This window comes from Kogia breviceps, chromosome 20 (assembly GCF_026419965.1).
Source record: "Kogia breviceps isolate mKogBre1 chromosome 20, mKogBre1 haplotype 1, whole genome shotgun sequence".
In the NCBI taxonomy this organism is placed as follows: domain Eukaryota; kingdom Metazoa; phylum Chordata; class Mammalia; order Artiodactyla; family Physeteridae; genus Kogia; species Kogia breviceps.
The window spans coordinates 29,382,242-29,446,702 of NC_081329.1; the positions used below are offsets into that span (position 1 = coordinate 29,382,242).

Genomic DNA, 64,461 nt, shown 5'->3' on the forward strand with positions numbered 1-64,461 from the left:
AGAGCCCACCTCTCCCATTTAACTCCTTCCTATTCATATGGACGATCAGATTTCACATCTTTGGGGGTGACATTCCAGGTGCTGGCTGCAAGAGGTGAAATTTAGAGGCTGTGATAGTTGGGCTAAAGAAATATAACTTTATTTTCTCTTTATTGCTACTTTGTAGCAGGGGAGGGGGACACTTAAAGTTGTCTATTCAAAAAAACTTCCCTTCCGAGTATTTTTTTTTTAACCTGGGTTAGGTTTCAAGTGCAGTCAACTCTGAGTCCCTCCTTCTCCTGGAGGAAATCCAAGTTGTAGAGGAGTTTGCATGGTATTCTGATGTGTGGGAAGGAGAGCTGGGTTCTTGTTCTGGCATCCTCCCGGGTCTAGCTTGCCCTGCTTAGCCTCTGGGCATCTTGCGCTGTTCTTCACTGAGATGTTTGAGCATCACGCTGGCAGCAACGTAGAAGACTGCACGCCCAGCCGAAGGCCCTTGCATTTTGCAGCCTCCTCATCTCCACCCCAGGCTTCTTCTGTGTCCCCGGATCTCTGGGCATTTCCACAGAGGGTTTTCTGGTTCCCCCAGTCACAGGCACAGACCCAAAACAGGAGATCTGGAGCACCAACTCTGGCCCACTGGTCTTGTCTGTCTCTCATCCGCCACCTGTGTGGCACCTGGGCTCCTCTGGTTGCCGGTTCGATGCTGGAAGAGGGTCTCTCTGTTCTAAACCTTGAGAAGCAGTGAGCAAGATGTCCTGGCATCTTGGACTTCTCCCTTAGTCCTCCTTCTCTCCCCCAGCAGTTTCCTACCGAAAGAATACAGGCATATGATTGTGTGAAGAGGGATAGGCAAGGACATTTACTACGACTTATTGTCCCTTAATCCCTCTTTCAACCAGGTTGCTCTTCCCAAGCATCAAGGGCTGGGTTGTATTTTCCCTAGGGTAAGTACATTGAGAAATATTTCCCAAAATATTACCCTTGTACACATTGTATGAAAACTGTTTTCTTTGCTTACTCCACTAAACTGACAGTTTGAGGGTGGAAACTGTTTTACCTGTTTCAGGGTGTTTCCAACTGCAAATATTTAGTGTGTAGGAAAACAACTCCCAAGAGATCTTACTGAGGCAGTAAGGAAGCATCAATTTCATAGACTAACACTAGTAGACATTTAATGAAAAACACGATCAGATGATGGAACAGAACAGAAAATCCAGGAACACACACACACACACACACACACACAAACTGCTTTTCAACACAGGTACAAAGGCAATGCAGTGGAGAAAGGAGAGTCTTTCCAACAAATGGTGCTAGAACAATTGGATAATTGTATGGAGGGGAAAAATGAACTTCATACCTGTGGTAGGCAGAAAAATGCCTTCCTCAAGATGTCCACACCCTAATCCCCCCAAACCCAGGAATGTGTTAAAAGACTAAAAAGACAAGCCACAGAATAGGGAAAAATGATTGCAAACCATATGTCTGATATAGGACTTTGCTCTAGAATATCCAAATAACTCTCAAAACTCAAAATAGGAAAATAACCACGAATAAAAAATGGCAAAAGATTTGAACAGATACTTCATCAAAGAAGATATATGGGTGGCAAATAAATACATGAAAAGATGTTCAGAATCATTAGGCATAGAAAAACTAAAGTTATAACCACAAGGGGTTACCGCAATACAAGTATTATCAAAGATGTGGAGCAACTGGAACTCTCATTTGCTGCTGGCGGGAACGTAAAATGGTACAACCACTTTGGAAAACAGTTTGGCAGCTTCCTAAGAAGTTAAACATATCCTTATCCTATGATACAGACATTCTACTCCTAGGTATTTACCCAAGAGAAAGGGAAAACGTATATCTATACAAAGACTTGCAGATGAAAGTGCAATAGCAGCTTTACTTGTAATAGCCAAAAACTGGAAGCAACTCCAATGTCTATCAACAGATGAATGAATAAAGAAACTGTGGGGTGTCCCTACAATGGAATACTACCATCCAGCAACAAAAAGGAATGAATTCTTGACGGCACAACAGATGAATCTCAAAACTATTAGTCTATGTGAAAGAAGCCAGACAAGAAGAATACATACTGTATGATTCATTTCATATAAAATTCAGGGAAATGCAAACTAATGTATAGGGACAGAAAGCAGATCAGTGCCTGGGGAAAGGCACTGAAGAAACGAAGGAGGGATTACAAAGGAACATAAGGAACATTTTGAAAGTGATGAATGTTCACCATCTTGATTGAGGTGATGGTTTCATGGTTGTATACATGTTAGAACTTATCAATTTGTCTGCTTTAAATACATTCAGTTTATTGTATGTTATTTATACTCCCATAAAGCTGTTTTTAAAATACAACAAGAGAAAAAATTTTAAATATATAGTAGGCAGTGTCAGAGAGTGGTGCTAACAGGTTATACATTGGGCCCCCTTACCCAAGGGGGGGGTACATTCCAAGACCCCCAGTGGATGCCTGAAACTAGTACCAAAGTACTAGTTTGATGCCCGAAGATAGTACCAAACCCTATATATACTGTTTTTTCTTACATATACATACCTATGATAAATTTTAGTTTATAAATGAGGCTTAGTAAGAGACTAACAACAATAACTAATAACAAAATAGAACAATTATAACAATATATTGTAATGAAAGTTATGTGAATGTGGTCTCTCTCAGAATCTTATTGTACTGTACTCACCCTTCGTCTTGTGATAATGTGAGGTGATAAAACGCCTAAGCGATGAGATGATGTGAGGTGAATGACAGCGTTAGGCTGCTATTCACCTGCTAATAGGTCAGAGAGGAGCATCTGCTTTGGGAGATCGTGGATCATGACGATGTCAATGATGGGACGTCAGGGGTAGACATGGATGATTGAGGATACCAAAGGGATGGAGCCAAAAGCAAGACATTCCATCACGCTACTCAGAATAGGCACACAACTTAAAAGATGAATTGTTTATTTCTGGAATTTTCCATTTAATATTTTCAGACTGAGGTTGACTGGGGGTGGGGGCGGAGGTAACTGAAACCTGGGAAAGCAAAACAAAGGTGGAATACTGTATCAGCCAGGCACACCAGATAAAGGGCTTCCGTGGCTGCCTTGCAAAGGTACGCCGAGCTGGGGGTCGGGAGCGGGGGTAAGGGCCCTTGGCAAGCCTCTCAGGAGGGGTGGAGGCTGACTGCTGGATGAAAATCTTTGGGGTAGAAGGAAAGACAACACCTCCAGGAAAGTTGAGGGAGGGATGCTTGACAATGAAGCCCATGCAGCTTCTCCCTCCTCCCTTCCTCCCCCCGCCCCTCGCCAAACCGATCGTCCCCCGCCAAGCCTGCTTTCCATTTGTAAATCTGTGTGAGCAGTTGTTTTGTAGAGTTGGGTGGTGTCCCACGTGTAAACTGAGACTTCCAATCAAGAGTGAAAATAAACCCTTACAATCGGTGATCAGAAACTATGTCGCCATGATGAACGAGGAAATCACATACCAGGGAAATGACACACCGGGGAAATCCCTAGTCTCGAACCCTTTGCACCCTCAGATGAACTCGGTCTCCACTGCTCTCCCCGTCGCCCCGCCCCGCAACCCCGCCCCCACGGGTCCTGCAGCCCCGCCCTCCGGCCCCGCCCGGCCTTTTCCTTCCGGATGGACTCCTCCGGGCTAGGTGGGGGACGGAGTCGGCCCTGGCCCCGCCCACGGTGCCCGCCCCCGCACCGCAGCGCGCAGCCTCGGCAGGATCGCTTTACGGCCGGAGGGGTGGGTGGGTCCTAGACTCGAGGTAGGAGACCGAGTTGAGGGGCGAGGAAAGAGGCCTTTTGCGGCAGGACGTAAGTGACGGCGTAGGCGGTGCGACAGCAGCTGGAGGGCAGCGGAGGCGGGTTCGTGTTTCCCGGGCCGAACCGGGCTCTGGGGGGCGCGGGGCCTGGCCCGGGAGGTAGCTGAAGGCCCGCGGTGAAAGCATGGGTGAAGGGGAGTGGGGCGGGGAGGCCTTGGGCTGCTTTGGGCGGTGGGTGGGTCGGCGGGGCTGGCGGGCTGGAGTCCTGGGTCCAGGCCGGAGATCTGACCGTGGTTGGTATCCCCCGAACCCGCAGCGCGGCCCGTCCTGTCCTCGCCATGAGGCCGCAGCAGGCGCCAGTGTCCGGGAAGGTTTTCATTCAGCGAGACTACAGCAGTGGCACCCGCTGCCAGTTCCAGACCAAGTTCCCCGCGGAGCTGGAGAACCGGGTATGCAGCCGGGCTCCCCGCACCTGCTCTGGGGCGAGGCCGGGAGCCTCCCCCGGGGTGGCAGGGAGTGCGGGTCTGGGAGGAACAGGCACAGAAGGGGCCTGGGCCGGGGATGTACGAAGAGGGCCGCTAAACAAGACCTGGTGTTCGGAGGACAAGGAATAAGGCCAAGCCCCCGGGTCTGACGACCTGGTGGAGCTCCGTGGTGCCCAGGGCCCTGATGTGTGCGCCGCCCTCTTTCCCTGCCGTCCCCACCCCACCACGGGTCATTGACCACAGTGATGAGGAACTAATTCCTGGCGCTCCAAGCCACCTACCTTAGCGTGTTGTAAGCTGCACCCTCTAACCTCACCACGCAAGGGAACTAAATACCATTTTCGTGACTGGCGTCTGTGGCCACAGTGCTGGCCGCACTGGTCGGCAGGAAAGGTTTATTATTAAGGGCTGTGCTAGGCAGTGCAGACAGGCCTTGAACCTGGAAAACGCAGAGCACTGGATGGGCCTGGGCAGGGAAATATCTCAGAACGAGGCCCTCAACTTGTCCCTCGCAGTTCTGATAGCTGGGAGCCACCTGTACTGTATTGGCTTACAGGTCAGAGTTGTCATCAGGATGTGGGTCTTTGGGGCAGCCTTGCATGCAAAAAGGGATGTGCTTTCCCTTTCTTCAGACTTAGGAAAAGTGATGGTAATGATCATTGTATCTTACTTTAAAGGTACAGCGACATGAACATATGTGAGTATGTGTGTTTTCTTGTGCCCACATGTGTTCACACACCCAAAGACAGACTGTTTGGTCTTGAGCTTTGTAAGATAAACCTGACTGTGTTTCCTGTTCAGAGGTCAGAGGGCAATTTCTGGTTAGATGGGAGCAGGTTTTGTGGCTCTCTCCTCTTTGACAAGGGGTGGGGGCGGGACTGAGAGGTCATTGGGCATGGGTGTGGAGCTAAGCAGTGCTGGCTGTGGAGTAAGTAGGTGCTGATGAGTCTTCTGGAGCTCTGTGTAGCAGTCATTTAAAATTGGCTTGTGGGGCTTCCCTGGTGGCACAGTGGTTAAGAATCTGCCTGCTAATGCAGGAGACACGGGTTCAATCCCTGGTCCGGGAAGATCCCACATGCCACAGAGCAACTAAGCCTGTGTGCGACAACTACTGATCCTGTGCTCTAGAGCCTGCGAGCCACAACTACTGAAGCCTGCACACCTAGAGCCGGTGCTCCGCCACAAGAGAAGCCACCACAGTGAGAAGCCCGCGCACAGCAACGAAGACAAATGCAGCCAAAAATAAATAAATAAATAATTTAAATAAAAAAAAAAAAAAAAAAAAAAAATTGGCTTGTGAGGAGGTGGGTTGTCCTACCTGATTGCCATAGATAGTGTTGCCTCTTGGTTAGAGCTCCTGAATGTCGTCTTTTAAAAATAATTTAACATCACAGTTAACATGGTTTACATTTTAGGACTTACATGAAATGGATCAAATGTTTTACTTTTAAGTCTCTTACACAGAAACTCTGACTTAATACTATTTATGTACTTTCAAATCAGAGTGTAAATAACTCTTTTGCACCACCACACTTATTTGGATGTCACATGATGCCTTTGTTTAAAAGTTTTAAAAGTCAAATTTCCAACTCATAATTGAGCCAAATATACGTATGTAGAATCAGACATGAGCCTGCCACTCTGTGTGTGGTGGAGCCTTTATTTTATAGTCTGAATACAGAAACAGTATAGTCACAGAACTTCACCGACTGTTACAGGAAATTGCTGTCTCTAAATTCTGGAGTCCTTTTACTTCTTTGACTTCGTGTAGCCCAGAACCGCTTGTGATTCTGAGTACTATATGGAATGTTATTTGGTGCTGTTCAGTTGTGCCCTTGAGTTTTCTTTTTTTTTTTTAATGTTTGGGTTAAAACACTAGCTTATACTTTAAACTACTTGGGAAGGCTTTGATTTTTTTTTTTTAATGTGTCGAGATTAAGTTTAAATTACAGGTTTAAATTTTCCTTGCTTTGTTTGATGGAAAATGGAAAGTTTCTTTCTTTGTTTTTTTACTACTTAACCCTAGAAATTGTATTGATTGCTCTGCCTCTGGGGCTGGTTTTCCCTTTGTGAGAACATTGCACTTGGCAACTTAATAGAGGAAGAAATAAACATGCAAATGTTTTGTGTGACTTTAAAGCATTAAGCACACACGTTTGTACCCTTTAACTTGTGACTGAGGACAAGTTCTGTCTGTTAACAAGTTTAGTTGCTCACTGCCTGTGAGAACGTAATACTTTGATGTGTAAGTGCTTTGTTGCCAGGATAGTTCTTTGAAGAAAGCTCGATTCTCACTTGAGCGAAAATACAGACATCTTAGGCACCCTTGGCCTGGGCAGCAGAGAAGTGAGTGAACTACAATTGAGGCATTTGTTCCTCTGCATCCCTTTAACAATGTCTCTACATCCGGTCAGTAGAAATGACCTTTGACTTGGAATCTCTTTAAGCTTCAGCCCCATTCTTTGACAGGTAGTTCAACAAGAAACAGAAATTCCGGGAAGACGAGCCTGATTCCTCTTTCTCTTCTGGCTTCCGGTGTTTGTTGGTCCAAATTTGGATTTAGCTCCAGCTTCACATATCTCCACATGCTGATGTAGCTGCTGTATTAGTGTGCAGGTACCGAGGGGTGAACGTGGACAGCCATGCTTCCTGGTGCCTGAGGGGCACGAGAGCAAGGCCCACATCTGTCCTAGTAAGTGTATCCTTGCCCGTACTGCTGCCTGTCATGCTTTTTCCCTTTTTATTCTTTTTTTGGCCAAGGTGCGAGGCTTGCGGGATCTTCAGGGACTGAACCTGTGCCCTCGGCAGTGAAAGCGTGGAGTCCTAACCGCTGGACCACCAGGGAATTCCCCCCCCCCTTTTTTTTTTTAGTTAAACTTTAAAAAAAAAATATTCTTCACCTTGGATTTTTTTTTTTTAATATGATCTATGATTTGCCTCCAACCTATTAAGCATTGCAGTCTTGGAATAACTTTTAAGAATTAGTGTTTCTGGTAGGATCAGTAATTCTGATCTGAAAGAAATAAAATGTTTCTGGGTTGATTCCCTAGTTTTGAATCATTCTGTCCAAAGAAATGTAAATAATTCAAACAACTTTCTTTCTCAGATCATAACATCGTAGTAAATCAAATGCGAGTGTTTGAAATTATTTGGACCTTTGTGCTTTCACTGATGGCCAAACTGAAGGCATTAACTTAGGCAGCACCAGGTGGAGATAACAGTTTACCATTGATAACTTGTTCACTGAGTTGTTCTCCTAAGTCTGTTTTCTGGGAACGGTGACGGGTTGCCTGGGTGACCGTTGGTAACACAGCACATCTTCAAGTTGGAGGCTCAGTGAAGGGACGCTGCCCTGGCTCTCAGCACCATCTCCACCCACCCAGCCCTGGTCAGAAACACTCATGTTCTGGAAAGTTAAATGTAGCTCCTTTTAAAAAACAGGTCGAGCCACCACCACTTTAAAGTTTTCATGCCTTTGGCTCATTGAGTCCTCACAGTTTTCCACGCGAAGGACAAAACAACCGCCTCTCACCTAAAGGGTTTCAATAGCTTAAGGGTGATGGTCATAAGTCATCAGATGTATTCTGTACGTTAACAGAGAATTATGTTCTTGGGAACATTTTGTCTCACACTGTATACTGAGGTTCTTTGAGTTTCTTTCTGAGTCTATTTCTATGTAAAGTCTTCATGAAAGAGAGAATTCATATGTAAGTAGTTATTGGTTTTAGGAATAAGGGAGATATTGTGTGAGAGAAAGCGGAGAACAAGGACAGCTAAATTGTGCTTTGTTACCTACCAAGAATGCTACAATTGGGTGAAATACTCAACTAATGGGACTTGAAATTCCTAGGGTGAAGTATTGAGATTTGAAATCGACGAACTGTTCAAAGAAGAAAGTACTGTGCTCTTGGAAGAAGAAAGTGAAAGCAGATGATGAGAGTGAGAAGAGGATACAGTAGTAGTATTAGTGTACATGGTGTCACTGGCTAGAAGAGGGTAATAGGAACCCGTGGTGTGAAGAGTTGTGTAGTAGTTTGAGATTTTGCCTGGTTCGGTGTCAGCTTTTAGTAACCAAATAGTTACTTTAAAAGAGATGGGCAGTGAGGAAATAATACAGTTTGCACCTTTTGCTCTACTAAAAATGTCCCTACTTCCCTTTTTTGCCTAAGTAGAGTCCAGCATTTAGGGACTTGATTTAAGATTACCTGCTCTTTCCAGATAAAGAGAATGCACCCGTCCGTTTGTTCCCCCACCATACTTTATACATGCCTCAATTACAGTGTTCTGTTGACTTCTTGTGTTTTGATTGTTACATATCTGTTATGCTCATGACTGTAAATGCCTTGAGGACTAGAAAGCGTCTTAGTCTTCTTTCTCTAAGGCCTGTCATGATACCTGATGGTAGGTGCTCCATAAATGTGAATATGAGAGAATAGAAAGATGGAAATATTGTATAATTTAATTAAGCTACCTGTGATTCAGTATAGAGGATAGAGACACCATTTTGAACCTTAATGATATCCAGTGTCCATAAGAAGGATAAAATTAGACAAACACTAACCGGTTTCAGTAACTTACGTCCAGATGTAATCACCTAAAAATTTCTTTGCGGACAGTTAGATAAGAATGTTGACGAAACGGCAACCTAAATTAGTGATAGCCAGCAGAAGTGAGGTGCTCGTCTTTTTTTCCAAAACGTATTTTTAAATTCTTTTTTCCATACAGATTGATAGGCAACAATTTGAAGAAACAGTTCGAACTCTAAATAATCTTTATGCTGAAGCAGAGAAGCTCGGGGGCCAGTCCTATCTTGAAGGCTGCCTGGCTTGTCTAACAGCGTACACCATCTTCTTGTGCATGGAAACTCACTACGAGAAGGTAAGCCTACCTCTGTTTTCACACAGTCTCTTAAAATCATAAAGAAGCTGGGTTTATTACAGGTTTATGTTTACAGGGTGACAATTGCAGTAAAACTTAAAGGGACATTCATAATAATAATTGTTCACATTTTATAGTGTTGCTTCTATGACCAGACACATAGAAAAGAATCCTGAGTCTTTGAGAAACAGGTTGCCCTGTTAATATTGAAATCTGCTTACACTTAAGGAGAATGTGGAAAACCCACGTTCTCATTCTGCCTAGCCTTCTGAGAAGCCTTTTCTTTATTTCCCCAAATTTCTGTCCTCCATCTTATCCTCCCCACTGAGTTCTTGTCTTCTCTTTCAACTGTCTGCTGGGCCCAGAGTTGCTGGCTTCTCAACCTAGATGTCCAGAAGTCAAGCCTCACACCTCCCCATTTCGTTCAGTAGCATGCTGTCTTTTTCAGGACCATCTTTAGGTGGAGGGCTAGAGGGGGAGAATTTATCAGTTGTCAGACTGAAATAGCTTCCATTTTCCCATTCATTAACTTTATGACTTCTGCCACCACCCTGGTTTATGCCCTTATGACCTTTCTCCTAGACTAGTGCCACAGTCTCCGGAGCCTCCCTCCTTTCCTTCTTTTCCATTTCCAAACATTGGCTGTGCCGTAAAACACAGCCGTGCCTCCCCCGCCACTCCTGCAAAGTGAGAGGCCTTCCCGGGTTCCATCTCAGGCCCTGCCCGAGCCCACCCCCAGCTCACCTCTCCAGCTCTGTCCCGCGCCCCTTCCTCACTTTGTCTTTCAGCCAACCACGCAAGAACTCCGAGGTTTTCCTCCACCTGAAGTGCTGTTCTTCCCGCGTCTGAATCTCACCAGTCCCCCAGTCCCACTTTCAGCTAGCTTTTTATCTACCCCTGTAATCAGAATAAGTTCTCTCCTCCGTATCCCCACAGTGCTTTACTCGTATCTGTTTTCTGGCCCTTAGCACTCTCCACTTAGGAATGTAGCCGTTTATAGCCAAGTATATTCATACTTGTAGCCTTCAAGTATGTCTTTTTCTTGAGGTCAAGGACAGTGTATCCCTCTTCAGGCCTAGCACCATAGCTTGGGTAGATGAGGCACCCATTTACTGTGTGTTAAGTTAATGAATTTCTGTTAATCACAGTAAACCCCAAATAGATAATTAAATTCTGATCATGATTAGAAAACGAAAGGCTGTAAGGAGATCTATATTATACCCACCTGATAGAAGTTTCCCTGTGACTGTCTTGCACTCCATGTGGTGGAGAGCAGATAGAGTTGCAGCTAAAATATTTTGAGCTCTCAGCGGAAAATGATGCTGTATTCTTCCTTAGCATCCTGACACGAATTCCCCTTGTGTTACTAAAAGGGAACACTGAAGAAGCGTAGTTTATATCCTTCTCCATGTCACATACTCTCATTCCTGCTTAAGGATCTGTGTCAGCTTTCAGTCTGTTCTGTCTTACCAGCTTCTCTGTAATAATACATTTGGTGAGTGAAGGGACAGGGGAGTCATTCATTCGATAAATATTTATTGAACACCTACCATGTGCTAAGTACTGTGCAGGGGTTATGACTGAATAGAGCAGACTTGGTTGCTGACGTCATGGAGTTTATAACTCAGTGGTAAAAACTGATAATAAGGAAACAAAACCCACAGAATTGTAAGTTGTGATAAATGCCTTGAAAAAACCAACTTCCCTAGGATAGAAAATACAGGAAAGACCCAATTTAGATCGTGTGGTCAGAAAGGGCCTCTGAGATGGCAATATTAAGCTGCCGCCTGAAGGATGGGGAGCGCAGGGCTCTTCAGGTGGAGGGATGAGTGTATGCAGAGCATCTAGTGTCCCCCGTGCGGAGCGGGTCGTGGGGGGAGGAGGGCGGAGGCGACTCGAGAGGTGAGGGGACCTGCAACCTCCGGGAGTGTGTGCTCCGTGGAAAGAAGCTTAGATTTTATTTCCCTGCAGGGAGGGAACCACTCAAAGGTTTTAAGCAGGAGTAATAATAGGACTAGATTTTCATTTTAAAGAGATTCCTTAGCTCTGGGGGGAAAAGGTATAAAAGTGGAAGTAAGACGCTCCGTAGAAGTCCAGGCAAGAGAGGATGATAGCTTGGACGGGGAGCAGAGCAGCATGGCCGGAAGGAGGTGAACAAATTCAGGGGACGCGCTGGTGGTGGAGCCTGGACGCCCTGAGGAGCCACTGACCGCGGTGGGTAAAAGCAGTCATCCCGGGTGGCTATTAAAGACGCGTGTAATATTGTCAATCTAAGGTAGAAATACATCCTCCAGGGTATTTTATTCATGCTTAGTGGAGCACTAGATGCTTGAATTCTCATTTCACTATAGTTTCTAAATTTGTTGATGAGATTTTAATTAACTTTTATTTATTTGTGTCCAGTTGCTAAAATAGATACAGATACCTGCTTCTGACCTCAGTTGTAAAAAGAAATTGGTAATTGGGTGCCAGCCAAGTCATTTACTAAATGATGAGATCATGGACAAGTTAATCTCTCCAAGTCTGAGTTCTCTCAACCCTAAAACGGGTCTTAGACTGGTGGTTGCCAAGGGGCAGGGGCTGAGGGAGGGATGGAGTGGGAGGTTGGGATTAGCAGATGTCAGCTATTACACAGAGAATGGATAAACAGCAAGGGCCTACTGTACAGCACAGGGAACTATAGTCAATATCCTGTGATAAACCATAGTGGAAAAGAATATGAAAAAGAATATATATACATGTGTAACCGAATCAATTTGCTGTATAGCAGTAATTAACACAACATTGTAAATCAGCTGTACTTCAATTTTTAAAAAAGGTAAATCTAAAAAAAATAAATGGGTCTTAGAATTAATAAATTGCCTTATATGTGGTAGATGCTTAATAAAGTTTTCTTAAGATAGATTTAAAAATTAAGTTTGTGAACTTACATGTACAGTTTTTTTATTTCAAGTGTATAATCTTTTTCAGCAACTGCTAGTTTATCTTCTAAAACATTTAGCAATCCTTAGTTAAAATCTTTTTGATTGTTAATCTTGGAAGGAAGTTCTCAGTGTCAGAAATATAATGGCCTTGAGTTCATAGGTAACATATAAGGTAGTACTTTATAAGTCTAGTTAAGGTCTCTTTCTTCTTACAGAGTAAGTATTAATAACAAGTAAAAACCAAGTAAAATTAGTCCAGAAACCAAAATTTAAGGCATGGTCACTTTTTATAAAAACACGATTTTATTTTAGAAAGTGGACATGAATAACTAGATCATGCAAAGTAAATAACGGGAATGGTCATAATTAAGATATAATGTGCCTGTACTTTTAAGAGAAAACATGTTAAACGTGTATTTGTATTTTTGATACCCAGCCACTCCCTCTTCTCCAGTTTGCCTCTTAGGAATTTCTGTGCTATTATTTTCTACTTTATGAAAGGACAGGATTGAATCATTTAGCAGTCTTTCTTGTTTTAAACACTAAAACTTCTAGTCTACCAACAGTAGTAAGCCAAATATAATTGTGCTTACACTAGTCATGTGGGTTAAACTTTTGAAAATTGTAAATAGGCCTTTTAAAATCCACTAGAACAATCGTGCAATTTTTTAACTACAATGTGCTATTTATTGATTTTAAATGAAGATAAAGGCTTCAGTGTTATTCCTCTGTGTTGCTGCCCGTTATAATCAGGGAACAAAGGGGCTTGTAGAAGGTTCTCCTCTCAGGAGCCGTCTGCTGTGCTCATCAAGCAGAAGACATCGCTCCGGCCCGTGGGCTGTGATCTGAAAGGAGTGCAGTCAGAGGAGCTTAGATGTCTCTGAAAATACTAAAATCCTGGTGCTCTCAGTCAGCCCCGCTTAGGGTATCTTTCCCTGAGGGCCTAGCACGCTTTCTGCGGTTTAATATTCTCAAGGAGGATAATAGTCTTTCCTGAGGTTTCAGTGTTTAGCTTTGTCAATATTCTATAAATTGAGGTTTTACTGAGTGTTTGAAGATAACAGAGATAATTTTGTTCAATGTTATAGTTTGTTTTAACATTGATTTACCAAAACTAATAAAGTATGAGTAATATATGTCAACATAAGGTTTCTTGGGGGTGAGAATGCTGCTTTGTCCTGTCTGGGATGAGGTATGAGTTGACTCATATTAATGCTTTCCTATTGCTAACGACACTAAGAGTTTAAAAAGCATCTTGGTTAGGACGATGCTGCCTTCACCACAATACCGTAAGAGGATTTGGAACTTACACAAAAAGAAAACTAATTGTTTTCTTTCTGAACTGATACCCAAGTGCCCATGACTGTTATTAAAGTTTAAATAAAAACCTTGCATGACAAAGTTCTGCATGAATCGCGTAAAGGAATGCTGCTTCTTTGCTGGTAACCTGTACCCAAGGAGACAGGGAGGAAAGCTGTTTTGAAGGAATCCTTTCTTTGAAACCAGCCATGCAGGCATTTTCCTGAGCGTCCCCCTGAGTATAAATGGACTGGGGTGAGGGGAGACTGGCTCTCCAGTTTCCAGCTCTGGCAGGTGAGCTGAGAAGGAAATTGGAGAGAAGACAGAGGGTCCTGAGTTGGGCACCTTCACAGGCTACTTCCTGCCCCATGACATTCTAGCAGGATTGACAAACGCTGGTAGAAAGATAGCGCCCATAGAGACCGAGCACCGCTCACATTCTTTGAGAGTTGAGCATAGGAGAATGACACATGTACTTCAGATAATTAGGTGAAAAGCTCTTTTCTTTAGAAATAGTATTCTTAAATTACTTCATAACCCTGCAGATTGCTCTTTTAATAATATCATGCTCTTTTTAAAAAAGCGTAAAACGTTAGATTGTATTATTCCCCAAAGATGTAACCTGCATAAAGTATTTATCTTCTTCCTTCAATGAGAAAATTCATTATACAAACCACCTAGAGTTTTAAATTCTAAACCAACTTATACCAAAGCACCTAAATTTTAACATCCTGATTTGTTAGTTTGGCCTGGTACATTATAGACCCACACATAAATCATTTCTTCATTTCCAACTTCATTTTCATACAGTTCTTTTTTCCCTTTATGTTGTGACCACATTTATCTGTGACTTTATCATATTCTGGTAGTGTGAATTTAAGAAAACATATAGTAATTAAAGAATTGGATCAAAGCCGCTTTGAAGATTAGAGCCAGAAAAGGATTATAATGACTTTGAATCTGAAATAAAACATGTAACTCTTTGATTTTGTATATAGCTATTAAAATTTATTTTCTTCTAGGTTATCTGTTTCAGAATTGCCCTTATTAAAGCTGGAGATTTGGCAATTTCCAGAAGTTCCTTTGTATCCTATCTGGCTTTTGTCTACATTTGCTTTGACTTTTACAAGCTTAATACTAAACTTATAAGGTTTAGTGAGGTTGAGGTTCCCATCTAGGACACAAGAGCAAACTACAGAGCAGTGCTCCATGCAGGCCTGGAAATGATATAAGACACTTGTCATCAGACCCTCCGTGGCAGCCAGCACGTGCGTGCTTGATAAAGGGAATAAACTTTTCAGTTTTAAACTCACTGGGCTCCCTTTGTTGTAGGCCTACCTTGTATCATTACTTAAACTTGATGAAAATGTACAAAGGAGAGAAGAAGTTCTTTATTTCTTTTCTTTTTTTCCTCTCTCTTTTTAAAAAAATTTTTTGGTTGCGCTGCGCAGCTTGCGGGATCTTAGCTCCCCAACCAGGCGTTGAACCTGGACCCTCAGCAGTGAAAGCGCCAAGTCCTAACGATGGACCACTAGGGAAGTCCCGAGAAGCAGTTCTTAAGTATTAAGGTGAAGGCCAAGAGCTGTCCTTGATAGCAGAAGAGGTCACATGATGCGCACTTCATGAGTAGGGAAGGGGAAAGCGCACTAACCCTCGAGTGTATAGTCTGTTTCTCCGTAACCAGGGTGAAGGTGACCGGGAGGGGAGGGCGTGGCTCTCGTGCCGCCGTGACACTGCATCTGCGGTGGCACTTGCACTGCGTGGGTGTTGCTCGGGGCTGGGGGCGGCGGTGTCGGGAGCCCCGTGGCCTGAGCCACGTGGTCAGAGCCGCCCCTCCACGTGAACACCCATTCTTGCTTTGAAAACTAATTCCACTGCCTGAATATTTTGAGGTCCAGCTGATGCTTCACAGGGAAATCTGATGACGTTTAGAAAAAGCTGTGGTGTTTCTTTTGGTCAGGTTCTGAAGAAAGTCTCCAAATACATTCAAGAGCAGAATGAGAAGATCTATGCTCCCCAAGGCCTCCTCCTGACAGATCCCATCGAGAGAGGACTTCGAGTTGTATCTTTTCAGCCTAGATCACAAGGTCTCAATATCTGTAAACAGAACCTTTTGATTGGTCCTGTCGAGCAGCGGCCGGAGAGAATTTAACTCCCTTCTGCCGTACTTGCCCTAGGACTCTTCTGTGAGAAGGCACGCCCGCCACGAGCCCCCAGCTCCAGCGCTCTCCCTTGACGCGCGCCTCTCCTTCCTCTGTGTCATGCTGGTCTCTGTGCATTGTGCAGTGCTCGGGCTGCCGTCATCTTGGTGGCTCTGTGGCGTCTTGTAGTAATAATGGGGGTGGTGTGAGTCAGGCATTTCAGCTGCAGAGGCTGGACCCAAAGCCCCTTTGAAACGCGTGAACTCCTAACGTGCAGCGAGGTGGTCCAGATGAATCACACATCCGTGGGTTCCTCTGGCTCATTGAAATCAGCCACAGCTGCCAGATGTGTCATTTCATTACCTTTGACATACTGCGCGTATTTTTAGAGGCAGCAAGCTTTGAAAATCATGAAGTGAATTTCATAAATAAAATTGCAAAAAAACGAACTTTGCTTGATAATGGGAGTAAAATAAATTACTGGGTAAAATAAATTTTTTTTAAAACCTAGGTCAGATAACCCCAGGCCTTCCGGCTGATAATAATTTCAACAGTTTTATTATACTCAGCAGCAGTGGTTCTTAAACTTTTAGACGTTGTGAGCCCTCTCCCAAGAAGACGTTTGCATATAATTTCAGGGCATTTTGAACCCCTGACTTCAGTACCTCCATGGATGCTCAGTTAAGAGCTCCCCCTTAGTTCTACAATAAAGCATCCTTTTTCAGATTTTTTTTTTTTTTTCAAAAAATGAATAATCAGTGTTTGGGGAGGAGCTACATGTGTTATACTACAAGCAATTACAGTTCTTAAATTTTTAGCAAGGTGTAGAAAACATCGTGTTTAACTCAAGCAGGAGAAAATTTTAATAATTCAAAATAAGTAAGGCAAATAATTTAATTTTTAATTATTTAAATAATAATTTAATTATTTAAATAAGAATTTTAAATTAAGTAATAATTTAAAGTAATAAAGACAAGTCTGCACAGATCATACCTATCATCTCGCCGTGGTCCCTTTTTCTGTGTTCTGTTCTCTAGTGTGTTTTCTTAACAGCCATGCTGTTTAGATTGAAATTACTATTTATGAAGACAGAGGCATGAGCAGTGGAAGATAAACCATAGGATTAAAGGTAAATATGAAATTATATGATTTATGTGCAATTTTTGTAATTTTGTAGGATGCATGAATTTTCTTCCCTGCATCATAAGTAGTGGCTTATTCTCTGTACTGGCTTGATATTTAAAACGTGTATTTAAACCAAATTCTATAACCCAAGTGGTAGAGAATTTAATCCTGATTTTTTTTTTCTTCCCCCTGTATTGTTTTCAGACTGGTTCAGTTGTAACTTTGCTTTGGGGGTTTTGAGAGGTTTTTTTGCTGGGGGAGGCATCTTATTTTATTTTAATATTTCAAAACTATCCTAGACATTTTAATAGATGGGTCTCGCATATAAGAATCAGTTCAGAGATTTCCCTGCCTAAATGACAAATGGCTTTAATAACCAAAGAAACATTTCAGAGTGGGGTAGGGAGATTCTAAATATTTCATTTATTTAAGTGGCTTCATAGCCCTTTAGAAGAACACTTACCTCTAGTGGGTAGAACCATAAATTTTCATTCTTTTTAGAATGTTTATATTCTTATATATCCATATAATGACCTTGAACAAGTGAGAAACAAATTGGTGAATACTGATGGAAATCTATAGGAAGAATCACGTGGAAGCCACAGTACCTTCGCCCAGCCTTCTAAGTGACAAAACCATTGTCCTTCACTGTTTCTGCCAAGTTCAGTCATGTGCTCAGCCTCCCAGTCGTGTTCTGCTTCTGTGCCTGCCTGATTGACTTTGTCTGCAGGCGTCCATCACTAATTCACACGCCGCACGGAAACAGATTCTACCAGAGCAGACCAGTTCCTTCCCAGGGCAACAGTCATTATCGTAGCTACCGTTTTGAGGGTACCTGCTGTGTGCCCGCTGTTTTCCGATTCTCACAAGATTCTGCAGAGGATTTCCCCCACTTTACAGATAAGCAAACCAAGGTACCAATATATTAAATGATGTTCTCCAAGTCACACAGCTAATGGGTATTGAGATATGAACCCAAGTGTGATGGACCATAAAACCCCTATTTTTTACACCGTACTTCCTGTAAGTACGTGCAGCAGCAGAGACGTGGAGAAAGGAAACGGTTGATCAGGTTATTCTAAGTATTTAAATATCCCCTTTTCTTTTTCACTACCTTTTAAAAATACATTTTGTCTGCTCCTGTGCCATTTATTGAATCCTACAAAGCTGCCTTCTTTTAGCTCTAGGGAGTGTGTCACACAGATTCTTACCAGTCCCAGGCCTAAATAATGATGCCCTGTGCTCGGTGTTTCATTCTTTACCGAGGCTTTGTTTTGGAACACTTAGTGTTACCTATTTATGCACTTTCTCACATGGAGTTTCCAAACTGGTAATTCTCAAACGAGCAACCGGGAGCCCTACATGTGGTATTTGGGACGCGCCCTTGGGGTGAGTTTGTTTGATCACTTGTAGCTGCACCGACCCGGCCCGATCCATTTGTCATCATGGCTCACTTTGCAGCCGTTACTGCTCAATACACTGCTTTTCTGAGGTGGTGCACGGTTTGGAGCAATTACGCACCAGAGACCAATCTATCAACGTTCAACAACAGTGCAATTTTGAAATGAGATTTACAGTAGGAACTTGTGGTAATTTCGTGAACGCAGATACTTTGGTTCAGTGCAGTTTAGTTTTCCGACAATGTGTTCCTCAGACCCAGGATCCTGTGCGGGCTGAGGTCTCGGAGGAGGGGGGAAGCTATAAGAATAGTGAATTCAGTTCTATAATGTTTCTTCAGTCTACATGGTGTCTTCAGGTTGAAGCATTATATGGGAATTAAATTAACGATGTAACAGAAGAGTACACAGATCCTGGAGGTGGCCTTTAAATAGACTGATGGTGTTTTCTCTCTTTGGATTAAGATTGTCTTCTTTACTCAAAAAACAGAATACGTCATTATTCTGTCACAATAAATGATCATAAAAATAACCGTCTGTCAGCACTTCCTGTGTGCCTGTACTTTTCTAAATGCTTCATTTTAATTATCACCACATCCCTGTGAGGTAGATAATGTTATCCCTGTTTTTCAGAGGAGGAAACTCAGGCACAGAGAACCTAAGTTCCTTGTGCGAGGCCCCGAACGGGCAGGCAGTCTTGGAGGTGGCCAGGCCCCGGCTTGGCCGCCTGCCCCGTGCTGCGCTACCTCTCCTGACAGGGTTGGTCAGAGATGGGAGTACGCAGCCTTGGCTCTCCAGACCCTCGAGCTGTGCACTCACTCCGGCAGGCGGTACAGATCGAGGGATTTTTATTTGCTAGCACCTGGCTTCCCAGAGTGTAGCCCACATACCAGGAGCTCCCATCAGTCGATGTTTGGAGGTTAGTTAGCATCCCTCTCTAAAACCTTTTCTTCTCCCCTCTAACTCTAGGCCCACCTCCAGCTGGGACCCCCATCTGTCCACCGGCCGACTGCGGAGCGTCCCCCCCTCCTCCCCAGAGCATCATTCCTCCGTATCTGCTGCCAGAGCCACGGTGCCATTCACTCCAAGGACTGACTTCGTAAAATTCCACACCTGGAGTGACCTCTAGTCGCTCAGCATCCACTTTGTGTCTCCAGATTGTGTAGGACTCTGTAATCTTTTGATTAGTTTTTGAGAAAACGCAATGAAGCATTTCACTTTTTTTATCCAGAGCCATTAACAAAATATGCAGTTGGTCAGCCCAACACAGTTGATTTCTCACCCGCCACCAGTGCCAGTGGTTCTCGCCATTCCTTGGGCTTCAGCAAGTCGTAAACTAGCCAGTGCTCAGTCTTACTCCCCCAGACTCATAAAACGCTTTTCTCCGGGATTTTGGTGAAGGGTGGGCTGTGTCCGGTTTTGCTAATGCATCTCCCAGATTTCAGAGAATTACCAGTTTTGCCACGTCTCAAAGCTTAAAGATCAAGTTCTGCTGTTCAGTTTCTCAAACTGAAACTCATTGGGAAAATAATGTATAATGTTACTTGTTTTATTATAGCAGTTCCTGATTAAAGCAGTATTTAATGCAATTTCCAGATTTTGGGTTTTCGGGGTTTTTTTTTTTGAGAATTCTGTATTACTGCATTACCTTGAACATTGGGAAGATGTGGTATGTGTTGCTTGTTCCTTATAAAAATAAGTAAGCACAATAAAGTGGATGCTAAACCATCAAACACAAATGTCCCTGCTGTGTCCCTGAATGAGCAAGTGTTAATAAATATTTTAATTATAGTTTTGTTATAAATATAACTTAAGAGAAAAAAATTTGATAGGAATAATACTATATATTGCTAATTTTTAACTATCCCTACTGGCAAACCTTATGATTCCTAGACTTTCCTCATATACAGTATTCAGTGCACAGAAATACTATGATTGGTTCAAGTTCAGTAAGTTAAGTGATTTCCAACTAAAACTCTCAAGTCTGGGTCATTGTTTCTAGTTCTTTTTGGCTGTGTGTTCTTAGTATTGGGACTCCCTGTGCCCTTCATCTTTGGGGTTTGAGAGCACTGTATTTGGGAGAAAGCTAGGACATATACTAGGAGAGAATGAAACGGTTAAAAGTTTTCCGTTCAGAGATATTGTAGGTGCTAATACTGGGTTTAACCTTTCAGATTTAATTTCTTCTATGGGTCTGTTAGTTATTCAGTAAATCCCATAGGTCTATGTAATATTTTAATTGTATGAAACTTGTTACTTTATAGCCTATAATAGTGTGTCTGTCTGCCTTTTAAACCCATTGCAATAACTTTGCTGAAATATTAACACATTAGTAAAACTTTTCTTAAACAAATTGTCTCTGTGTCATATTTGGTGTGATTTGATAAAGTGATAAATGATATGGTATTAAATTTGGCAGATAGACAAATACTACAAGAATCCCTGGTTCAGTGTAGCTTAGTATTTGTAAACAAACGTCCGACATTTATACAGTTTGTCACACTTTGCAATTTCTTACATGCTTTATCTCAAGTGCGGACATGTTAGCTAAACAGCTAAAAACCAAGAAATAGCCCCTAATAGTCAAAATGTATTCAGTTACAGAAATAAGAGATTGGAATGGAAATAGAGATTTTTTTTTTTTTCCAATAAGAGATTGGAAAAAAGTATCCCAGTGCTGTGACAATCTTGGATCATCTGATCACTCCAGTTTTTTTTAATGAAATGCCTTTGCAGAGAGTAACTGCTTATAAATTAGAGACTATATTCCGACTTAAATTCCTTCCATATTCCACTTGGCCCTAGTTCCTTGGATCCGCGTCATTGCTTCTCACGAGTGACAGGCTTTGTTCCTTGTTTCGTTGTGTGTTTCAGTCTCGTATAAAGGAAGAGTATTCATGCCGCCTCTGATTTCCAAACCTCCCTCCCCCTTGCCGCCCCACCTCGCCCCTCGAGTGCCCTGAGAGCATTGCTCTTCCTCCCTGCCTGCATCCCCAACTCCCAGCATCCCGCACAGTGCTACCTACACGTGGCACTCAGCTATTTGTAAAGTGTGTAAATGCACGAGTTATAAGTTGACAGGTCATTAACAGAGTTACTTTACTACACTTCATTGGTAAGGTGTTTGGCTTGCTAAGATAGTGGCTGGTAAACTCCCCTTATAAAGTCTTGTTCTAAGAGGCAGTATCTGTGGCTTAAACTCCATTAGAGTGGACTTGCCTAAAGGTAACTATTCTTGAAGATTTCAGTGACCTTTTTCCTCTGGATCAGGAATTCCCAGGGAAAGGAAAGGAATTGCATTCAAAACTTCTGAAGTGGGCTTCCCTGATGGCGCAGTGGTTGAGAGTCCGCCTGCCGATGCAGGGGACACGGGTTCGTGCCCCGGTCTGGGAAGATCCCACGTGGCGCGGAGCGGCTGGGCCCGTGAGCCTGCGCGTTCAGAGCCTGTGCTCCGCCAACGGGAGAGGCCACAACTGTGAGAGGCCCGCATATCACAAAAAGAAAAAAAAAAAAAAAAACAAACTTCTGAAGTAGATAGGTAATGAAAAAAATGAATAAGCCTCCTACGCATACTTTGTCCTTTTGTTATTCTGTATGTCATTGGCCTTGCCAGTGTGTTATGTTAAATCTAGCTGGGGTTAAAACTAGAAAACATTTTAAAGTATTTTTCTCCTGAATTCTTTAAACTTCTTGAACCTACTGATACACGTTCACTTTGAGAAAGTTTCCACTTTTCAAAGTTTTCTAGGACCTCATAAACGTGAATGACACTTTGTATTCATTTAAGTCCTTACTAACTAGACTTCTCTGTACAAAGTTACAAGAGACTGTATGAAGGATGTGCTTGTCACTCATTTAGCAGGTAGAATGAATCAAACAGGTTTGCAAATATTGCTACTCAATGGTATAAATACGAATTGAAATAGGTCAAAGTGCTTCTCATCATTTGTGCTTGGCTGGAGGATAAACATCAATAAATATAACCTTTACACAATGACCAGCTTTAATCTGCAGATGTGTAAAATGTGAAGGATTTTATTCCTCCCACAAGAGCTGAAGTAAATGGTTATATAGTAGTACTCTGCAGTACTGGAAACATGGAAATGTGTAGAGGATAGCAAATGTCTGATTAACATCTTATTTGCCATGAATGGTGAATGCCAAAATGTAGGTTCTAGACCACCCAAGTTCTAGGATAGGACAGTGGTACATGTATTTTGCTCCAAAATGAGTAAACAGAGAATTACGTGATCAAATAAAGGTTATGGCCCTTCTGTATTGTATCCTGAGTTCTTCCCATAAACCTTAAATGGTGCAGATGTGAAGTTCTGAGAAATTCTGCCTAAAACTAGGAAACTAGGAACTTAATGCCTACTTTAAAAAATTTTAAGCCTCCAACTTGCAAAAAGAAATAATTTTATAAATCGGACAAAACCAAAGATCTTCAGTTGAGTATCGTTGTCAAGTTAAAACAAATTTATGCCAGCAGAATTTTCAGATTTTTAAAATAGTATCAGTAGTAAGTATTTATGGACCTTGTTAAGAATTTATTTAACTTTGTGCTATCACTTTTTACCTTGGTAGTGAAATCTTTAATCTTCAGATTAATAAATCACTTTGAAGAATTTCTTTTTGTTTCTCACACAAAGAGGTTTTTTTTTTAAGGCAGTTGGGGTGGGGGGTGGCAGCTAAAAATCAGTCCATTGGCTGCTAGATCTGTTGTTCTTTTTTTAAATTTATTTTTATTTATTTTTGGGGGGCTGCGTTGGGTCGTTGCTGTGCGCGGGCTTTCTCTAGTGGCGAGCGGGGGCTACTCTTCGTTGCGGTGTGCGGGCTTCTCATTGCAGTGGCCTCTCTTGTGGAGCACAGGCTCTAGGCGCGTGGGCTCAGTAGTTGTGGCTTGCGGGCTCTAGAGCACGGGCTCAGTAGTTGTGGCGCATGGGCTTAGCTGCTCCACGGCACGTGGGATCTTCCTGGACCAGGGCTCGAACCCAAGTCCCCTGCATTAGCAGGCGGATTCTTAACCACTGTGCCACCAGGGAAGTCCAGATCTGTTGTTCTTAATCTTAATGTTTCTGTTCATGTATATATTCTGTTACTTCATATTTTCACAGACCACTTTATTGCCAGGAAATGAACATCATAACTTGTATTCACAATGTTTTAGCAATTAGTCTTTTTTGAACAACCAAATAAATGCCAAACAGTATAACTGTAGGAGTTCAGATTCTGTGATATGCAAGGACTCAGAAACCTAGATGTATTGTGGCCTTTTCTTTCCAATTAGCGGATTGGTGGGCTTTCCTGGTGGCGCAGCGGTTGAGAGTCCGCCTGCCAGTGCAGGGGACACGGGTTCGTGCCCGGGTCCGGGAAGATCCCACGTGCCGCGGAGCGGCCGGCCCGTGAGCCATGTCCGCTGCGCCTGCGCGTCCGGAGCCTGTGCTCCGCAACGGGAGAGGCCACAACAGTGAGAGGCCCGCGTACCGCAAAAAAAAAAAAAAAAAAAAAAAAAAAAGGGGGGTAATACTCAATACTCTGTAATAACCTATGTGGGAAAAGAATCTGAAAAAGAATAGGTATGTGTACATGTATAACTGAATCACTTTGCTGTACACCTGAAATTCACACAACATTGTAAATCAACTAGACTCTAATATAAAATAAAAATTAAATAATAAAAAAAGAAATTAAAAAAATCAAAAAAATTTTTAAAACTACATACATTTGTCAACATAAATGACCATATCCTAACTATTATGCATACCAGTTAACATCTCCAGTATCAGGTTGGGCTTTGATAATTTTACACAGAGCCTCACACACTCACACACACAACCCCACTCTGCAGGACTTCACTCAGGTCTCTGTCTGCAATTCCTCCAGGTCTTCAGGTCTGTTAGTCTCATTGGTCTCATTGTCAAGAGACACCAGCCTCTGAGTTGCGCTAGTTCTACTTATACCAAAAAAGAAAAGAAAAAAAAAAGTGAAAAATGTGGACAAATAGCTTATTCCTGCTCATAGGTATGTGAGTAGGCCTCTAAAAGAAATGACTTAAACTTGTAGCCTAGAAGCAGCCTCTAGCTAAGGGTAAAGTTCAGGGTCAAGCTGAATTTCTCTCTTAACATAAACATGTCTAAGACGAAACAAAGAGGGTGACTGGGAAATGTATGATCTCACTTCCCCACCAACGGGGAAAAGTCCAAAGTAATTTCATCCCTCACAGAGCTCCATGGGGTCACATCCAAATCTTATTGACTCTACTGACTTAGCAGCTCACAGGATGACAGCTGCTCACAGCAAGATCAGCTCTGACAGACCAACTGACCCAAGGTTTCTGGTTCTTGTTTCCAAAGATACCAACAATGAACACAATTTCATGACCAAATTTCAGTATTTTCAGTATTTTCCTCTCCCGTTGCGGAGCACAGGCTCCAGACGCACAGGCTCAGCGGCCACGGCTCACAGGCCCAGCCGCTCCGCGGCACGTGGGATCTTCCCGGACCCGGGAAAATATTTTTATAACTGACTGAACATAGCATAAACTGAAAATATAATTTTAAAAATCACTTTTGGATACCCTAAAGGTGGAATTATTATCAATACATTATCTGTTCTAGCTAATTTAATAGTCAGATTATGGAACATAATTAATCATTCCATTCTTTGGCCGTCTGATAGAGGGTGAATACGGAACTCAATTAAAATGTTTAGTTTTACCGGTGAGAAACCTGTAAGTGTTTAAATGAAGAAATTTAGATACAATGCCAAAAGTTTTTAAGATGTCACAAATTTTTGAATTTCACATTTTCGTATTAACCCAAGCCTCTTATTCCTTATTATTTCACGTACTGACACCTCAAGAGATGTATAATTTATAGATCCTCCGTGTAGAAATGAAAACAGATGGTAACAATTAGAATACAATTCCATCTCTGTAACTCTAATTAGAAAATTTGGAACTTAAGAAAATTTTAAAATAAATCTTACTGTAAATTGTCAGCTCAGGGAAACCACTGTCTATATGCAGACAAACTTGATTGTATTCTAACAGTTGCCTCTATACAGAAAAAAATTATTTGAATAAACTTTAGTCTGAAGTGGAATGACCCATTTCGTTCGTTAGGTCAAGTTCTCAAGATGGTGCCGTGCCTACAATCCATTAACACAAAGAAAGGTGTGGCATTAAAATGAAGAACAATGAATGGAATTTTGATACAGGGTACATTCTTTTTTTCAATTTATTTTATTGGAGTATAGTTGATTTATAACGTGTGTTAATTTCTGCTGTACAGCAAAGTGATTCAGTTATATATTCGTTTTCATATTCTTTTCCATTACGGTTTATCCCAGGATATTGAATATAGTTCCTTGTGCTATAGAAGTAGGACCTTATTGTCTATCCATTCTCTATATAATAGTTTGCATCTGCTAACCCCAAACTCCCACTTCATCCCCCCACCCCCCTCCCCCTTGGCAACCACAGGTCTGTTCTCTATGTCTGTGAATCTGTTTCTGCTTCATAGATAGGTTCATTTTTGTCATATTTTAGATTCCACATATAAGTGATATCATATGGTACTTGTCTTTCTCTGTCTGACTTACTTCACTTAGTATGAGAATCTCTAGTTGCATCCACGTTGCTGCAAATGGCATTATTCCATTCTTTTTTATGGCTGAGTAGTATTCCTTCGTACATATGCACCACATCTTCTTTATCCATTCATCTGGACCCTTAGGTTGCTTCCATGTCTCGGCTATTGTGAATAGTGCTGCTATGAACATAGGGGTGCATGTATCTTTTTGAATTTGAGTTTTGTCCAGATATATGCCCAGGAGCGGGATTGCTAGATCATAGGGCAACTCTATTTTTAGTTTTTTGAGGAACCTCCATACTGTTTTCCATAGTGGCTGCACCAGTTCACATTCCCACCAACAGTGTAGGAGGGTTCCCTTTTTCTCCACACCATCTCCAGCATTTGTTATTTGTAGACTTTTTGATGATGGCCATTCTGACCAGTGTGAGGTGGTATCTCATTGCAGTTTTGATTTGCATTTCTCTAGTAATTAGCAATGTTGAGCATCTTTTCATGTGCCAATACGGGGTACATTCTTGAGTAATGCTACCTTTTAGCTTTTTCCTATGGCTATATATTGTAAAACAAACAAACAAACAAAGAGCATTGCCCTAAGCTGTAAGCCTATAGAAATACTGAGTTTGCCTGGTTTTCATTTAGACCTAGAGACAATTCCCTAGAGTAATTATGTGGACCCTAAATAAACACGAGGACCTGCCCAGCACATTGACATAGAAGCTTTTCATCAGAGGTTCATGACACAAAGGCACACATATTTCTTTTTTTTTTTTTTTTTTTTTTTTTTTTTTTTTTTTTGGCACACATATTTCTTGATGGAAAGGTCACATTTCTCTTTGCTTGACTCTTATCCAGAAAATCATTAAGAAAATCATTTTACTTGGCCTGATAAATGCTATTTGGCCATAGTTTTTCAGAAGATATATTTAATTTTTTTTTAAAAAAAGGAAAATTCATGGTCATTTTATATTCTGCGATGAGCAAATAACTGCACAGCCTTTGGATCTCCTTGGACGTGACTCATTCTTCCTGCAAGCTGTGCTCACATGTCACTTCCTTAGGGAGTCTGCTATAGGCTGAATGTTTGTGTTCCCCCAAATTCACATGTTGAGACCCTGACCCCCAAGGTGATGGTACTAGAAGGTGGGACCTTTGGGAGGTGATTCAGTCATGAGGGTGGAGCTCTCATGAACGAGATTAGTGCCCGTATAAAAGCGGCCCAGAAAGCTCCACTGTCCCTCCCACCATGTAAGGTCACAGCGGAAAGACAGCCATTTGGAAGCCCTCACAAGACACTGACTTTGTTGGCACCATGACCTTGGACATCCCAGCCTCCAGACTGTGAGAAACAAATTTCTGTTCTTTATAAGACACCTACTCTACGGTATTTTGTTAAAGCAGCCTGAATGGACAACCATCTAAAATGTCCTTCCTCTTAATGTTCTATATGTGCTACCCAGTTTTATTTTACCACCACCTGACAAACAATTGATATTTGTTTATTGTCTGTCTCCCATCATATGGTTTGTGTTTCCTATTCACTGCTTTATCTCTAGCACCTACACAGGGCCTGGCAGTAGATACTCACGTATCACTAGATGCTCAGAGATATTTGTTGAATGAAGAAATGAACGCACGTGGGAATGAGGGGTGCTGTGCTAGATGTGGGGATACCTTCAGGGAATTCGCAACCTAATAGGAGAAATGAACATGTTAACACTGCCATATAGTGTGATAAATGCTATATCAGAACAGTGTAAGGTAATATACACTGACCTAATTGCTAGGGATGGTTTCACAGAGGAAGAGGTACTTCGGCCGAGTCCTGAGGGATGCGTACGAGTTCGTTAGGTGGTTACAGGGAAAGAGAGAAGCCTAGAAAGAGGGAACAGGAGGTGCAAAGAGAGGAGACAAAATCCCACGTCCCTGAGCAGTTCCACATGAAGGGAGCGAAGAGGGTGTAAGGGGGAAACACTGAATAACAAGAAAGTCAACAGTGCTGCTTTCAGAGCATGACTAAAATCATATAACCTCCTGACTCCTCTCAGGGGATTCCCTCCAGCCTCCCAGCAGCCCGCTTCCTTGCAGCGGTCTAAGCCTCAGGACCATGAGTAGCTAGCCTAGAGGTGTTCTGCCCACGCCCCTCCCAGGAAAGTTTCAAGAGCGGACGAGAGAACATAATCTTACACTCTGCCCGAGGAGGTGCCAGCCTTGGCCGGTGTCGGCCTCTGCTTCCTCGTTAACAAAGCTCAGGCAAAGTGAGGAGACAGCATCTACAGCTTTGCCCAGGGCTGGGGAGCCTTCATAAGAGCTGAAGTCAAAGCCAGATGCTCTATTTCCTGGGTCCATCCACAGCAAGCTGACTCTTTTTGTTATTGCCAAGGTTCATTCTGGGCTTGGGAGGAAAAAAAGCATCCTCCCGTCAACTAATAAGGCAACAAGACACAAAGGGGGAGGTCGCGTCTGTGCTGGAAACTAGAAACACATTAAGTCCAAACTAAGGAAAGAGGGTCTCACCGTGCTCCTACAAGGGAGCGGGTAGGAGAATAGAGCATTAAAGGTTTGTACCTGCATTTTGGGGGGGGGGGGGGTTAAACAATAGTACAAAGCCACATTATTCTTGAAACTGTGATCTCAAAGCTTAGAAGAGATTTGAAAAGTTTATATCTTTATTGGAAACATATATAGGTTAATTCAATGTGCTTTAAAGATGGGGTTTGAGTAAGGGATGAGGAGCTATCAAGTCTGGGGGGGGGGGGGGGTGTTGGAGCTTCCCTGGTGGCGCAGTGGTTGAGAGTCCGCCTGCCGATCCAGGGGACGCGGGTTCGTGCCCCGGTCCGGGAAGATCCCACGTGCCGCGGAGCGGCTGGGCCCGTGAGCCATGGCCGCTGAGCCTGCGTGTCCGGAGCCTGTGCTCCGCAACGGGAGAGGCCACAACAGTAAGAGGCCCGCGTACCGCAAATAAATAAATAAATAATAAAAAGGAGAGATCACAAACTCCACCTCTTGATGGAGACGCGTGAGCAGAAGAGTTCAGGATAAGACTGATGTCAGAGCAGCTCTCTTGGGAAAACACAACTTGCCACAACTAAAAACCACTGGGTCACCAACCACTGCAACACAGAATTGAAATGGACCTGGAAAAGGCCATCATCTGTCATTAACAAAACTTGTCTGCAAGCACTGCTCAAAGGGCCCTTCCCTTGGAATACCTCTTTGCTGTCCTCCAGCTTCCTCAGCCCTTTTGTAAATATGCCCACTCTCTCACTCAGTATATTCTATTGTAATTATTTTTATAACACTATTGTAATCAGGCAGGTACTACCCAATCGGTCAATTAGCCGGACTTCTTTTTTCTGATCACATCACAAAGAATATTCAGATTGGTGGGGAAGAGACACTTCTAGGGGAGCCAGAAGCGATACTTTGCACAGAAAACAAAGGAGAGCGGAAAGAAAAGCATCAGCAATTAAGAGATGAAAAACTGTAATCACACAAAGAAAAAAAAATATATATATATATATTTGCCCTACAGTAAATGCAGAAGGCATAAACTGCAAATATCAAAATAACCTAGAGAGCAGCTGGGATGGAAGCATTGCCTAAAGCAATGGTTCTCCAAGCTCACCTGCCTCAGAATCACCTGATGAACCTGTTGAATGTCTCCCCCCTCCTCCCCCGCCCCCCGCTAGTTCCCGATTCCGCAGGTCTCGGATTGGCCTGAGAACTTGCATTTCTCTCGGGTCCCAGCCGATTTGTTGCTGGTGGTCTGGAACAGCGTTTTAAGAACCACTCGCCTAAAGGTTTTTAGAGCTGGGAGTAGTGGCCACAGGTGCAGCCCCGGCAGATAGGCGGTAACCAGAAAGGCCACAAGAGAAGTGGGTGGAGAAGACGACCCAAGAGGTGGAAGCGGCCTGATTTAACACAGCCCACCTCTCTGTCGGCCCGGCTACCGGCCAGAGCACACGCGGACGGCTGCAACCGGTGGCGGGAAGGCCCACGCCGCCGGAGCCCCCAGCCGCGGTGACCAGGCGCCTCCTGCCGACGGTCCTTGGGAGGTGTCATCCGGCACCGCACACCCAAGCCGGGACGAGGTGGGCGGGGCCCAACTCGGGCCCGCCTCCATTCAGGAATTGGTCCAGAGAGCGAGCCAAGGGGACGCAATCCCCGCCCCCATGGTGGGCGGGGCCGTCTGGCCGTAATTGGTCAGCCCCGTCCGTGCGCAGTGACGTTGAGTCCGGACGGGAAGTGTCCAAGAGGAGCGCGGGAGCTGAGAAGTGGAGGATTAGCTGCGTCCCGGAAAGGCCTCACGCGGACCGTACTGCGGCCGGTGCTCCTCGGGCTGCTTCCCGTGAGCGTCCGGCCCTCGCCACCCGCCAACCCGGGGTGCCTTCGCAGCCTGCCCAGGCCCGGGTGAGCGTCCAAGTGGGACCGCTGGGAGTGCGCGCGCGTATTGCGCGCGCGCGCGCCTGGGGGGAGGCGGTGACCCTGTGCTCGTGGCCCCGGGAGGCGAGCGGGACGAATGTGCTCTCGGTGTCCCTAAGGCTCCGGGGACGCGCCCTCGTCCCCACCACCCACCCGCCTTCCTAAGCCCTTTGGGTCACCGACCGGACAGATGGTGCTGGGCCTTGTGACTCCAGGAAACGGGCATGGATTGGTTCTCCCAGCAATTTTATTTGCCTGCTCTTAGTGAAGCGCCGTGCTGAGCGCAGGGGCTGCACAGGTCACTGTGTCCCCAGCCCTTAGAGGTGCCAGGATTCATATTAGAGCTGAAATGAACGCAGCCCCCGAGGGGAGGACCTCCTCCTGGAAAGCAAACAGATAATTACTGCAGGGTGTGGTAGGCGCTCAATTCAGGGTGCACATGGAAGCCCTTGTAAGGAGTGATCGCTTTGAGAAATTGATCCCTGACCTAAGATTTGAAGGAAGAGGTGAAGAATTACAAAACCAAAACCTATGAATTCCCTAGCCACTGCCAGTGAGCCTCTACAACCGCAGTAAACCTTTCCCTTTTCCAGGTACATAGTTGCGTATTTTTGAAAATAAATGGAGCACATAGCATAGTATGGGTTCTTTTATTTATTAGGTTCCTGGTTTCAGAAAAGATGGCAGAGGAACTGGATCTCTCGGGACAGGACTCTGATGCGGGGAGTGAGGAGGTGGTCCTGACCCCTGCAGAGCTCATTGACAGGCTGGAACAGGTAAGCAACCCAAACAGAATACCCCCTCCAAGCTCAGCCTTTTTATTTAGTCCAGCTGTGCAGATGTCAGGAATTAGGAAATGAGATGGAACTCGAGGCTTATTTCAAGAGAAGAGAGACCGCATCTTACCATCTACACAGAAATAGGAAGTAGGGGGACAACCGGATAGAAACCTCATAGTGTCAGACACAAAGGCCTCAAGTGGGGCCAGAGAGGGTCAGCTTTGGGGACATTTACAAGAACAGCTCACAGAGCAAAGGATCAGCTAGTTATTTGTGGGGACCGCAGAAGTGCTTGGTAGAGACTTGTAAGGTCTAGAAAGTGCTGAAACACCTTCTTTAGGAGAAAACTGGTCTTATTCTTCCTTTTCCTCCAAATACTTCCTTTTGTCCACCGTTCTGTATGCTTCCACTGCTTACCTCAAACCACTTCTGGGCTGTTTCTCCTTTTAGTCATAATCGCTGTGGCTTATTGAGTATTTCCTGTGTGCCAGGGCTCTTCACAATTGTTGTCTCAGGAGGCCTTGGTAGTTGCGGAGTTCAGACTACCTGTGTTTAAATCCCTGTGTGCCACTCGTTTTCTTTTTTAATTTTTTAATTTTTTTAAAAAAACTTTTTGGCTGCGTCAGGTCTTCATTGCTGCACGTGGGCTTTCTCTAGTTGTGGCGAGCGGGGGCTACTCTTCGTTGTGGTGCGCGGGCTTCTCATTGCGGTGGCTTCTCTTACTACGGAGCACAGGCTCTAGGCGTGCGGCCTTCAATAGTGGCAGCGTGCAGGCTCAGTAGCTGTGGCGCATGGGCTTCAGTAGTTGTGGTGCACGGGCTTAGTTGCTCTGCGGCATGTGGGATCTTCCCGGACCAGGGCTCGAACCCGTGTCCCCTGCATTGGCAGGCAGATTCTTAACCACTGCGCCACCTGGGAAGTCCCCACTCGTCTGTTTTACAACTTAGGCAGGTTGTATAGCTTGTCTCTAGTACTTCCTTGACTGTCAGTGGAGGTAATAATAGTGGCAGCCTCACAGAGCTGTTATGAGGATGAAATGGGGTATTATGTGTGAAAAGCTCAGAGTGTTGCCTGACGTGCTGAGCGCTCACTGAATGTTAGGGGCCAGTGGTCATAATCAGTACAACAATGCCCTGAGACAAGCACTATTGTCATCTCCATTTTACAGATGAGGAAACTGAAGCTTAGAGATTAGAGGTGTAAAGTAACTTGCCAAGGTCACACAACAGCAGCAGAGCCAGGATGTGAACCAGGTCTCTTTCATTTACTACACCTGCTACCTTATTCTTCTCCCTCTCACCGCCCCTTTCCAGAACTCTCTCATGTTTGTTACATTAGGATTCTTCATTCTTTCCTACCATTACATGCCATCGTGAGTGATAAAACCCAAGGAAGGTCATTTTAAAATTATGTCTCAGACCTTTGTAAGAATCTGGTGAAAACTCTGGCCCTCCCTCCCAGAATAATGCACATATACACCCATGCAGAACTTTGCATGTGATTTCAGGAGATTCACAGACACCCTGAAAATTTAAAACCCAGTGAGATATCGCTTATACCCATCAGAGTGGCAGAAATGAAAAAGGTGAACAGTATAAAGTGTTGGCAAGGAAGTAGAGAATCTAGCACACCTGTATACCACGGTGTGCGTGTAAATTGGTACAGTCACTTTTAAAAAATAATGTTCTGGTCAGGTTAAAGAAGGCACACATGTCTTGTGGCCAAATTATTCTACTCCTGGTGTACTCTTGGGCAGTTATTAAATAATGTAATCTGTGTTTTCTCATCAACAGGGTAAGGATAACTATCCATTTCATCTCAGTTGTGATAGTGATGAATGAAAAAAATTAATAAAGTGCTCTGAGCTGAATGGGAGGGCGCTGGTGCCCCCTGGTGGGCAATAGCAGATACAGACACTGGTGCCCGGTGACAGGTACCAAGTGGACACCAGGTAGGGTTACTCTCAGCCATAGGTGTACTGACAACACAGCCTTTCCACTAAAGGAAATAAAAAAGCCATCATTAAACATAGCTTGTCTTCAAAGCATTTCCAGTATTTCCAACCCGTAGACGGTTTCTTTGCTGAGGCGGCTGTGGTTTTAGGGGTGAGTACTGACTCACACGGTTATTTTGCTGCACTGTGAGTAATGCCCCTTTGTGTGTTTTTCGGGCGTTGTTTTTTTAGGCCTGGATGAATGAAAAGTTTGCCCCTGAGCTGCTGGAAAACAAGTCAGAAATCGTAGAATGTGTCATGGAGCAGCTGCAGCACATGGTAAGAGGTGCCTCCCTCAGCGTTCAGAGGAGGGCAGCTTAGAAGGTGTGTCAGCAGCGGAGTGAGAGGCCATAGGCTGATAGCAAATCTGTTTCACTGGGCCCAGCCTAGTTTGGGTTTTTTTTTTTTTTTCTTTTTTAATGTTAAATTAATTATCTACATTTACAAAGCCTGGGAGCTCCTATGAACATCTGGATGTCAGCTTCTAAAAACCTGTCCTCAGCATTCCTGCATTTGTACGCGAGAACAGCTGACCAGAGCGGGGCGGGGAGCGCCCCTTCCAATGTGGTCCCCAGGTCCCCAGCTCCTGGCTGCCCACCTTTCTCAGGTACCTTACCTGCCTGGCCCCGAAGCCTCTGAGTGTGCGGCCCTTGCCTTAGATGAGCCGGGCTTCAGTCCCTGTCGGCCTCAGGATAGCTTTGAAACGTTGGTATTTTACAGTTTCTCAACTGGTGCTTTAACTACTTTCAAGACCCTTTAGACATTTCTTCTGTCTGCTGCTGTCCTTTACACTCGGGTTGGGGTTCTTCTGGGCCCTTCTGACCCAACCAGATTCAGATTCTATTCAAATGGTCATTTTCTAAAAGTAAACGAGAGCTGTCTGCACTTTATGTCATGAGACGGTGGTCATGTATTGTTTGTGTAGTTAAGAAATTAGAAGGAAATGAGAGCCCTTAAACGATGAGTTTTTTGTTCTCCTCTGACCTAAACGTAGCCTCCGAGTCCGTAATGTTGCCAACGATGATGGGCCTTGTGGGCCATGCGCTGATGGAACACAAAAGGTCCTTAGTCTTTGACTCTCGTGTTTTTTTTTTTTTTTTTGCGGTACGCGGGCCTCTCACTGCTGTGGCCTCTCCCGTTGCGGAGCACAGGCTCCGGACGCGCAGGCGCAGCGGCCACGGCTCACGGGCCCAGCCGCTCCGCGGCACGTGGGATCCTCCCGGACCGGGGCACGAACCACGTCCCCTGCATCGGCAGGCGGACTCTCAACCACTGCGCCACCAGGGAAGCCCTCTCGTGTTTTTTTACAAACTTCTTTTTCTCTGTTAACAGGAAGAAAATCTCAGGAGGGCCAAGAAAGGCGACCTGAAGGTCAGCATCCATCAGATGGAGATGGAGAGGATCCGCTTCATCCTGAGCAGCTACCTGCGGTGTCGGCTCATGAAGGTTGGGGGGCAGGGGCAGCTGTCGTGCGGACGGAGGGTCCTGGGAGGAGCTGGGAGGGTCCAGGGCCTGCAGGTGCTGCTGAGGCCCCACGTCAGGGGAGCCAGAGTCGGGAGGGCGGGACCGTTCTGGAGAAGCGTCGACGGCACGGCTGTCTCCCACCTCCGGGGACACTGTTAGTCTGTCTGCTGCGCGAATGCCCCCCCCCCCCCCCCGGAGTGACCGTTGGGCGGTGCTGAGCGTGGAGGTGTTGGCAGTGGATGAACAGGGAATACTGACCCGAGGGGACCTGGTTTTAAGAACTGTTTTGCATCTGTCGTCAAGTCAATGTCAAACGGACCATGCCAATGACATTCAGCTATATCTCCGTGGCCGTCTAACCTATGAAAATGAAACGGCAAAACATGCTCATTGTCAACGACGTCTGTCTTAACCCTGGAAGTTCTTACCTCCTTGAAGTTTCTTTTCATTTGGTTTCACTCGTCCTCTTCGTTATTACAAAGCAAATAGGCTTGATTCGTGAACGCCACGGGTGTGAGCGCGTGGGTCCACTGATAACGTGGAATTTTTTCAGTAAATATTTGCGGTGCAGTGATCCGAGGTTGATTGAGTCCAGATGCAGAACCAGGGATACGGAGGGCCGACGGGAGGGGAGGGCTGCTAGCACACCTAAGCCCCGAGTCGTTCAAGGGCAGCCGTGCCCTCTGCCACGGGAATGCGCTTCAGATACCGAAGACAGTCCTCTCAGCTAAACGTTTCAGCCGTTGATTTCCATCTACTCTCCTGGTCTCTTCCCTTAAAGGGTTTATCAGTGTCCTTCTTAAATTATGCCACCTGCAATGGAACAGAGTGTTCCCGTTGTAGTTTGGTCACTTTTGGGAAAAGCAGGATGATCGCTTCCCTTCTCCTGGATATCAGACTGGTAGTAACGCCACCCAGCGTCATGTAGCATCTGACGGACACATCACCCTGAGTTCATTCCGCGCTCGCCATGAGGACCAACCCCATTTGAAGTTTTAAAGCTGTTGCTATTATTACGCCGTCCCGTCACTATCCTGTATTTCCGTGGCTTGGTTTTTGACCCTTCAGTGTAGGGCTCAATACTTGTCCCTCTTCAGCTTCTTTTTTCGGGCCATTGCCCTGGTCTCTGGATCCAAATCTTGTCACCTAGTGTATTAGTTATTTCAGCAAGTTTGAGGAGTGTGTCATCAAAGGTCTTATCTGGTTCGTTAGTAGGACTGGGCCAGTGATCGATGTCCCGCCAGAGCCTTCCCCGCTGATCGGCGTCTGTCAGTTGAATCCGTGTCCTTCTTTCGTTTATGCATCTCCTAGTCTGTGCTGTCACCCAGCACCCCTGCTACAGCTTGTCCACAAGGACGTTAAAGACATCATCACTCCATTTTGAAAAACTCGAGACGCGCTACGCCTCTCCCCACCCTCAGCTGCCGGGCCGCTCAGTTTCTTGGTGGGTGTGTGGTGAGGTGAATGCTCTGCACGCTCACCACTACTTTCTTTTGAGTTCACAAACCCTCTACCTGTAAGGCCACGTACAACGTGAAGGACGCTGATGTGTGTTGGAGGGGTCCCCTCCTTTGTATTTTTGAAAGTCAGGAAATGTGTCTGCCTCTAATCTTTCCCACCTCCTCTGAACTCGGTGACTCTGAGATTCTGAAATGGCATGTATTTTTAGTGCACAAAGCGATACAGCAGCAGCGGTGATCCACGTAGGACAGGAGAAGGTGCTTCACACCCTCCAACTCCGTACAGACGAGAATTTAGTTCGTCCTGGAGCCCAATCCGTCCGAGCCGGGAGACCTCACCGCTTTAAGGAGAAGTGCTGCCTTATCTCGGCCTTCAGCTCTCCTTGCCATGATCGTGGTCCTGCTTGCAGAGAGCGTTTCCCTGGTGGAGGTGGTCGTGAGAGCTTTGACTCCAAACGAGACTGCCCTTCCTGATTCCTGACCACACACCTTTCCGTAGCTTTTAGCTTCGTGGTTGTTGTTTTCTGGTAGTTCTTAGCATTCTTCCCAAGCCTCGCCTCATTGTGGGTTTTATCCTTGCTGGTTATATTGGTTTTTTGGTTGTTGTTGTTGTTAATACATTTATAAATTTATTTATTTACTTTTGGCTGCGTTGGGTCTTCGTTGCTGCGCACGGGCTTTCTCTAGTTGCAGCGAGTGGGGGCTGCTCTTCATTGCGGTGCACAGGCTTCTCATTGCAGTGGCTTCTCTTGTTGCAGAGCACAGGCTCTAGGCGCGTGGGCTCAGTAGTTGTGGCATGTGGGCCCAGTAGTTGTGGCTCACAGCCTCTAGAGCACAGGCTCAGTAGTTGTGGCACATGGGCTCAGTAGTTGTGGCTCGCGGGCTCTAGATCGCAGGCTCAGTAGTTGTGGCACATGGGCTCAGTAGTTGTGGCGCGCAGGCTCAGTAGTTGTGGTGCACGGGCTTAGTTGCTCCATGGCATGTGAGATCTTCCTGGACTAGGGCTCAAACCCGTGTCCCCTGCATTGGTAGGTGGATTCTTAACTACTGTGCCACCAGGGAAGTCCCTGGTTATAGTCTTATAATTGAGCATCACTCTCTGTCTGCTTAAATGTTCTGTGTGTGTCTCTCCAGCCTCTGTATCTGTTTCACTTCACAGGTTGTACAGATGTGTCTGTACAATGACATAGAAGTGCTGGGTAACAGCCCCTTCCTTTCTCTTAACTTCCATTTCCAGTTGTCTCACCAGATTTCTTTCATGAAAGCCTCTCATCCTTTTTAAACCGTCTTCCTTTTTTGAGCCCTGGCCTTTGCTCCAAATTCTCTGAAACCTGCCTCAGTGAAGTCCCGTGTGTAAGTCTTATGATTCGAAAGAGTCTCAACCATGAAAATGTATCATTTTAAGAGTCACTTTCTAGATTAACCTTGACCTGTTTCAGGAAACTAGCATGTGTGCCACTGGAATCAGACGAGACCTTTGCTGACACACTTGATCAAACTTGCTGATGGCAAAAAGCGTTGACAGGTGTTTCCTGTGCCCACAGATAGAGAAGTTTTTCCCTCACGTCCTTGAAAAGGAGAAAACACGCCGTGAGGGGGAGCCTTCCAGCCTCTCTCCGGAAGAGTTTGCCTTTGCCAGAGAGTGAGTACGCAGCAGGCTTGGGACCTGCCTTTATTTCCCTGGCTTGCCAGTGTGAGTTTGGTGGTTGTGTCCCTGGGGCCAATCGCAGGGCCATTGCTGTTGGTCTTATAGCCCTGGTGGCTCCGGGACGTGTCATCACTGTGATGTGGGTTTGTGTGTTTCAGGTACATGGCTAACACAGAGAGCTACCTCAAGAAAGTTGCCTTAAAGCACATGCCTCCTAATTTACAGAAGGTGGACCTCTTGCGGGCAGGTGAGCAGAACATTCTCCTTTCGGACATCCCGAGGGGCTGTAGTTTACACCCCACGTTATCTCCAGGTGCCTTAGGATAGCATCTTCATCTCCACTCTCTTCTCTTGAACATGGGCAAATAGGTGCATAGATAGATCAGCAGGAAAGAGACAGAGGGGAAGGGTTCTGGGTTAAAAAGCAAAAATCGTGAAAAGCAGGCGCCGGGGTAGCAATTTCAGCATCACTTTCGTGTTCTTCCGGTTCAGAGGAAATTCTCGCAGCTGCCGCTGTAAGTGCAGACTCACCCGCGTATGCAGTCACCTCCTGAGGGCCCATGCTGTGCTCGGCTCCTCTGGGCAAGGAAGATGCCGGGGTCCCTGGTCTCTGGGGGCAGCAGCGTCTCCCTCACAGGTTCCAGGCCATGCAGGGCCTGTCTCCTCCCGGGGGGACATTAGTTGGGAGGCTGGGACACCTCCAGGGGTCCCTCAGGGCTCCTGATCTTCAGTTGTGAGCAGCCTCCTGGCGGTGAGAAGGGGAGCAGGACCGACGGCAGGGAGGCGCCAGGGAGGGAAGCACGGCCATCTCCTCTGCCTCTCGCCCCCTTGCTCGTCCCCCGAAAGTCTGCCGAGCCGGTGGGGGGGCCCTGGTGGTAACCCTTAACCTTGGATCAGCCAGCAGGGTCCCTGGCATGTGGCCTCCAGTCCACCTCCCTGGCCTTTCCCAGCTCGCCATGTCCACGCAGGACCTCACGGGGGCCTGGAGTCCACGGGTTCCCAAGCTGAGTCCGGGACAGCCGAGACCTGGGCGTCCCTCGCCGAGCCAGCCTGGGGGCCGCGCTCCGAGCCCTGCCGCTGGTGGGGGACTTAGCCCCGGCTGCCACAGCTAAGTACCACCGACAGGATGGGGGCGCCTGACCAGCCGGCATGGATCCTCTCACAGATCTGGAGGCCAGATTCCATGGTCAGGGTGCTGACAGTGTTGGTTTCCCTGAGCCTCTCTCCTTGGCTTGCCCGCGGACGCACCCTGCTGTCTGTCCATCTCCTCATCAGGTTGCATCAGGACCCCACCCTGACGGCTTCATTTTACCTCTTTAGAGGCCTGGTCTCCAAATCCATTCCTGTCCTAAAGTACTGGGGTTCGGGGCTTCAGCGTGTCATCATGGAGGGGACGCCAGGAGCAAGCTCACCGCGTGCCGGGCTTGTGGAACTCTGAACTGGTCGTTTCGGTGAACCTGCCTGAGGGACACAGGAGGCCCAGTCCGTGTCTAGTTCGGCCGCTTTCGTCTGTACTTACGAGTGGGGCAAGGACCACGTCCCTAATCACTGTCCTGCACCACCTGTCGTATCCAGTTGAGCCGGGTCCAGGCCGTTGCCCCGGGTCCAGGCCGTCACCCCAGAGCTGCTTCTACTTGATGCTGGCCAACACCTCCTAACGCTCATGTGTCGCTTTTCCTGGGTCCCTTCCAAGGACCAGAGCTGGGCGCCTAGGGCTGGAGCTGTACGGGGGCCAGCGTGCCCTCGTGAGATCAGAGCCTTGCTCACTTAGCCCAGGTGCCCCCTGGAACACGGAGACCACGATGGCAGGGTCGTGGGAGGGCATTGTAGCCTAACATCCTTCGAGGGTTTCCTCACGTCAGCAGCTGCCCAGTGGGCCCAGCTGACCCTGCTGAAGTTGGTGTCTCTGGCAGGCCCAGAACCCGCGAGCAGCCCAGGGAACCCTCCCCGGACCTTTGCGGCCAGTTATCCTGACTCGCCTCCTGTAGACAGGGAACCGAGGGCAGCCCCACACCTGAGCTGGGCTCTGAACCCTGAGTTGTCCAGTGGGTTCTCCGGACCGCGCAGGTGATGGGGTCTTCTTGGCACAAACGGAGCCTCGGGCAGGGAAGGGCTGGAGGAGCTGCCAGCGCGGGGCACTTTCTGGTGAAGTGCTGGCTGGTGGTAGAGAGGGAGGGGTGCTTACGGCACGCAGCCTGCATCCATCTCCCTGACGTTCAAGGCCATCGCCATGTGACCCGGCCTCCCTAACATCCTGTCCTCCCACCCTTTATACAGACATGCTTTCTGGCCCGATGCACACGCTCTGTCCTCCTGAGACGTCGTGCGTGTTTCTCCCATGGCCCTCGCTCTTCCTCCCGGGCGCCCTGCACGTCTTAAGTCCTCATCACTTGTCAGATGAGCGGGTGCTTTGTGAAACCTGAGGGAAGTATGCTGTTTCTAGAAGGAGGCAGATCTCTCCTCAGATCCCTGCCCCCAAGATGCTTTTACATCAGGGGTCCCTTTGTGCCTGGCAGTTAATCCCAGCAGCTTCTCCATCCCGATCTTGTTAGCTGAGCATTTTCTGATCCCACTGTCGTCCTCCTGGCAGTTCCCAAACCAGACCTGGATTCATATGTGTTTCTGAGGGTGAAAGAGCGACAAGAAAACATACTGGTAGAACCGGAAACAGATGAGCAGAGGTGAGTGGCGTTCGCGTCGCGGACGGTGGGAAACACTCCTCGCCGTGGGGCGGCAGCCGAGCTCCGCGGGTACGTTGTTCTCTTTTCCAGGGACTATGTGATCGACCTGGAGGAGGGCTCACAGCACTTGATCCGATACAAAACCATCGCACCCCTGGTCGCTTCTGGAGCCGTACAGCTGATTTAAAACCGGAAGCAGCTCACCCAGAGTGAGGACATGGGACGTTAGAGGGCGTATTTGGAAACCCCACGTGTCAGCGGGAACCTTTCCCGGCAGCGCCAGGGGTCACTGGGCACCGAGACCCGCTCGGGGCAGGTCCCTGCCCGGCTGCTGCAGCCAGGCTCAGCGGGTGGGGTCACCGCTCAGCCGACCCCGCGGCTGGGCAGGCACACGGAAGCGCCCTTCGTGGTGGCGTTTGAACCGAGGGAAGAGAGGCCGAGGGGGTGCGTAGAAAGGCCTTGCTGCCTGTGATGAGGGGACCGGTGGGCCCCGATCTGACGGCGGCAGGAGCTCTCCCTCAGCCCTCCCGGTAGGAAGAGTGTAAATAGACGAAGCCGTGTGGCCACCCCGTACAGCATGTCACTGACTCGTGTAAACTCACCTTCTGGAGCCTCTGCTCTCGCGCTTAAAGCCAGCTTCTGCCTTGCCTAACGGAGCATCACAGCCAGTAAACTAGTAGCTGGGTCTCAGTTTCATGGCAGAGAAGGAGCCCACGGGCAGTTCCCGGCGTGTAGTCTAGCGAGGGGCGTCCTCCCCGCGGCGAACCTCAGCGCCAGGCGGGCGGTCTCCCAGGCCAGCGTGCGGGCCGTCGGCCGGCCTTGACCGGGGCCCCGGGGGCCGAGCAGCAGCAGCTGTTCCTTTTGAGGCTCTTCACTTTCTCAGGGGAATGGATGAAATTAAACTCGGGGAGTGGACAGTGTCTCGGTGACACCCGAGGAGGGACGTACACACATGAATCGTCTCCCCCTGCAACGTGATACAGAGCAACTGCCTTCCAGTCTTTTCTTGCTCGAAGCAGAGGCAGGTTTTCATCTACATGATGTTGGCTCTTGGAGTAATCAGTGTGATATTGCTGTCATTTCCAAGAGAAATCACTAAGTGAAAGCAAGGAAGGTTTCATTCGTTAATAAAAACACCTTATATCTCACGCAGTGCTTTGTTTGCTCCAGAGCGTTTTCACCCTCTTCAGCCATTCATTAAATAAATGTGCGGTGAGCACACAGTGTGCCGGGCACAGTCCACCACACTGGGGCTCCAAGCCAGAATGAGATGGTCACTGACCCAGCTCAGGTGGGAGAAGTGCCTTGAAGATAATTAGAACGGGGGGCTCACGGGGGCTTGCCGGCATGACTGGGTGCCCTGAGAGGCTCTCACTGATTTCAGTGAATCTCACCGAATTAGGCTGAGGTCTGAATAACAGGGCCAGACACAGAACTCGAAAGGCTTTCCAGGGAGAAAAGGCAGCCTGTGCAAAGGCCCTGAGGCAGAAACTAATTCTACCTGCAGTCGGTGTGGCTAGAAGGCAGTGGGCACAATGCGGAAGGATGCAGGATTAAGGTCTGAGAGGCAGGCTGGCCCCAGATCACTTACGGCTTTGTTAGCAAGGACCCCATGGGTCCTCACAGCATCCTGAGAAGCAGGCAGGGCTGGTAGTGGGTAAATAGGTGGGAAACAAGGCGGGCGTTCAGCAATAAGTCTGAACCCAAGTCTCCTTCCTCAGGGCCATCTTGTGGTCCCATGTCACCGTTGCCTCTGCTGTGGAAAGGAGAGGACCAGGCTGCGTCGGGTCACCCGCTCCCGCCCTGTGCATGCCGGGCAGCACGGAGGAGTAAGGTCGTCACTGAAGCCACAGAGCTCGTTGCTCCATTTCCTTCCTAGGTCACCTCTGCAAAGGAAGACTGGTTTAGATAAGCCATTTCGAAATAAAGGGGAAGTTGAATTTCAAAACCAAGTGAAGGGAAATGATGTGGTTTAGTGTGACGTCTTTAACATTTTCAATTTGTGGGGAGTATTTTGCTTTATGGTTAAAAACTCATCACTGGAAGCAGGATGGGACATTGACTTCAGACAATGGCGTCATACCTTATTATAAGCTTGTTGGCAGCGAGATTCCTGAGGAATGCTTGCGGGTCCATATCTGCAGGCGCAGCAAAAACATGTACCAGCTGTGACCTTGCATCAAGACCCTCTTGTGTTTCCTCTGTGCCCAAACATTGAGGCTTCAGTGCCCCCAACCCCGTGCACATCCACCTTCCTTCTGTGATGGACTTGAGCTAACCAGGAAGCTCTCAGAGAGATTGTGAAGTGAGCACATTATACACCAGTACTTCAGATAAATGTTATATGATATCAATTCTATGTGGAATAAAAAAAACAAAACAAATGAACTTACTTCCAAAACAGAAATAAATCCACAGACATAGAAAACAAACATGGTTACCAAAGGGGAAAGGGGGAGAGAGGGATAAATTAGGAGTTTGGGATTATTTATTACTATACTATATATTAAATAGGTAATCAACGAGGACCTAATGTGTAGCACAGGGAACTCTACTCCGTATTTTGTAATAACCTGTAAGGGAAGAGAATCTGAAGAGAGTGTACATATACATATATATATATAACTGAAACGCTGTGCTGTATACCTGCAACTAACACGATATTGTAAATCAACTACTGTACACTTCAGTTAAAAAAGATACTTCATATAATGTTAAGTAATTTATCATGGGAGGCTAAACATTCCAAATATTTGGAATTGTTCAAAACTGATATTTTTTTGTATTATAGTAAAATACACATAACGTAATTGCCATCTTAACCATTTGTAAGTGCACATTCAGTGGTATTAAATACATTCATCTTGTGCATCCACCACCACCATCCGTCCCCACGACTCTTCATCTTGTGAAACTGGAACTCTGTACCCGTTAAACAATAACTCCCTCCCACCATCCCTGCAAACCACCATTCTACTTTGTCTGTACGGTTTTGGCAACTCTAAGTACCTCGTTAAGTGAAGTCATCGTTTGTCTTTCTGTGGCTGGCTTACTTCCCTCAGCATAATTTCCCCCAAGGTTCATCCATGTTGTAGCATGTGTCGGAAATTCTTTTTAAGGCTAAATAATATTCCCTTGTACGTATAGACCACATTTTGCTTATCCGTACGTGTCAGTGGACACTTGGGTTGCTCCCACATTTCAGCTGTTGTGAATAATGCTGCTGTGAACACGGATGTGCAGATATCTTCGAGATCCTGCTTTTAATTTTTTTGGCTATACACCCATAAATGGAATTCCTGGATCATAATGTAATTCTGTTTTTAATCTTTTGAGGAAACACCACACTCTTCCACAGCAGCTGTACCATTTTACAAGGGCTCCAGTTTCTCTACATCCTTGCCTATACCTGTTTTCTATTTTTTTATAGTAACCGTACTAATGAGTGTGAGGTTATATCATTATAGTTTTGATTTGCATTTCCCTAATGATTCAGCATCTTTTCCTGTGCTTATTGGCTATTCCTGCATCTTCTTTGGAGAAATGTATATTCACGTGCTTTGTGCTTTTCTAATCGGGTTGTTTTTGTTGTTGATGAGGTTCAGGAGTTCTCCATACATTCTGGATATTAATCCCTTATCAGATATATGATTTGCCAATGCTTTCTCTCATTCTGTGGGTTGCCTTTTTACTCTGTGGATAGTATCTTTTACGCATAAATTTAAAAGATTTTTTTCATAAAGTCCAATTGGTTGATGTTTTCTTTTGTCACCTGCGCCTTTGGTGTCATATCCAAGAAAGCATTACAAAATCCAATGTCATGAAATTTTTATCATTTGCTTTCTTTCAAGAGTTTTATTTGCTTAGGTCTTAAATAAATTTAAGGACCTAAAGGTCCTTGATTCATTTTGAGTTAATTTTTGTATGTAGTGTTAAGTAAGGGTTCAACTTCATTTTTTTTTGCATGTGGATATCCAGTTTTCCCAGCACCATTTGTTCAAAAGACTGTCCTTCTCCCATTGAATGGTCTTGGTACTCTTGTCAAAAATAATGTTACCATATATGTGAGGGTTTATTTCTGGGCTTTCTCTTCTGTTCCATTGGTCTGTATGTCTTTATGCCAATACCACACTTTTGATTACTGTAGCTTTGTAGTAAGTTTTGAAATCAGGAAGTGTGCGTGCTCCAGTTTCGTTCCTCTTTTTTCAAGATTGTTTTGGTTATTTGGGGTCTTTTGAGATTCCATATGAATTTTAGGATGGGTTTTTTCTGTTTTTGCAAAAAAAGTCACTGGGATTTTTATAGAGATTGCATTGAATCTGTAGGTCTCTTTGGGTAGTATTGACATTTTAGCAATATTAAGTCTTCTGGCCCATGAACATGCAATGTGTTTTTGTTGATTTATGTCTTCTTTAATTTCTTTCAGCAGTGTTTTACAGTTTTCATTGTATAAGTGTTTTACCTCCTTGGTTAAGTTATTTCCTAAGTATTTTCTCCTTTCTTCTGCTATTTTAAATGGAACTGTTTTTGTAATTTCCTTTTCAGATTGTTCATATATAGCAATGCAATTGGATTTTGTGTGTTGACTTTCTATCCTGCTACTTTGCTGAATTCATTTATTAGTTCTAACAACTTTTTTGTGGCGTCTTTAGGGTTTTCTACATATAAGATCACATCATCTGCAAACAGATAATTTTACTTAGTCCTTTCCAATTTGGATACTTTTAATGTATTTTTCTTGCCTAAGTGCCCTGGCTAGAACTTCCAGTACTATGTTGAATAGAAGTGGTAAAGCCGGGCATTCTGATCTTAGAAGAAAAGCTTTCAGTCTTTCACCATCAAATGTGGTGTTTGCTGTGGGTTTTTAAATATGGCTTTTATCATGTAGAGGTAGTTTCCTTCTCTTCCCATTTTGTTGAGTGGTTTTATCGTGAAAGTGTTGAATTTTGACAAATGCTTTTTCTGCATCAGTTGAAAAGATTTTGTGTTTTTTCCTTCATTTGCTGATATGACCTATTACATTGATACTTTTCATATGTTGAGCCATCCTTGCATTCTAAGAATAAATCTCAGTCGTGTGTGTATAATCCTTTTAATATGCTGCTGAATTCTATTTGCTAGTATTTTTTTGAGGATTTTTGCATCAGTGTTCATAAGGGATATTGGTCTGTAGTTCTTTTATTAATTGAAGTATAATTGATTTACAATGTTGTGTTAATTTCTGCTATACAGCAAAGTGACTCAGTTATACACATATATACATTCTTTTTAATATATTTTTCCATTATGGCTTATCCCAGTGTATTGAATATAGTCCCCTGTGCTATAGTTTTCTTTTCTTGTAGTGTCTTTGCCTGGCTTTAGTATAAGGTTATGCTGGCCTCATAGAATGAGTTAAAAAGTATTCTCTCCCCTTCCGTTTTTTGGAAAAGTTTGAGAATGATTGGCATTAGTTCTTTAACTGTTTGGTAGAATTCACAGGGACGCCATCAAGTCCAGGACTTTTTTTTTCCCCCCGGTTGGGAGATTCTTGATTGCTGATTCAATCTGCTTACTAGGTATAAAATCTATTCATATTTTATGTTTCTTTGTGATTTAGTCTTGGTGGGTTTTGTGTTTCTAGGAGTGTGTCCATTTCATCTAGGTTATCCAATTTTTAGCATACAATTGTTCATAGAACTCTTTTATAATCCTTTTTATTTTTGTGGAATCTGTAATAATGTCCCCACTTTCATTTCTGATGTTAGTAATTTGAGTCTTCTCTCTTTTTTTCTTAATCCATCAAGGTAAAGGTTTGTCCATTTCATTGATCCTTTTGAAGAACCAACTTTTGGTTTCATTGATTTTCTCTGTTGTTTTTCTATTCTCTATTTCATTTTTCTCTGCTTTAGTCCTAATCATTTCCTTTTTTCTGCTAGCTTTGGGTTTAGTTTGTTCTTCTTTTTTCTAGTTCCTTAAGTTATAAAATTAGTTTGTTGATTCTCTCTTTCTTGTTTTTTAGTGTAAGCATTTATAAATTTATAAATTTAGTATAAGCATTTATATAATTTATAAATTGCCCCCTTAGCACTGCTTTCTCTATGTCACATAAATTTTGGTGTGCTGTGTTTTCCTTTTCATTTGTATCTAAGTATTTTCTAATTTTCCTTGTGATTTCTTCTTTGAGCTCTTGGTTGTTTAAAAGTGTATTATTTAACTTCCATAATTTTGTGAAATTTTCAGTTTTACTTTTGTTATTGATTTCCAGGTTTATCCTGTTGTGGCCAGAGAGGATACTTTGTATGATATTTATCTTTTCAAATCTATTGAGACTTAATCTGTGGCCTAATATATGGTCTGTTCTAGAAAATGCCCCATACGCACCTAAGAAGAATGTGTATACTATTGTTGTTGGGTGGAGTCTTTGTATCATATATGTCTGTTAGATCTAGCTTATTTCAAGTCCTCCATTTTCTTTTTTCTGTTTGTTCTGGCCATTATTGTGAGTGGGTATTGGTGTCTTTATTTTTGTAGAACTGTCTATTTCTCTCTTCAACTCTTGTCAGTTTTTGCTTCATGTATTTTGATGGTCACTAGGTGTGTAAATGTTTATACTTGTTATATCATCTTGCTGTATTGAACCTTTTATTAATATATAATGTCCTTTGTCTCTTGTAACCTTTTTTGATTTAAAGTCTATCTTGTCAGAGTATAGTCACCTCTGCTCTCTTTTGGTTACTATTTACATGGAATGTCTTTTTCCATCCTTTCCCTTTCATCTTCTTTGTGTCTTTGGATCTCAAGGGAGTCTCTTGTAGATGGCATATAGTTGGGTCATGTGTTTTCATTCATTCTGCCAATCTCTGTCTTTTGACCGGAGAGTTTAATTCATTTACATTTAAGGTAATTACAGATAAGGGACATATTTCAGTCATTGTGCTGTTTGTTTTCTATATGCCCTATGGGCATTTTGTCCCTCATTTCCTGCATTCCTGTCTTCTTTTGTGTTTTGTTGATTTTTTGTAGTGAAATGTTTAAGTTTAAAATCCTTTCTCATTTTCTGTACTCTATAGCCCTTTTCTTTGTGGTTATCATGGAGATAACATGGTAAAGCTTTAACACTCTAATTTGAATTTATATCAGCTTAACTTCAATAAGTTTTTATAAAACTGCTCCTTTACAGCTCTGTCCCCACCCCTCTCATTTGCTGATGTCACAGAATTGTGTCTTTATCATTGTATGCCCAAAAACATAAATTAAAAATTCATTTAAATGCATTAGTCTAAATTTAGAGTTACACACCAAAGTTACAGTAATACTAGCTTTTACACTAGTAACTGTTGGGAGTTTTTTCCTTAAAATGTGTTAGTCTCTTACTTCATGTAGAAAACAAAAAGTACAGTTACAAACCATTGTTACAATGATAGTAGCTTTCATAACTGCCCATGTGTTTGCCTTTATTGAGATCTTTATCTCTCCATATAGCTTCAAGTCACTGTCTAGTGTCCTTTCATTTTACCCCACAGGACTCCCTTGAGCATTTCTGCCATTGCAGTCGTTGTCTGGGGTGGAGAGACAGCTTCCTGGCACTTCCTGCTCTGCCACCTCCCAGAATCCTCTGAGAATTGATTTTTTTTAAAAATGTATCTAATCAACCTGCTCTGAAAGTACTCTCACCTTGTCCAAAATAAAAACCTTCATTTTTTAAAAAAAGCCAAATCAGTATACTTAATATTTAACAGACTAGATTTTAAATAACTTAGTCGTTTCAAAAAAATTGAATATCCCTTCCACAGCAGAAAAACAACTACTGGGGGTATTCAAAGGCAATACAGATTATCAATATAGAATATCAAATGCACTGTAGATTCTGAAGGCAATAGTAATATCTAATGTTTATGATTTATTTACTATGAATCAGACACTCATATGCTTTAAGTAGATAAACCTGTAAATCTTTACAACCACACTATGCAAGGAAAAACTTGTTTGGAATGAACAAAAGAGATCACTGGATATCCTTTCAGTGGGATGCTTGATCCTTGTAGGGTGTGTGCCCATGTCTTTGAATAGGCTATTTTACAACTCTCTAGAGGTAGAAGTTAATTCATAGAAAACCGATAGTAATGTGAATATTCCCTAACTGTTGCTATGCAAGTGATGCCCATCCATGGCAATGCAAATGAATTTTGTCCTGTAGAGAATAAAGCTAAATCCTCATCTGAACTGGTTTTAACATTTTCCTGATTCTGTCATTAAAAAAAAAATAAGTTAATTCACTTCACCATACAGTAGAAACTAACGAGACCTTGTAAAACAACTATACCCCAATAAAAAAAATTTTTTAATAAGTTAAATAAAATCATTGACACATGTTCATTTTACATCTGTCCGAGAGTCAACAGTTCCTACTGTTAAATACATTTTTTAAATGTTTCATATATTTTTAAGGTAGGTAATACTGATATCCCCATTTTATAGATGAAAAAACAGACTGATCCACTGAAGGCCACACCCAGCTACTAGGTAGAGAAGGTGGGTTCAAACCCCGGTGAGCTCAGAGCTCCAGATTCCATCCTCTTCATTACCTTGTAATACTCTCTCCACAAAAGGAAACAAGATCCAAAAGTATTCTGAACAATGAGAGCTTCACTGAAGTAAATTCAAGTCTTCCAAAAAAGACTCCTTGGGGAAATAACCACTACCATTCACATTACTTTAGAGGAGATGGCATTTTTCTTAACGTGGGAGTATTTTCTGCTTTAAGTAGGTCATGTTCTATATACCAAGATGCTTACAAATTCTCCTGGCTAAGACAAGAAAAAACAATATGAATTTCTGCCCCAAGGAATTTACAAGGAATCCTAAGAAGACTGCCTAAGTAAATATGAAAATATGAGATTGTTTGACTCAGAAGAAAAATTGTCCTAAGAGCCGGGACTAAAAAGTTTGAAAGGAAATGATTTTCTTGGGTTCAGAGCTTTGTATATGAGAGAATGTTTTCAGTGAATGTTTAAGTGGGGTACTGCTTGGGACCCAAAGTTGTTCCCAGCTCAAATGTAAATTTTTTAAAGCTTCTACTAACTGCTTCCGTCATCTCTGAACCTGCAATTTTCCTCAAGTATAATTCTAACCATGCCATTGCTTCTCTTAAAATCTTCCATGGTTACTTATTGCCTACATAAAAGGAAGGGGGTGAAGGAGATTAATATTTGGGGGGCATCTGTGTCCTGGACAGTGGACTGATCGCCCTTCACAAATTACCTTGTTTAATCCTCATAACAACCTGTAAGATAAGCACTAGTCTCACACCATCGCATCCCAGCTTCCTGGTTAAATTCCCCTAAACGGTTTCTAATCTCCTCTTCATACTTACATTTTTACTATTTTATGTTTCTTAAAATCCCTCCAAAATTCTTTGGGGAATTAAGTAAGGTATGAATAATTTCACATTAGTAACACTGGTGCCAACAAGATGATTGAGGCATGGCTGCAACCTAATTTCCAGAACAGGTCATGAAAATAACCTAAATGAAAAATGGCATATGCTTCATCTGACTCCATCTGTTAACACACAGCGATAGCTTAGCTCTTTTCGCAGGCATGGCTGCCCTCCACCTCTGGGCAAGTCGGTTGGTCTTCGGTCTGAATGAGACTGTAGCCCGCCTCCTTCATTTTTATGAAAGATCGTCGACTTGGCCATCTTCTGGTATCTAAGGCTTCCTGATCTCCAATCAGCAGCATCGCATGTCTGCCCTCTGCGGGCTCAGTGATGAGCAGGCTGCTAATCGAGGCATGGCCACAGTTTAACAAGGGAAACGAGAGAGATACTAAGGACAGTATCATCTGTCTGTTTCTCTTGGTTCCCCCAAGTTTTATTTCCATATCAAACTTGATGCCGGAAAGCAATATCCCTGGGCTCAGGTATAAGTTCCTTGCTTTTAGCAAAGAAATAGCCCTGTGAGCAACACCTTCTGTCTTCCAAAAATTATAATTGAAGACATGGTCAGTTACATGACCTATTCTTTTCTTTATAAGGATCCACGTAATAGATTTTTCTTAGAATTTAGTGCAAGTACAAGTTTGCCTCGTCAAATGTCTGTGATTTATTCTTATCAGACAGATGAGTCCTATCACTTCCCCTTGTTAGCCTCCCTAGCAAGGGGCACAGAAGCAATTCCTATTTCACTGTCTCACCACAGCTTCCTGTAATATTGCCCTGGATCTTTCCTTAAACACTCTCTGATCTCCTTATACCTCCAATTTTTCTATTTTATTTTGTCTTAATTTAAAAAGAGCCCAATTTGGGGGAGAATCAAGTAAAAGATAAATAAGTAGGGAGTAGTCCCTTGGGCATATATGAGTAACTTTGCATTCCCAATTTTTAAAAATATGTATGAGGGGACTTCCAGGTGGTCCAGTGGTTAAGACGCCGTGCTCCCAATGCAGGAGGCCCGGGTTTGATTCCTGGTCAGGGAACTAGATCCCACGTGCCACAAGTAAAGATCCCACATGCTGCAACTAAAGATCCCACACGCTGCAACTAAGACCCAGTGCAGCCAAATAAATAAATTTTTAAAATAAAATAAAATATATATGAGAATGAGCCATTTCACAACACAAATTCCTAAGTGAGGCACATCAGCAAAAGTGGTGATAAAGGCAAGAGTCGTAGAGTCCTGTCGCTCTAGAACTCGAAAAAGAGAGAATAGGTCACGTCAATGATGCAATAAAAATAGTAGTTGCCAACTGTAACTCCATTCAATTGGTACCTGGACACATAGGGTCAGACACTGTGTGTATGACCTGCTTGTACCCTGTGCATTCAGAGGAAGAAGGCTCCAGACTTGAAACAGCATGTGGTCTAGTGAGAGAGACCAACCAGAGCACAAATCCCAGAGGAACACGCTTTTATAAAAGTAGGAATGGGCATGGAGCATTAAGAAAGAGCATAGGAAGGCCTCCAAAGACAAAGAAATCGCTGACGCTTCCCGGAAGGGGTGATGCCTCAGCCAGGACTTGAACACTCAAGGAGTTAGCCAGGCCCAGGAGGGAAGAGGCGATGGCTGTTTGGGGTGGAAATGCCATGTTTAAAGGCACAGAAGCCATGGGCACATAGAGTATTCTTGGCCCTCCGAGGAGCCGGCTTGGCAAGAGCATAGGATGAGGGTGGGTGCGTGGGGTAGCCGGAGAGCAGCTTCCTATTTCATAGGGTCTCATAGGAGGCTTATAAGACATACATGATGTGTACGTTTTACAGGAGTCTGAGTTTCCATGCTAAAAACTTTGGATTTTTGCACTAGAACATTTGGAAGCCTCTGAAGGACTTTGATTTGATCAGGTTTGCATTCTAGAAATCTGATTTGCATTTAGAAAAATCCCTCTGGTGACTGTGGAGAATGGAGGCCAGACTGCAGAGTTAGAAACAGGTGGCCCTGCTGGCAATCCAGGCGAGGAGAAATGAGGACCCGGCAGCACATAAAGATGGAGACACGAGGCGATGGGCCGGCATCTCCGTGGTCAACTCTCACGCTGAAGACAATTTAAACTAGCTGGATAAAATAGAAAAAGCGTTTTTCTAAAAACATCAGATGGCTAATGAGCTAGTGAGAAATTGTTGCACAAGGTCTAGAGGAAAACAAGTCAGGACAGGTGAGTGAGTCTAGCGTTGCCAAGGCAACATGGTAGCCGTGAAACAGCAGTGCTTCTACAGCAAATGCAGTGTCCCTAAATCTGGGGTTCACAGACAGGGCAACTCAGGGGTCTGTGAACTTGGTTAAGAAAAAAATTACATCTTTCTTTTCACGACCCTCTCAATGAAGCTTAGATTTTCCTTCTATTATGAGTCTAGGCCACAAGCCTCAGTGATATGTGCATTCCTGTGACCTTGTCACCGACAGAAATCAGCTATTTTCACACCACATTTATAGCTGTATGTATCTCAAATTGTCGTTTAGGGACTTCCCTGGCGGTCCAGTGGTTAAGACTCCGTGCTTCCACTGCAGGGGGCAGAGATTTGATCCCTGCTTGGGGAACTAAGATCCTGCATGTCGCATGGCACGGCCAAAAAAAAAAAAAAAAATGTCATTTACATTCATCACTATTTCTAAATTGCAGTCACTTTTAGACCTGCTGCTTGAACTTGCTGTTTAATGCTTTAATAAAGAAGCACACATATGACTCTATCACAAGATTTTAAAAAATGTTTTGTTAACTGTATTTCAATTAAATGGGCTTCCTTTGTAACTCTGTATATTTTTTCCCCTTTAATGTTTTTCTATTTTCTTCTTTTATTGTTTGTTCTCTACATATTTTAGGTTTTTAAAACCATCGTTCTGAGGAGGCGTCCACGGCTTCAGCAGATTGCCAAAAGGACGGAAGAGGCTAAGCACCCCTGGCCTGGTGGAACTGAAACGGAGTAGTTTGGTCCTTCCCTGCCCCGCACCCCATGTCCTCAGCCTACCTTTTGTCTGTGGAAAAACTTTAGCCAAAGAATAAGTTTAATCAGGGAAGTGAGAAAATGCAGAAACAGAGGAAAACAGTCCAAGGATACCAAATAATAACAGTTTAGTCATTAAGCATAGTTAAGGATCTTTAGTTCCTCCTTAAGGGCTATAGATAATATTCTGAACCATGTCCTGTGAGCTGTCTTGTAGACACCGAAACCTCCGCCAGGCGGAAGAAGTTGACTCCATGATGACCAGGCTGTAACCATGACATCAGCTGCCACAATTCCAAGAACTGGCCTCAAAGAAACGGAAACAAACCGACCCTGGAACTGAAGATTAACTGTACCTAAAACAATCGAGTTGACACTGGTCAGGGCACCACATGACCAATTTCATGACTGTCAGAGCTGACTGTGCTGTTTCTACATGTAGCGCCCTCCCTCTGTCTATAACAGCTCTGGCCCCCTGATTGTCGGGGGGTGGGGAGTTGGCCTTTGAACAGGTGTCCACCCTCCCCTCTGGTTGCGCACCTCCGAAATAAAGCAACGTTTCCTTTCCTACCAACACTTGTCTCTCTCGAGAATTGGCTTTCGTGCGGCAAGCAGCTGGACCTGGGTTCGGTAACAGAAACAGTAGTCCAGGGCCTGTGAAGGTTGAGAGTTCTGGTAAACCACCCTTCATTCAGGATCAGGACTCTACAAGTGCAGGTGAATTAGAAGCACACCAACCCCTCACACAGAGATTTTAGGCCAGCTTTGAATCCAGTGGATGGTCCTGAAATTTTCAAACTTGTAAATTGGATTAAAGCAATCCAGGCACTGATAGGACTAAAATCATCTCTGAGGGAAAGAGAACATCCTAGGCCTTAAATGATTTCTATGCATAATTTTTCAAACACAATATCTAGCATAGAGATAACTGGCCATGAAAGGAAAAGAAACAAAGGCGGAAGAGATAACAGACACAGGTCCTCCATATGGTGCAACTAACAGACACAGGCTGGAAACCAACCATCCTCATGGAGATAAAACACGAATGCAAACATTTCAGGGAGGAACTAGAAGGAATACAGAGTAAAGCTGCAGATTTGAAAAAGAATGTTAGCAAAGAGCAAGCCTGAGGGAAGGGGATAAGCGCTTAGATTGGAAGTGGGCAGGAATTGGAGTAAAAGAGAGAGGAGGCTGGGACTTCCCTGGTGGTCCAGTGGCTAGCTCCCAATGCAGGGGGCCTGGGTTCAATCCCTGGTCAGGGAACTAGGTCCCACGCAACTAAGACCCAGCACAGCTAAAAGAAACAAGTAAGTAAATATTGTTTTAAAAGAGAGAGAGGAGGCTGGCTACCCATCTGATCCGGGCAACTGTGAAAACAACAATGCCATTCATTGGTACAGGATAATGTAGAACAATTTTGTAAGGTGGGAGTGGAGTAAAGAAAGTGATGGGGGCTTCCCTGGTGGCGCAGTGGTTAAGAATCCGCCTGCCAATGCAGGGGACACGGGTTTGAGCCCTGGTCCGGGAAGATCCCACATGCCGCGGAACAACTAAGCATGTGCGCCGCAACTACTGAGCCCACGAGCCACAGCTACTGAAGCCCGTGCGCCTAGAGCCCGTGCTCCGCAACAAGAGAAGCCACCGCAATGAGAAGCCCGCGCACCGCATCGAAGAGTAGCCCCCGCTTGCCACAACTAGAGAAAGCCTGCACGCAGCAACAAAGACCCAACACAGCCAAAAATAAATTAATTAATTAATTTAAAAAATTGCCTGTGACGCTGCTCTTGCCATCTACATTTGCTTTGATAGCAGTGCCAGCATCATGCTGAGCTTGGCATCAGCCAATACAAACAGAGAAAAACAAACTTACGCAACGTAGGTCATGAAAACACTTACTGAAAGTACAAGGAAAAAAGAAGCCAAATCTAGAAAAGCACAGTCCAACTACCTTCTGTTCCCCCACAATAACTGGACACTTAAAATAGCGGAGAAGTGGATAATAGAGAAATAAGCAAAGCTGTAACAGACTGATATTGACAAAGCAAAATAGAGGTGTCTATAGAATTATCAACATAGACTCCAAGGTGAAAAAGACTAGATAGGATAAAGAATTTTATCATCCCTTGATATGCGATGAAGTCACTTAGAAGATATCATAGCGATGAGTCTCCACACACCAAATAAGATAGTGTTACAATAATATGAACCCTAAACTGTTGGAGCATATACGGATTTGAGAAAAGCACAAACCTCATAGGAGACTTGGACTCGCCTTTCTCAGAAGCTGAAGATCAAATTGAGGAACCTCATTTGAACAAACTGAGAAAACACTTGCTTTTTTTAAGAACATTTGTTCACATACTAGCCAACAAAGAAAAGCTCAATAAACTGCACATTTTCTGAATGCTAGGAATTAAACCCCAAGATGATCCGCAACCTCGCCAGTTTTGTTCACCTTCGCACCTGAGCACCTGACACAATGTTTAGCACACAGTAGGGATCCAAAAGTAGTAGTTTCACAAGGAAGGAAGGATGACCCACTATGACACAAAAGCAACGTGAAGAATATATCCTCCCCCCAATTAGACATTTCCATTACACTCTTCAAAATAATTCTTGTGTCAAAGAGAAAACCGAAATGGAAATTAGAAACCTATTTAAAAGTAAATGGCCATAAGAGTACTGTGTATAAAAATGTACAGTTTAAAAAAATGTACAGATTGTCTTTGTGGAAAATTTACACTTTTAAATGCATTTCTTGGAAAACATAAAAGATTGAAAATAAATGAAATAAAGTATTCTGCTGAAGAAAGTAGAAACAAAGTATTCTAGGAAAAGAAAAGGGGAAATCATAAAATGAAAACAAAAAATAATGAACTAGACAAAAAGAAAATCACTGCCTAAAAAATTAAAGAAAACCTAGTCTGATTATGAAAAAAATAGATAACACATATAAAGTCTATTAGGAATAATAAAAGGATTGCAGATAACACAGAGCTTTTAAAAATTAATAAAACACTATGCCCTGGGAAGCTGCCGCATAGCACAGGGAGATCACCTCTGTGCTTTGTGACCACCTAGAGGGGTGGGATAGGGAGGGTGGGAGAGAGGGTGATGCAAGAGGGAAGAGATATGGGAACATATGTATATGTATAACTGATTCAGTTTGTTGTAAAGGAAAAACTAACACACTATTGTAAAACAATTATACTCCAATAAAGATGTTAAAAAAAAAAAAAAAACACTATGCCCAACTTCACATCATTAAATTTAAGTTTAAATTTAAAGTTTAGAAGAATGGCTGATTTTCTAGGAAAATACAAAGGATCAAAACTGACTCAAGAAGAAGTAACATCACCTTGGTTGGTCAAATATTTCCAAATACATTTTCCTAGTATTTTGTTTGTTGATTTTTTTATGGTGTCATTAGCCATACAGAATTCCTCCCACCCCAAAACTGTACAAATATTCTCCGATAATCCTTTCTTATGACTGATATTTTTTAAATTAAATTATTCAGTTATTTTTGGTGTGAGGTAGGGGTCTACCTTTATTTTCTTCCAGCTAGATAGCCCACTTGCCAATGTCATTTATTAACCTAAGAGCTACTACTACTTAATTTTAAAATATACAAATGGCTTACTATAAAAATTGGCCAAAGGTTGGAATATGCATTTGATTGAGAAGGAAATGGAAATGGCCAATAAATACATGAAAAAATAATACATACCATTTTTGTTTAAAAATATAATCAAAACAATCATGTTTTTCACCTATCATATTGGCAAATATTTAAAGTTTGATCATTTTTAGTGATGGTGAAAGTAGGGAAAAAGGGTAATTCTTCAAGGTTATTGGTGAAATTATAAATTTATTCAGCCTTTCTGGAGGCAGTTTGGCCATACTTAACAGAATTTTTAATGTGTACCTTTGAACTAACAGTCCTCATTCTAAATATCTGTCAAGGAGAAATTCTCACACATGTACAAAAATGTATGTATACAAGAATGTTGGTTGGACTATTTTATTAGCCAAAAACATTGAGAATCCCTTAAATGTCAATAGTAGAGTATGGTGGACCCATATGATGGACTCCCATGCACCAGGGTAAAAAATAGGCTACATCTATAATATACTAATATGAAAAATGCACATTGCCTATATATACTCTGAGGCCATTTTTGTAAGAATAAAATCTCCAAACCACTTTAAAACTAACAAGTTTACTTTCTTGCTGTTTTTTTTTTTTTTTGGAAATAAACTTTTGATTGATTGAAGTAGAACATACATATAGAAAGTTACACAAAGAACATACCTGACTTACCACCACCCAGATCAAGAAGTGCATTATTATCTAGGAGTCTGGAGCACAAGAGAAAGGTCCAGGCTAAAGACAGAGACTTGGGAGTTAACATAGGAAAGTAATTGACTATTGTCAAAATCGGATAAGGACATCCAAGACAAAGGTATAAAGTGAAAAATGCGAGGGCTGAGGACTTGGGGTACATTAAAGCCTAACGGCTAGGGAGAGTATACTGGGTCTGCAAAGGAGACTGAGAAGGAAAGAGACAAGATGTTGGAGTAGAAGGACGTGAGCTCCTATTCTTACAAAAACACCAAAATCACAACTAACTGCTGAACAACCATCGCCAAAAATAACCCACACTGGAACCTACCAAAAAAAGGATAACCTACATCCAAAGACAAAGAAGAAGCCACAACAACATGGTAGGAGGGGTGCAATCGAGATCAAATCAAATCCCATACCCTCCGGATGGGTGACCCGCGAACTAGAACCCCAGGAAACTGGTCCACCACCTGAGGCAATCGGATCCAGCGGAGGCTCAAAGCCCGCCAGTGCCATCCAGGTACACAGGTGGGATGCGTTATGGATGTACTTTGTATACTATGACCCTGTAACTCCAGCCACAACTGACTGAACCAGAGATCATTGCCCAGGGCTCTGTGACAGCTCTCAGTATTGGTCAATAAATGCCACACGCAATGACCCCCCCCCCAGTCTCTTTGGATCACACATGTATCGAGGAGTACCTCAACACAGAATCCAAAATAGAGAGAGAAGGCAGTAACAGAAGTGTGATTGGGAGGAAGCCATGGTGGAGAAAAGTGGCCAGAAAGTGGGTAGCTTGTAGGAGATTAGGAAAAGCAGCAAGGCTGACTCTGTCACAAAGCAGAGGAGAGAGAGTGCGTGGGAACCCTGGGGAAACTTCTCACTCGTGGAAGCCTGTCTTTCACAGCTGAAAGGGGTTCAGTCTCATCACCGTCCTTCCTCTCCCTATCACAGGACCCTAAGCCTGCCTGGTCAGGGACGGAGTGCCACCGCCCGCGCAGAGTGTCTGAGCCACGCTTCTTGTCACCTCCTTTTCATTTCCCCAACCAAGTGTTTAAGACATGAGAGGCCTGACTGGCTGCGTCCCGGGCCGGTGCCTCAGTGCGGCTGGCCCTCGGGGGGTCAGGAGCATATAAATAGTTGCTGCTGGGGAACCTAGTCTCAGACAAGAGGAGAGACATCTCTGCCACCGCTGCAGCCCAGAGCCGAGCGGGGTAAGCGCTCCTGCGTCCAGGAATTGGGAGCTCCCTGGGCGCGCAACGCTCGGCCACTTACTTCCTGCGCTTCTTTGTATCCACTTTCATCCGACAGGTGTGGGCCGGCGACCCAGGGGAGGAGAAGTGCGGTGATGGGGCGAGGGGAAGCGGGTAGGCGGGCTGCAGTTGAGAATGGCTGGCCCTTCTGCCCTGTCATCAGAAGTCCCTTCCTTCCTTTTTCTAAGGTCCCGGCGCTGGCGGGTCACCCGCGCGCCGCCCCATGCACCTGTGCCTCCGCCGCAGCGCATCCCCGCAGCAGCGCCCCACGGACCGTCCCAGAGGAGCTGCGTCCCCGGCCATCCTTCCGTTCCTGCCTGGCATCGCCTCCTGAAGCCCGGAGACCCAGAAAGCGGGTGGTGTTCGCAGACACCAAGGGGCCCTCGCTGACGTCGGCGCACTGATTTGAAGATGCTGTGGGCGGAGACTCAGAGGAGGACTCCTGCCGCGGGTCCAGCTGCGCGCGCCCTGCACGGCCCAGCTCGCCAGAGCCAAGCCTCTAGGCTCCGGGCTGCCCCGCCACGGGCAGGACTCCGGGATCCCGGGAGGCGTCTGCAGACCCCTCGGGCGCCGGGAGCAGTGTGCGGGGCCGGGGGCCTCCTGCGAGGCGCGGTGCGGGCGCGCGGGCTGGGATTCCAGAAGGTGTTGCAGATGCGCGCATAGCCTTGGATGCCCGGGCTCTGTCCTTGAAGCGCCGCGTGTCACACGCCCGGTCCTGGCGGAACGGACAACACGTCCGCGCGGTGTTACCGCGAGGCCCCGCGAGGCGGGGGGCACCATCCAGTCCTGCTCCTCTTTAGAGTGTGTTCAGAGCTTTCGAGGGACGATGATCAAGGTCAAAATTATTGCTTGGCGCCTGGTTCACAGTCCTGCTCATCGGAATGAAACCGAACTCGGCGAGGGCCCACAGACGGGAGCCCTCGGGGTACTTTTTATGCGCAAAGCGTGAATCTCTTGCCCAGGACCTGCGCCTTTTCTCTCTCCCCTGGAGCCCATCTCAGACCTTAACAGCTCCTGCATCACAGTGGGCAGACAGGAAGGACGCAACTCCTAATCCTCCAATAAGCCTTGAATGCCTTGCATGCTTATCTCACAAGGTCAGGAAGTAGACCAAAGAGAGGAGATTTCCGGGCTGCCCTGGTGGCGCAGTGGTTGGGAGTCCGCCTGCGATGCAGGGGACGTGGGTTCGTGCCCCGGTCCGGGAAGATCCCACGTGCCGCAGAGCGGCTGGGTCCGTGAGCCATGGCCGCTGAGCCTGTGCGTCCGCAGCCTGTGCTCCGCAATGCGAGAGGCCCGCAAACCGCAAAAACAAAAAAATACCAAAAAAAAAAAGAGAGGAGATTTCCTTTAGGAAGATGCCGCCAATGGCACCCTTCACCCTCTGCAGGAAAGTCTTTGGAAACAAAAGAAATGTAAACAAAGCTTTTCTGTATAATTTGTTCAAAGGCCTAGAAGACAGTGTCTGTAAGGACAGGGTAGGAGGGGTGAGGGAGGGGTTCTTTACATTGAAGGCAGGAGGATGCAACGCAGAAATAGGCTCTTTTACTTCCCTCCCCGTTTGGACAGGCCTCGTTTTCTGGTAACTCTTGCTTCTTCAACTTTGGCCAAGAGAAATATTGGTTAAAGCATTTTCAAGTTGTAAACACTTGACCTTGCCCCTCTTCAGCAGATAAGAGGCAGGGACAAGTCTGTCTACCTTAAAGTAGGTGGACTTTAAAAATTTAATGGTTCAGCACCGTTTTCTTCAAGCCATAATTTACTGAGGCCTAGAAGGCTGACCTTTGCTCTCATGTCCACCCACACTTTCCCTGTTGTATTTACTACCCCGTATTGAAACTGCTGCCTGAACTGTGCCTCCGTAAGGTAAAGCACGTTGCCCACCATCTAGCTCTACAAGAATCAAGTCATCAGCCAATGCAGTCGCTGGCCTGCAACACACACTGAAAGGAATTCAGGGCGAAGATCAGGATGGGGCACTTTGTGCTCTGCGAAAACAGGCCAGACGAGCCCTTAGAAAGTCAGAAATATTGCAGGAGAGATTTTTTATGAACCTGGATTCGTGCATCTTCCTCTCCTTAGAAAAGCACTAAAATCATTAACTGAGATACCTGCTCTTTGTAACTAGCAGCAACCTTCTGCTGAGATGTATGCCTGAGTGCCCATACCCTTTTGCCTTTTTGGCAAAAGGGTATGGGCACTCAAGCATACATATATACATATATCATATCATATCATATATCATATACATATATCATATGTATACTGATCTTATCTCTTCGGAGCAGGTGCGTCGGAGCTATCTGAGAGGCTGTCTCCCTGGCTATAGTCCTTAATAAGTTCCCCAATAAAACTGAAACAGCTCTCACGTTGTGGGGTTTTATTTCAGTCAACAACTCCCTCAGGTCTGGGGAAGCTAGGGCAGGCCTACCATGTACACTGCTGTCCCCCAGCCTGGCCACCGCGGAGACGCCCAGAACGTATGGGTTGGTACAGTACAGGAGTATTTTTGCCAAGCATGCTTCTAGCTTCAGTTTACAATATTCTGAGATCTGTAGGCTTTGGAAGATTCTAATCTCTTTTCAGAGTTTGTTCATTTCCTCAGATGATTGTTCATGGATGACAAATTTTAAATAACCGTGCTTTAAAAAAAATCTTTATCTGTTCTGATCCTTGACTTGGGCTACAATTGTTTGTGCCAGTGGCTGGCTATATACATGCAGTCATAGTGGTCGAGCAAGTAACGTTCTCTTTATTTTTCTCCCTAAAGGGCCTGCCCTGGCCATTTCACCCTGTAAAACAACCAGGTGGTTAACATGGTAAAGAGAGAGGCTCCCAAACACACAGGCTTCCAGGGACAGTGTGAACACAGCTGCAACGTCCTCATCTGAAAAGGGATGCTATTGTGACCGCCCCCGTTTCCTCCCCATCCCTGTATCCTGTCTCTAGTCCTGACTCCATTAAGGCATGATCGGGAATAAGGTAGGTGGTCCACACAGGGTATGTCGTCAGGATTGGGGAACGAACGCTCTCTGAAATGAAAGCTGGTAAGACTTGTCCAGGAAAAAGTTAATCAACAGTCAATCTAAGAAAGAAATGGAAAATGTTATTCACGCCGACCTGAGGATTATAACCCAGGAGACAGTCTTCTAGAAGGCTCTGAGGACTCTCTCGCAGAGGTAAAGGGGGAAGCCAGTATATGTGTGATTTTGGCAAATGGTTTCTGCAATCAAGCAATCATCTTGGTAGAAGGTTACTGCTATTCACGATGAACAGATACCTTAGTTAATGGTTTTAGTGCTTTTCTAAGTATGGGAAGATGCAAGAAACTGGATTCATAAAATTTTCTCCTGGAAATATCTAACTGCCTCAGGGCCAGTTTGGCCAGTTTTCCCAGAGCACAAAGTGCCTCATACTGATCTTCCCCCAGAACTCCTTTCAGGGTGTCCTGTAGGTCAGCGACTGCAGTGGCTAATGACCTGATTCTTGTAGAACTGAATGGTGGGCAGCATTCTTTATCTTACAATCCCCTCCCTTGCGGTCTTAATTTCGACCCAGGTTTGGGAAGCATTTCATGACCAGTTTGTCTCACGTCACTAGGAATGCTCATTCCCAGGTCAGGCGAGGATTTTCTTGATAGGCCTCTCGATGTGCTATTATTGCATTTGGTCCTGTTAATAGCAGCTCAAAGCCTCTGGATCGCCAGTCTTACTAGTCTTTTATGGTCCAGGAAATTGTTCCCTCTTCTTGCTTCTTCCCTTATCTAGAGTTACAATATATTACAGTCATTGAGCTTATAGAACTGTATAGTTCATCAGTCATTTCAAGTCACCTACTAATCATTAACTTTATTTGAGACTCAGTCACACATTTGCAAGAAACAATAATCTTGTAAAATCGGCAGAATGCAAGTATCAATAATATAGTTAGTAGCATCAATAAGGTCATAAGTAAGTATTTAAGCTAAGAACTTCCATTAGGTGTGGCCCAGTGTCTCCCCAGGTCATCTGACCAGTCTGTTCTACACCAATCACTGTCTTTAAGGGAAACAATCTATTGGCATTGTACAGAAAGCTCAGTAGTTGTGGCTCACGGGCTCTAGACCGCAGGCGCAGTAGTTGTGGCCCGCAGGCTTAGTTGCTCCGCGGCGTGTGGGATCTTCCGGGACCAGGGCTTGAACCAATGTCCCTTGCATTGGCAGGCGGATTCTTAACCACTGTGCCACCAAGGAAGTCCAGGAGTATTTTTTTTAAAAGGAGTATCTTCCCAGTTCATAGCACCGTGTGACACACACAGCAAACACAGTGATCGCAGAGGCGCATTTTGGGAAATGAGCTCAATTAAAACGGCGTGGGAGGTTATTAAACTTCTCACTGAGCTCTTAAACACTGTGATCCCCTCCTTTTTTTTTTTTTTTTCCTCTCCCATTGCGGAGCACAGGCTCCGGACACGCAGGCTCAGTGGCCATGGCTCACGGGCCCAGCCGCTCCGCGGCATGTGGGATCTTCCCGGACCAGGGCATGAACCTGTGTCCCCTGCATTGGCAGGCGGACTCCCAACCACTGCGCCACCAGGGAAGCCCATTGATCCCCTACTCTTAATGGACTATCCTTCATCAGGTTTTTTACATTACGTAATTTTTGTAGTATGTGAGTATATTCATTCTAGAATGTGAAAATACCTTTAACAATAATCTAAAAGTCCAAATTCACCGTGACAAGGAGTTTACTGTTGGATATAAGCTGATCATGCGATAGGCAAGAGGCCTCCTCTGTTGGTAAGCCTACTTTGTGTCTAACTTTTCAAGCTGCTTGCTCATTTTCTCTCTCCCATTTGTATTCCTCATGCCTAGAAATGACCATGACAGAGATGTGACCAGATCACTGACCTTTGCAAACAAAAGTTTGGAGCCTAAGGGAATTATATTAACCCGGTTCTTAATGGCTCCCTCTTCGGAGAGAAGTTTGATTGCCTTCCTGCACTCAAGAAGTTTAGAGATGGTCTCAGGGAACGTGTACATATTCTCTCACGTGCGTGTGTGTGCGTGTGCGTGTGTGTGTGTGTGTGTGTGTGTGTGTGTTGATACCCAACAACTGAACCTACTATTTGGTTGGGCAACGAATCAGTCAACATCATTTGTGTTCAGTCTCTAGTATATGTAAAACATTTTGAAATTTCAAAATTATTATGTACAAAGAAATGTAGTGTATGGTAAGAATTGTGAGGAAATTTAAACATGAATATATATAGCAAAGCCGGTGAATGGACGAATTCTACATTTTGACTGATTCTGGATCAAGAAAGGAGAGCAGATGTAAGAACCCAAAGAGCATTTATGATGGTGGTGGCCACTTTAAAGCCCTATGCCTCGCATTGATGATGTCCAGTTTCTCCTTTTATGGAACTTAATCTAGTTGAAGATTAGACATAGCCATGCATTGTTCGGCTTTGCATCATTGGGACCAAAATTTGTTAAATGAATGGATAAATGATTGAGTTAATGAATATGGGATAAGTCCCACAGGTGTGGTAGCATTTAGCATGGGGATGAGCGGTCCAGTGTTTGAGAGCAGAGCCATCATTCTTATACGATGATTTTGAGGTCTAAGAATATGGACTTTACCCTCAAGCCTTACTATCAGATCATTTAGCATGGATTGGCAATCTGACAGCAGTGTGCAGAATAAACTAGGAGGGAGGGCTTGATCTTTTAAGAACAGGAAGGAAAAGGGCTACTTTTTTTTTTAAGGAGAACGAATTTAGGGCAGATGATACAGGCTTGAGTTAGGCGTTTGAAGTTTAAAGAGATGGTGAGCAATACACATGAAAACTCCAGCAGGCAGCAACTAGACTTTAGCAGAGAGGTAAGTTACAAGTTGAGGTAGACGTTGGAAAGTTGCAGCTGCGAGGGAACAGGGGGATGCCTATACCAACCCTTGAACTCCTTGGCTTCGCTAGTTGGCAAATGAGACTCGGATGATGACGGTGGTGGTGATGACAGCTAATATTTCTTGAGCCTGCCGGCCGCAAGCTAAGTTCTTTCCATACCGACCTGTATCTCACTGTATACTCACAACAGCCCCAAGATGACAAGACCATTTGGTGACTCAAACCTCTTCTCGCTAATCAGGGCTGATTTCACTCTCTCCAGAACCTATAAGAGTGTTCTTTGCGGGAAGCAGCCAGCATTCGGGCCCTGGCGCAGCTCAGAAGCGTGGAGACCTCTCTTTAGGAAGTGCTCCCCTTATCACAGCAGGAGTCTCGGGGGCACGCGCCAGGAGAGGAGCTGGCGACCAGAGCCCGGCGCGCACAGTACCGGTCTCTGCAGCAGCTGGCCCGGTCCACGTAGCGGTCCTCGCCCGCCAGGTGGCAGCTT

General features: G+C 44.6%; 2 protein-coding genes across 16 annotated transcripts; both read left to right on the forward strand.

Annotated features, from left to right (window-relative positions):
• Nucleotides 1-3,632: 3,632 nt before the first annotated feature.
• GOLGA7 (golgin A7) lies at nt 3,633-20,377 on the forward strand. Of its 10 annotated transcripts, none has more exons than XM_059049517.2 (6): nt 3,633-3,827; nt 4,092-4,224; nt 8,986-9,138; nt 15,322-15,423; nt 16,569-16,631; nt 18,994-20,377. In XM_059049517.2, the coding sequence occupies exons 2-5, from the start codon at nt 4,114-4,116 to the stop codon at nt 16,614-16,616; spliced, it is 414 nt and encodes a 137-aa protein (XP_058905500.1). In that variant the 5' UTR covers nt 3,633-3,827; nt 4,092-4,113; the 3' UTR covers nt 16,617-16,631; nt 18,994-20,377. The 10 variants fall into 10 exon arrangements, with proteins under 10 accessions (XP_058905500.1, XP_058905495.1, XP_066878820.1 ...); XM_067022719.1 differs by having other exon boundaries at nt 3,728-3,878; XM_059049519.2 differs by having other exon boundaries at nt 3,816-3,934.
• Nucleotides 20,378-29,850: 9,473 nt separating this feature from the next.
• Nucleotides 29,851-42,018, forward strand: GINS4 (GINS complex subunit 4). Of its 6 annotated transcripts, none has more exons than XM_059049510.2 (9): nt 29,851-30,029; nt 30,703-30,817; nt 33,006-33,092; nt 34,146-34,259; nt 37,282-37,379; nt 37,544-37,632; nt 39,976-40,066; nt 40,157-40,275; nt 41,788-42,018. In XM_059049510.2, the coding sequence occupies exons 2-8, from the start codon at nt 30,722-30,724 to the stop codon at nt 40,251-40,253; spliced, it is 672 nt and encodes a 223-aa protein (XP_058905493.1). In that variant the 5' UTR covers nt 29,851-30,029; nt 30,703-30,721; the 3' UTR covers nt 40,254-40,275; nt 41,788-42,018. The 6 variants fall into 6 exon arrangements, with proteins under 6 accessions (XP_058905493.1, XP_066878824.1, XP_066878823.1 ...); XM_067022723.1 differs by having other exon boundaries at nt 29,863-30,029; nt 30,717-30,817; XM_067022724.1 differs by having other exon boundaries at nt 29,873-30,029; nt 30,722-30,817.
• The last annotated feature ends 22,443 nt before the right edge of the window (nt 42,019-64,461 follow it).

Coding starts and splice junctions, on each gene's coding strand:
- GOLGA7 (XM_059049512.2), top strand. CDS start 4,114: ATGAGGCCGCAGCAGGCGCCAGTGTCCGGGAAGGTTTTCATTCAGCGA. Junction 9,139..15,321: donor TGGAAACTCACTACGAGAAG/GTAAGCCTACCT, acceptor TCTTTTGGTCAG/GTTCTGAAGAAAGTCTCCAA. Junction 15,449..16,539: donor TTTTCAGCCTAGATCACAAG/GTCTCAATATCT, acceptor TCTGTTCTCTAG/TGTGTTTTCTTAACAGCCAT.
- GINS4 (XM_067022722.1), top strand. CDS start 30,722: ATGGCAGAGGAACTGGATCTCTCGGGACAGGACTCTGATGCGGGGAGT. Junction 33,093..34,145: donor TGGAGCAGCTGCAGCACATG/GTAAGAGGTGCC, acceptor CTCTGTTAACAG/GAAGAAAATCTCAGGAGGGC. Junction 37,380..37,543: donor GAGTTTGCCTTTGCCAGAGA/GTGAGTACGCAG, acceptor TGTGTGTTTCAG/GTACATGGCTAACACAGAGA.